At 36.0% G+C, this 72,089-nt stretch overlaps 2 protein-coding genes and 3 pseudogenes across 2 annotated transcripts; 2 read left to right on the top strand and 3 right to left on the bottom strand.

Annotated features, from left to right (window-relative positions):
• Positions 1-627: 627 nt before the first annotated feature.
• On the bottom strand, positions 628-1,524 carry LOC100603707 (annotated as a pseudogene).
• A 10,149-nt stretch (positions 1,525-11,673) lies between these two features.
• LOC100600879 (olfactory receptor 8K1) lies at positions 11,674-12,615 on the bottom strand. Its single transcript, XM_012512411.2, has one exon. It carries the CDS (start codon positions 12,613-12,615, stop codon positions 11,674-11,676), a length of 942 nt encoding a protein of 313 aa, XP_012367865.2.
• Positions 12,616-23,993: 11,378 nt separating this feature from the next.
• Positions 23,994-27,860, top strand: LOC100603018 (annotated as a pseudogene).
• A 17,884-nt stretch (positions 27,861-45,744) lies between these two features.
• On the bottom strand, positions 45,745-46,683 carry LOC100600529 (olfactory receptor 8K3). The gene has a single exon (XM_003275282.2). It carries the CDS (start codon positions 46,681-46,683, stop codon positions 45,745-45,747), a length of 939 nt encoding a protein of 312 aa, XP_003275330.2.
• A 22,336-nt stretch (positions 46,684-69,019) lies between these two features.
• LOC100602677 lies at positions 69,020-69,914 on the top strand (annotated as a pseudogene).
• Positions 69,915-72,089: the final 2,175 nt, after the last annotated feature.

Here is a 72,089-nt window from a genome sequence, read left to right as displayed (position 1 = left end):
TTATTTACCACCTGTTTTTTGAATTCCTTACTCTGGTAACGTGCAAACTTCAGATAAACTAGTTATCCCTTGTTTTATGGACCTACTATTCCAATGAAAGGAAACATACCAACATCTGGTAAAGAAACGTAGATACAAGATTATTGCACATTTCAATAATAAATAAAGAAATTAAACAAGATACATTATGACAACTTGGGAAAATATTTTCACACGGTATGTTATGGGAAGGTCTTTTTTAATTTTAGCAGTTTCTTTTTATTTTTAACTTCTTTTTCTTCAGCTTTTATTTTAAGATGGGAAGGCCTTCTTGAGAAGGTGACATCTGTATTGAGACCTTAAGGATCTGAAACAACCAGATGTTTAATGAATCATAGGAAGAACATTCAAGGATTCTAGTGGAGAATGTATATGCTGAAAACACTGGTATGAGGTAGAAAATAACTTAAAGCATTTAGTTTTTGAGGGGGAAGGTGGTCTTAATGGAGGACAGTGTGAATAGATTATAATAAGGAAGAATTATGTCACAATGATTGTTTGAATTTTATTTATTTATTAATTTTTTTTAGTTGCTGTCCATAAGTTTATTGTCTTTATCTGAAAAATCCTCATAGAAAATTGTTTGGTTTAGCTTTCAGCATCCCACTCCTGAGGTGTGAGGACGCTTGCCTTCTTTTGAACTACCCAATCTTTCTTCTGATCAAGGGACATTCTGGGATGGTTCTGCCTCTTCTTCATAACTTCTTTCTTGGGCTTCTTTTCATAGACTGGATTTTCTTGTATAGCAGCATGAGCTTTCTTATACATCTCCATCATGTCTGGAGTTACGCTGTTCTTTATATATTGAGAGAACTGTTTCTTGTAAGCATCTTCTTCCATTAAGTAGCGCAACTGAGCTGCAACATTCTGGCCCATGATGTCCTTCCGGTGTACTTCTGCATTAAATCCCTTGCTTTCAGAATCGTAATCAGGGAATTGTTTGGTACTGTGAGGAATAGACAAGCCTCCATCCGCAGCTTCCTTCAGGGTGCCAAAAACTTTATTGCCAGTGGTAGTTCTGGCAAGGCCTGCACCCAAATAGCAGGTAAAGGCACCTGGCTGACCATCAATGCTTTCCACATTGTATTCATCACCAGTCGCCTCCACTTGGCCTTCATAGATCTTGTCCATGCCAAACTGGAAGCCTGCAGGCCAGCAGCAGGCAAGTACAATAGGCTGCAGCATAATTTGTCAGGCCAACCTTCACACCATATTTTGGCAGTTCGTGTGCATGTGCCGCGTGGACTATCACATTCCCCTCTATACAGGCATAAGCGATCTGACAAATAATATATCTGTTTGTTACATGAACTATCATCCTGTATTTGGATGTGTTGTATTTATTTTTATGCTTTATCACCAAGCGTTTCCGAGCATGGTAATCAGTTTTACCCTCTCATCGTCTTCTAAATTTCACTTGGTATATCTCTTAAAGTAGGCCTTATTCTTAACAACTTTAACAAACTCCATCCTGCCGAAGAGAGGCCCGCGTCCACAGCTTGACAGAGACCTGCAGGCCTTGAATTGCAAGCCATGACAAAATTTTAAGATAGGTGAATAACATTATTAGCTTTAAGTTTTAAAAAGGTTACTCTTGTTGTTATAAAGATAATGAATTACAGGATTGGAAAGCTCGAGGCAGGGCAGAAATGGAAATTTTAAAATAACCACAAAAAATGAGTTTAGAGGTTGATATGGGATTTCAGCTAAAATGGAGAAACTCAATATCAAAACATGGTAACATTGACAGGAGCAGAAACCAGATGACCTCCTCAATGTAATTTATATAATAAGTTATATAACATATATGAGAGAATGACAGATGGGGGTTTATTTTGACTGGGGTAACAGCTGTGCCATTTTTGAATATGAGACAGTATGTTTTAAGATGGAGTAAACAAAGTGATATTTTGAACATATTAAGCTTTATGTGCTTATTAAACATTTAAATAAAATTTAAGCAAGCTAATATTTAAGTCTGGAGGATATTGATGTGGTTAGGCTTGAGAAACATCAATATAGATAATGATAAAGTATTTTTTCATATGTCAAGATTTTATAAAAATTTATAATCAAAATTCCTAACTTGTTCCTCATTCAGTTTGCATCATTTCCCACTGAAGATCAATCCTATTTTTGAGACTCTAGTTTTCCTTTTATTTCCAAACACTACATAACAGGTAGTTGTGCTTCTGTGTCCCCTCCCATGCCCTTTTCTTACCTTGCCTTCCCTGGGTTTCTAATTTTAATATTCTGTCTGCAGCTTTCAGTCTATTTGCTATCCCCATTAGCAAACATGCCAACTATCAGCCAATATAAATGCTTACAGGTTGTATCAGATACTCTGTTTCTGCTGAAACCTAGTGCTTTATGATTTATTTGAAAATTCAATAATTAGTTATTAAAAAATGATTTTTAATCACAAAAGTCATATTCATCCTATAATTTTCTTTTGAATCTCAAGATTGCACTATTTGCTAATTTCTATGAATACTTTCCCATCCTATGCACCTCCCTCTTCTACTTCCTTAGAGCAAGCCTTCTATAACACTTTCATTAATTATTGTATCCTTCCTGGTTCACCATGTTATGATTCTTTGTGGTTGTACTGGCAGGAATGCCAGTCATTAAGGATTTTTGTGCAATTAGGTTATGTTATCCAAGGTATTCATTAGAATAATTGAAATATGCTTTTACCTCATTTATCATCAGATTCACATGACTTTTCTGGTCATTTACCCTACAAAACATGCATTAAAGGCATATTTTATTTCTGACCTTCCATGTCTTCACTGGTATGGATTCTTCTGAGATTGCTTTGTTTTTAGTGAGAGGTAGAATCTTCTCTGCAAAGTTTGTCCACCATTTGTAGCAGTGGCTCCATACATTTAAAAACCAGAAATGAAGGTAGCATCAAATGAGGCTAATAAACTTTAATTTTGTAGTATTTAAAAATGTCATTTCTGATTACTCTCTAGGCATGTTCAATCTTTTCAAAAATACGAATGAATTGAGAGACTAGAAAGATAGATGAGGTTTTGTTTGTTTGTTTGTTTGTTTTTGAGATGGAGTCTCGCTCTGTTGCCCAGGCAGGCTGGAGTTTTTTTTTGTTTTTTTTTTTTTTTTTGAGACTGAGTCTCCCTCTTTCACCCAGGCTGGAGTGCAATGGCACGGTCTCGGCTCACTGCAACCTCCACCTCCTGGGTTCAACTGATTCTCCTGCCTCAGCCTCCTTAGTAGCTGGGATTACAGGTGCACGCCACCATACCCACCTAGTAGAGACGGGGTGTTGACCAGGTTGGTCTCAAATTCCTGACCTCTGGTAATGCACCCACCTTGGCCTCCCAAAGTGCTGGGATTACAGGAGTAAGCCAGTGTGCCTGGTCCTCAATGAGTTGTCTTTAAATTAGCACAGTGTTTTACGGCTAATGGGTAACAATAATAGCCTTTAATTTAAATATATATATATTTATTCCCTATTACTAGTTTTAGTCAAAAATAATAGCCTTTTAAAAAGTGTGTTTTTGAAATACTTTCATTGTACTTAGGGTTTTCTTTTGTTATACGATCTGAGGGAGAATGAAAAGAACGTAAACTTACTTTTGAACATGCTATTTTAGGTTAGTCGAACTAAGAGCAACCCAGGCAATGAGTTTTTTTTCTATATTCCTCTTGATAATGTTATAGAGATTTTGTCCCATTACACCAGGAATCTAGGGTTGGGTAGTTTATCTTAAAGTCTTGCTCCTGCTTTTGGAAATGTCTTCCTGCAAATTGAAGTCCTTTGTTTTGATGTCTAATGGAAGTTCTTCTTTGCTATTTCTTCTGAGGTAAAATGCTAACAGATTTATTTTATGATAGGATAGATGATTTAACTAACACTTTCCATTATTGCAGTGGATTGCATATTATGCTTCTATATATATTTGCTTGTACATTATCACATCGAATGGATAATTTTTCTGAGAATGCTTGCATTCTACACTTGTATTCTCAAAAAAGGGCATCGTTTAGACTTTGGGTAGTTGTATATCCAGTTTTCGCTCATAGGCTATCCTGTACAATGTACAATTTTTATTGTAAATAATATTGCAATAATACAGCCATGATATAAACAGTCTCTGTGAGCAAAAATTCCTAGTTTCAGTAGTGACATAATTTTTTTAAGTACATGAGACATAATCATGCCGTTTCTATTTTGGGGACATAAATAGCTTGATCATATTTGATGCCCTGTATTCCTAAAAACAGTTATAAATCTGAAAAACAAACTTATTTGTTTTATCTTATCATATTTCTGTATAATGAGCTTTAAAAGATCCAAAACCATACCTTGGCTCATTTTAAGATATGGTTTTGATCTTTAAAAGGTCATTATACAAAAATAAGGTAAGTCTTTTCCACCCACCTCTAAAGGAGAATCTGCTTCATGTTCTCAGAGTCTATACATGACTGTGGCAATGAGAGTTGATGCGGCTTTAAAAGCCTTTGAGACCTTAACTCTGAAGCACAGGCAACTCTAGTATCTACACATTGCCTTTTATGTCTTTGGGGAAGGTGCCATCTGGGAATGGTTTCTTAACAAGGTCTCCCTCTAGAAAGTCAATCAGACACCCCAGGAGTCCTTCTGGTAGTCTGTGTTTATTTTGTATTATTGAAGTGAGTTCAAGTTCATTACAGCTAAGGGACATGGGGATTAAACTGCGTCTTTTAAAGTAATTCATTTCCATTCAGAGATTCATTATTGCAAGATGAGATATGTAAGAGCTAGAAGCTGATGGTATCACAGATTTAAAAAACCTGTATCTATAAATAATATATTTATTATGTCACTATCTCTGTTGTCTCCCTTTACCTCTTATTTCAAAATATAAAACATAAACTCCCTGATGAACAAAGGCATTTTTTAAAACACTAAACATTTAGCATGTATGCATTTTTATCCATGTAATGACTAATTGAATTGTTTAGAGAGGAATATGCCTTGGGGAAATTATCATATTTAGGAATTAAGTCCCCTTTGTAGATCCAAAGATCTGCTTCTACAGGCCTTAAATTAAAGCGGAAAATGGAGATATATAGCATGATGACATTTATGTACAGTATAAATCCATGACATAGAAAACTATTGTATGCTTTGCAAGAGCACAAGAAAACAAACAGATTCACACTGAGTTATTTTGTGGTGGTTTCCCGATGATGGTGGTTGGGACTGGGTAAAGAAATTAAGATGAAAGGTGTATTGAAGGCTATCATAACAAAATGCCACAGACTGAGTGGCTTAAACAGTGGAAATTTGTTTTCTCACAGTACTGAAGGATAGAAGTTCAAGCTCAAGGTCTCAGCAGGTTTGCTTTCCTCTGGGGCGCTCACCTGGGATTGCAGAGGGCCACCTTTTCACTGTGTCCTCACATAGTTGTCCCTCAGTCTGTTTATGTGCCTGGTATATCTCCTTCTCTCTGTCCTAATCTCTCTTCCTATCAGGATGCCAGTTTTATTGAATTAGGACCCAGCTAAACGACTCCAATTAAATTAATTGCCTTTGTAAGGCTCTGTGTCCAAATACCGTCACATTCTGAGGTACTAGAGATTAAGGCTTTAACGTATGAATTTTGAGATAGACCATCCAGTCCATAACAAGAAAGACTAAAACATGAATAAGAAAGAGGATTTGCTGGCTGAATAATGAAAATTTGTCATGAACAGAGGAACATAATTATTCTAAACCTCTTATGTTAGGCCCCAAACAGCTGAAAAGATGGAATCTTCATTGGGAGGAAAATCTGCTTCTGGAAATCTGTTCTACAGAAGTAATATGAGTTACTTAAATATATAAATAAAATCTTCATAAGATTATTTTTTCAGTAAGGTACACAGTTTAGGAATTTGTTAAGTAAATTATGGGATATGTTTAGTACATAATCATATATTCTTTAAAAATTTTATTTATGTAAATTATATAGAAATTTGAGGAAAGCTTCTGAGAGGCTTAGTACTAGACATAGTATTAAAAGGGTAATGTTTTACTTCATGGTCACACTTTTATGTGGAATCTAAAACAACCAAACTCATAGAAGCAGAGAGTAGAAGTGGTTGCTGGGGCTGAGGAGTGGGAGCCTATTGGAGATGTTGATCAAAGAGTATAAAGTGTCAGTTATGTAATGTATTATGTTAAATGTAAGTGTGTAATGTAATGTAAATTATGTAAGTTAAGTGTAAAATGTAAATTATGGAGGATAAATAAGTTCTGGAGATCTAATGTCCAGCATGGTGATTATAGTTAATAAGACTGTATTGTGTACTTGAAAATTGCTGACACAGTAGGTCTTAAATGTTCTTACCACACACACAAAACTTAACTACATGAGATAATGGATATGTAAATTAGCTTCATCTTGGTAATGATTTCATAATACATATGTTTATGAAAACATCATGATGCCGAGTGCAGTGGCTCACGCCTGTAATCTCAGCACTTTGGGAGCCTGAGGCAGGAGGATGGCTTGAGCCCAGGAGTTCAAGACCAGCCCGGTCAACATAGCAAGACCCCCATGTCTACAACAAATAAATAAATAAATAAATAAAACAAAAAATTGTCATGTTGTACACCTTACATATATACAATTTTTTTTGCCCATTATAACTCAATAAACCTAGAAAAATAAAATGGCCATATTATATTGGTTTCTGTTAAAAGATCAATAATTTACATACAATAAAATGCCAACTATATATAGTTGACGTTTAAATAATGTATTTTAATCATCCCAAAATGTTCCCCAATGTCTCTTTGCAGTAAATTCCTCCATAATATATCTCAGGATACAATTGTTATTTTTTTAATATATGTACACAGTTTTATATATAACGCAGCATCAAATATGGGGCATTTTCTCCTATTTTACACACTCAGATATGTTTAAAACACTTCTTAAGGCTACAAAACAGAACATAGAAAAACAAATGAGAATATATTCAACACTTACAAAAAGTGATATGATAAAGAATATAAAGTACTAATTTTCTTTCAACACTTCAAACATATGTATATATACATTTTTTTAAAAAAATAACATCACAAATGATCACATATTCACATGCTTTTAAATATTATTTGTACTCAATTTGAGGTTATTATCATTTTTGATACATAAAATTTTTGTAGCTCTGAAACAATGCAAAATTTTTAATCCATTTCAGTAAGTTCAACCCCAAAGTTGCTGCTTCCCAGCATTAAGACATGCAATCACCCCTCTTCTAAGATTTTCTAAAGCTTGTATGTCAGGGCAAAAGACCTCTTTTAAAAAGTAATCCCAATTAGTGGGAGAGTAAATGGCTGACATTGGTAGCAAAGCCTTAGTTCACTGGAATTCACATGCTCAAAATTGCTATGGTTTTTATCACCATATATAAGTTTACCTGTTCTAGAACTTCATGTTAAAGGAATAACATAGTAGGTTGTGTCTGGTTAATGCTATTGAAATTCATCTGTGCTCCTGCATATAGCAATAGCTCATTCCCTTTTATTGCTGAGTAGTATTCTATTTTAGGAATGTAGCACAATTTACATTTTTGTTTACAAACAGTTGAATTATTTCCATTTTATATTGTTTTGAATAGAGCTATCAATAACATGAATATACACATTTTTTAGACATGTTTTCATTCCCCTTTGATTAACATCCAGAAGGTGAACTCTGGAAACATGTGGTAGTAATGCATTTCACCTTATTTACAACCACCACACTGTTCTCCAAAGCGAAGTACCATTGTACATGGTAATCAGCAAGTAAGATAATTTCAGGAGCTAATACTCTTGATCAAGTTGTCACTCACCCCTTGGTAATGAAATATTTTAAATTTTACTCAAACTAGTTGATGGAAAATAGTATCCCACTGTTACTGTAATTCCATTTCCTTGATAGCTGAGGGTGTTGGGCTTCTTTATCATGTGCATATTGACCATTAATACTTACTATGTGGAATATATTTTATCCTATTTTTGTTTGATTGCCTTTTAGTTACAGCCTTGTAGGTGATATTTATATGTGTCTAAGGTCCCATATAAATTAAGTGGGCTCTTTAGTAGATAATCAATCAAACATCCATATGTACATGTGTTTTGGACTCTATTCTGTACCACGAATCTATTTATCTATGTTTATAAAGTGCTGCATTATCTCCAGTACTGGAGGTTTATAGGAGGTCACGGAGTAGCTATTGTGAGTGCTCTAACTTCGTTGTTTTTCAAGTTTATTTTGGCTATTCTGAATTTTTTCTGTGTCATATAGAAGCAGATCTAAAGCCGGATATGGGGAACCTTACTTTTATGCCATGAGGGTAGGTCTTCACCTGTCCATTCTTAAAACAGTCACCTTTGGTGGTAGTTATTAAAATTAATACTACAACTTGGTGCCTTAAAATTGAGCCTCGCTAAGAGTTGTACCTTGGTCTCAACCCTATGATGTTAGATGAAGGACGAACCACTTGGATGCTTAGGATAAGACAGTAAAGGAGATAATTCTCAACTGAGCTAGCTTTTTCAACATTTTTAAGCCAGAACGGCTTCATCTTCGTTGCAGAAAATTTGAAGTCTTTGAGAAAATTCCTTTAAGAGGAGTGTGTCTTGCTGTCTGAATAAAGAAGCCATGGAGAGAGAACTGAAATTCATTACAGAGCCTATGTAGGAAATCAGCCTCAAGGGCTTTTAGAAATAATTGGAAGTTGAGGTTTGCAATCCAGTCATTAGGACCTTTCAACTCTGGTCGTGTAAACATTAGTAAGTACAGATATATTAAAATATCCTTGGTAAAAGCTTTTGGTGTACCAAGTCATTAATTAGACATGGAATGATAATAAATCAAGTAAAGCTCAAGGTTTTAACTCTGGGAAGAAGTTTGAGAATGTGTAAATACTAAAGGAATTTTATATAGGTTGGCAGCATTATTTTTCCACTACTCATGATTATAATTGTAATCAGAATGTGTGTTTTGTGGTTATTAGGGAAAATAGCAGGGTCCAACTAAGTCTGGAATGTTATAAACTTTTTGTAGAAAAGAATGTAATGTTTGAAAACCATCTATATTTTATCTATGACATCAAATAGCTGATTTTAGACACCTATTATTGTCATTCTGCATTTTTATCACACAATTAATATTAGTAAATGTTAGTATTCATAAAAATGTTAGTACTTCATTCTTAAAATGTTAGTATTTCATTTTAAAAAATGGGCAAAAGAGGAAACACCGCTTAGAAAAAATAATATTGCATGGCATTTATTCTCATTAAAATATTTTAAAATTATAATTTATGTATGCAAAATATTTACCCAACAACACATTTTAAAATGTGGAATAACCATATACATTTATTTTAGAAATAAAAATTACCAGTATATTATTTTATAATCATAAGATATTTATTACAGCATATGTTTTAGGTGGCAATTTAAATAACTTAAACTGTCAACAACCAAAGTTCAACAATCAAGGAATGACTAAGTACAAAGTGATTTGTCTATTTTCCAGAGTTGTATGCTGATATTAAAAATTTTTTAAAAAGAATTTTTATTGGTCAAGAGAAATTCTGCTGATGAGTTCAAAAGTAAAAAAAAAAAAATTGCAGGGAACATAATATAGCATGATTTTTTTAAAAGCCCTTCTTGTATGGATGGTATTACAGAATGCTATTAATATTATTTAATTTTAGTTGTGTGTTATAGAAAGGGATAGAAATTGTAGAATTTGGGAAGAGAAAATATACAAAACCAAAGAGTTATATTTGTGCATTATAATATAAAATTCTACTATGATGCCGGGCACGGTGGTTCACGCCTGTAATCTCAGCACTTTGGGAGGCCGAGGTGGGTGGATTGCCTGAGCTAAGGAGTTCACAACCAGCCTGTGCAACACGGTGAAACCTGGTCTCTACTAAAATACAAAAAATTAGCTGGGCATGGCAGTGTGTACCTGTAGTCCCAGCTACTCGGGAGGCTGATGCAGGAGAATTGCTTGAAGCCGGGAGGCGGAGGTTGCAGTGAGCCGAGATCACACCACTGCACTCCAGCCTGGGCTACAGAGCGAGACTTAGTCTCAAAAAAAAAAAAAAAAAGTTACTCTGGAAATGTAAAATTGATCCTAAAAATCAACATGCTAATGAGCAGGATCAGATGTTATCAAAATCAGAAGTAAACAAATTTGATATGATTGGATAATGCAATTTTGTATTACTGTTATGTTCAGTTTATGTTTAGATGAAGTAAAATACAATAAGTTAAAGAAGAGGAAAAAATGAAAGAAATGGATCTGGATAAAGACACTTTGGTTCATTTTCTGATTCAATTCCTCACAATTTTTAGTTTGAACACTAGATTAAATTGAAATAGACACAATTAGAAAAGTGTATATATTTTTAAAATCGAAAAAAATAGAGGCCCATTGAAACAATGGAAGAATACCAAGATGTAAGGAATTTAATTGCTGAGTGAGAGTACACAGTGTAGATGCAGAACTATGGTAGAATACATTCCATGCCACTGTGTAGACAGGCTCATGAAGGAGACAAAGAAGACAGGAATGAAGATGCAACTAACCCTCATAAGTTTTTTTAATCTGTGTTATTGTATCCATATATTTTTCAAAATTCTGTATTGCTACCATTACAGTAGATGACGAAATAACTTATTTATCTTCAGGTTGCCAATTCTAAATCAGCTTATCAGGAAGTTCTCATAAACCAGTGTTTGCAATAGTGCTAGAATCTGTCAAGGAGGATCTAGAATAATCCAATATTTTTCTCATCATTCCTAATCAAAAACCTACTTTATCCCTAAGATATACAATACTAACTTCAGCTGATTGAAAAACCTCATTCTGAGGTAGCATACTTTATTGTGTTCTTAGCTTTAATGTTTACACAGCCTTTTCTTTTCTTTTCTTTTCTTTTCTTTTTGAGATGGAGTCTCGCTCTGTCGCCCAGGCTGGAGTGCAGTGGCGTGATGTCGGCTCACTGCAACCTCTGCCTCCCGGGTTCAAGCAATTCTCCTCTCTCAGTCTCCCGAGTAGCTGGGACTATAGGTGAATGCTACTGTGCCCAGCTAATTTTTGTATTTTCAGTAGAGACGGGGTTTCACCATGTTGGTCGGGCTAAACAGCCTTTTCATGTTGTGTTATAATCACATATTTACTTACTTTCTTGCTTCCCATCTAGCCTACATGTTCTTTATGGTTCAATCTTATTTACATTTAATACCTAGTGCCTGCTGTGAAATATCTATTACTAATTTTATGGTTACTTTTACTCTGTTTGAACTATATAAGCTTTTCGTTTTAACTCTGCAACTCTAAGTCTGACATAATTTGCCTTATTTATAAATAGTAGTGGTTCCAATATGATTTCAAAAGTTGCTTAGGACATATATTACCTGAATATAGTATTTATTTATTCCATTGAGGTGGCAAAGAGTACAGGTTGCTCTAAGAGGACATGTTTTGTCCAGAAAAAGAGGAAAACCTAAGCAGATAGAGTATTTCTACTTTTTTTATGTTATAATTGGTTTGACAGAGTACTAAACAAAGATTATTGTACCCAACTATGCAACTGAGTATTAAGATATTAAGTGGGAATTTTGAATCAATTGGTTAAAGTTCTCTTTAGAGCATCTTTTACTTCTTTGTTCCTTAGGCTGTAGATCAACGGATTCAGCATAGGAATCACCAGGGTGTAAAACACCGAGGCCATTTTATCAATAGCCAAAGTATGACTGGACTTGGGTTGCAAGTAAATAAATAACAATGTCCCATAGAACACGATCACCACTGTCAGATGAGAGCTACAGGTGGAGAATGCTTTGTACCTCCCTTCCCTTGACTTCATTCTGAGAATGGCCACTAGAATAAACATGTAGGATATGAGAACAATTGAGAGGGAGAAGAGCAAATTACAGCCTGAGAAGATCAAAATTATTAATTCTAATTCATTTGTGTCAGAACAGAGTATGGACATCAGAGGGATACAGTCACAGTAAAAATAGCTGATTATGTTTGAGCCACAGAAGGACAGTTTAAATAACTTAATTGTGAGAAATAGTGACACAAACGTGCTATAGAGATAGGGAACAATTACCAGCACCCAAAGTACTTTCTCTGCCATGATGATCATGTACAGAAGAGGTTTACAGATGGCTATGTAGCGATCATAGGCCATTGCTGATAGAATAAAGAGCTCAGAGATGATGAAAATCTCAAAGAATGCTAGCTGAGTGGCACACCAATTGTAGGAAATCGTATTTTTGTGCACTATGAAGTTTACTAACATCTTCGGGGCAATGACAGTGGAGTAACCAAGATCAGTAATTGACAAATGTCTAAGGAAAAAGTACATGGGGGTGTGTAGCTTGGAGTCCAAGTAGGTCAAGGTAACCATGCCCAGATTGCCTGTCACTGTGACCAGGTATATGATGAGGAAGAGTCCAAACAGTGGAGCCTGCAGCCCAGGGTTGTCTGTAATCCCCATGAGAATAAATTCAGTCACTTTGGTCACTGCCGTGTGATTGTGTTTCACTTTATGATTCATCTTGGTAATCTGTGCAAACTAGAAAATCAATATTTATTATATTCGAAACATTATCTTCTAAGAAAATTAACAATATGATGTATGAGCAATAGAGGTATTTCCTTTATTTCAAATTCTAAATAGAGTCTCCTCTTCCCATCAGGTCAAAACCACACAAAGCTACAGTCACATTCATTAAAACTTCGGTAAAGTGTGAATTAAAAGGGGCAAGATATTTTGAAGTTGTTGTTTTGATGTAGCTACTATGACCTGCTTTTTGGACCCAGAGTCATTTTAATTATGTAAAAATAGCTACCATTTTTGTTTCTGCTTACCACAATTTTCAGGTAATTTGTAAAACAAACATCTATACGTTAAACTTTACATTTTTGCTGATCATTGAAAGAAGCAAGACAAGATTTTCAAAACTATTGATGGAGTAATGAATAGGGCAGTAGGAAATCTCTGACCATTATATACATGTCAATACTTCTGTCTATAAATTTAACGTGTTTAACAAAAATAAAATTTTATGCCATAATTTGAAAATTTTGTTAGTAATATCTTAATCTGCATTTGAACTTTTTGCCTATTGAATTGCTGCTTCTAGTGAGCAATTAGGGGATGTATAATCCCCCAATTATACATCCTTCTGCAGGAAAAAAAAAAACAAAAACTGGCTGTTCTTACAATTCATGAACATTTAAGAGATAATCATAAAAAAGAGCTCAGTGGATAGAGAAATACAAATGAATATCAAGAACCTAAGGAAATCCATTGCGTGCTAGGCAGTTTTGCAAGTGCGTTACACATATTAACTCATATGATCTACACAATAACTTTAGGAAGTAGGCAGTAATATCATCCCCATTTAAAAGAAAAAGAAACTGAGGCACAAAGAGTTGGATAATTTAACAAAATCTTTCACATTATAAATTGTAGTGTAAGGATTCAAGGAAAGCCATTCTGCCTTCAGAATATGTTCTCATAAACACTCTAACACACCACTTCTCCATTAGGGATACCCTTCATTGTTAGGAAGTGAGAATGAGACAGGAAAGACACAAGGTAAATAATGATAAAGATCTTTGTTAAAATAGATGACTGAAGCATGAAGTAATTTGAAAGCTAAGGGTGGCATAAATAATGACCAGCCCCGAGTATTGGAGACTGTATAACAGGTCTGTCTGCACATCTGTCCTATTGATGACAGAACAGTATATTGTAAGAGAGGCAACAGTTTTGCAGAGAATGGGATCCTTCAAGATTTTTGGTGACAACCTACTTTAAGGATGTACCCTTAGACATTTTCTAAGACCAGTGTTTCCGCTTACCTCAGTGGAGAATCTGCTTTGCTTTCTACTGCTTTAGGCCTCATAGGAGGCTACAGAATGGATTTAAATTTTTTCTACTCCCTTGAGATTCATTGTGTTGAAATGTTAATCTGACTCAAGGTTAAACAAATTCTGCGTAATTACCTGAGGGAAAGTGCCTTGAATATCTGTTGATTATTCTCCGAATGTTCCATTAAGAAAAAGTCGTAAGTACTTATGCCTTTGTCTAACTGAAAAAATAAATTATGCAATATCACTAAAGACTGGAAATCACAAATACCATTTTCAGCATTGCATGCAAATATTACATATATAATCCCCAACAAGTCACAAGTAAGTGAAATAATGACTTTCTTGAAAAAAGTTATATAATATTTGATAATACATCCATTGACCACATATATTTTGTTGAATATATGATTATAAACAGACATAAAACAATTTCTTATAAACTATATTAGGCTGAGATAAGATATTTCATTAATTGTATTGTTTATGTCAAGAAATCAGTGGCAAATAATTTCTTCATTTGTTTGTAATGTATCATTTATCTCTGGCTGTTTTTAAGAATTTTTCTTTGTTATTGGTTTTCAGAAATTTGACTATAACGCATTTTAGCATAATTTCCTTTCAATTTACCCTACTTGGAATTATTTTAGCTTTTTGTGTGTCTAGGATTTGGGGTTTTTTAAAATACATTTACAAAAAAATTCTGGCCAATATTTTTTACTGTGTATTTTCTGCACTATATAATCTCTTCTTTACACTTAGACTTAAAATTAAACATGACTTAAATAACTTGTTACTGTTCTACAAATCACTAAGACTATTTTCATGGTTTTCGTTCAGTATATTTTTACTTTGGCTTTATTTTCAGTAGTCTTCATTGTTGACTGTTTAAGTCATCTTTTCTTCAGTTCATAATCTGCCATTTTTCTCATTCAATATATATTTTTCATATCCAATACTGTATATTTATGTCTAGAAGCCCCATATCTGTCGTTTCTTAAATCTTCATTTTTTTCCTCACAATGTTAATGTTTTTGTCAAATCATTTAGTTTACTGAACATATTTATAACAGTTATCTTAAAGCCCTTGCTTGCTAATTCTATCATTATACCATTTCAATATCTACTTGAATTATCTCCAAGATAGGGCCACATATTCCTGCTTTCTCAAATGCCTAGTATTTGTGATTGGATGCTGAATATTGTGAATTTTGTGTTAATCAGTGCTGTATATTTTTGTATTGTTTTTTGAAAGAATATTAAGTGTTTTAAACAAAGATTAGTCAGCAGTATTTGACATTTGTTTTCAAGCCCTCAGAAGCATTTGGAATAACATTTGCCTCTGAAATCTCTAGTGGGTGCCCAGTTGTTGATCAAGGATGATACATTCCAGCTTTTTTGGAACTAGAATGTCTTCCTTCTCAGTATGATACCTATGAATTGTTCAGCTTAAAATTCTTAGGTCATTCTTTGAAAAGCCTTGTGGACATTTGATATAGCCATGCATAATTTAGAGTTCAAACACAAACTCAAAGAGAACTTGAAATGGAGGAAAGGATGAAAAATAATAACAAAAATATTACATCTAAGAAACAAATAGCAATAAGTAGAAAGTATGTCTTCCAAAATCTGTAATTACTTTTTTTTTTAACTGTCAACTTTTATTTGAGATACAGAGATACACGTGCAGGATTGATACATGGGTATATTGCATGATGCTGGGGTTTGGGGTATGGATCCCTTCACTCACATAAGCAAGCATAGTACTCAATAAGTAGTTTTTCAACAGACACCCTTGTCCCCTTTCTCGTAGTCCACAGTGCTTATCGTTCCTATGTTTATGTTTAAGCTCCCACTTAAAAGTGAGAACATGCAGTATTTTGTTTTCTGATTCTGCTTTAATTATGGCCTCTAGCTGCATCATGTTGTGGCAAAGAACATGATTTTTTTCTTTTTTTATGGCTGCATAGTACTCCAGGGTGTATATGTACCTTATTTTCTTTATCCAATCTACCATTGACGGGAAAGTATGTTGATTTCATGCCTTTGCTATTGTGAATAGTGTGATGATGAACATACTTGTGCATGTGTCTTTTTGGTGGAATGATTCGCTTTCCTTTTGAATATATAGCTGGTAATGGAATTGCTGGGTCAAATGGTAGCTCTGTTTTAAGTTTTTAGGAAATCTCCAAACTGCTTTCCACAGTGGCTGAAATAATTTACATTCCCATCAGCAGTGTATAAGCATTTTCTTTTCTTGGCAGACTTGCCAGCATCTATTTTTTTTTTTTTTTAACAATGGCCATTCTTACTGGTGTCAGATGGTATCTTATTGTGATTTTGACTGGCATTTCTGATGATTAGTAATGATTAGCATTTTTTATCTGTTTGTTGGCCACTTGTATGTCTTCTTTTGAAAAGTGCCTGTTCATGTCCTTGGCCCATTTTTTAATGGGGTTGTTTTTTGATTGATGGTTGGTTTAAGTTCTTTATAGAGTCTGTATATTAAACCTTTGTCAGATGCAGTTTATGAATATTTTCTCCAATTCTGAAGATTGTTTATACTGTTGATAGTTTATTTTGCTGTGCACAAGGAATTTAGTTTAATTAGGTCTCGCTTGTCAAATTTTTGTTTTTGTTGCAATTGCTTTTGCAGACTTATCCAAAAATTAATTTCCAAGGCTGAGGTCAAAAGGCGATTTCCTAGGTTATCTTCAGGATTTTTATAGTATGAAATTGTACACTTGAATCTTTCATCCCTCTTGAGTTAATTTTTGTGCATGGTGAAAAGTAGTGAGCACAGTTTCAGTATTCTGCATATGGTTAGCCAGTTATCCCAGAACTATTTATTGAATAGTGAGTCTTTCCTCATCTTTTTTTTTTTTTTTTGTCAGCCTTGTCAAAGATCACATGGTTGTAGTTGTATGGCCTTATTTCCGAGTTTTCTCTTTTGTTCCAGTGATCTGTGTGTGTGACAGTATCATGCTTTTTTAGATTACTGTAGCCTTACATTATAGTTTGAAGTTCGGTTGAGTGATGCCTCTGGCTTTGTTCTTTTTGCTTAGGATTACTTTGTGCATTTTCGCTCTTTTTTGACTCCATATGAATTTTAGATTTTTTAAAAATATTTTGTTCTAATTCTATGAAGAATGATGTTACTATTTTGATATGAATAGCATTGAATCCATAAATTACTTTGACAGTATTGTCACTTTAACAATATTGATTCTTCCAGTCTATGAGCTTGCAGTGTATTTCCATTTGTTTATGTCGTCTCTGATTCATGAGTGTTTTGTAGTTCTCTTTGCAGAGCTCTTTTGCCTCCTTCACTAGCTGATTCCTTGGTATTTCATTTTCTTTGTGGCTACTGTAAATGGGATTGTGCTCTTGATTTGACTCTTAGCTTGAACATTTAGGAGCCTTTTGGTGGAAGCTTTAGGGTTTTCTATATACAGAATCATATAATCAGTGAAAAGAGATAGTTTGACTTTTTCTATTTCTACTTTTATGCCTTTTTTTGTTGGTGTTCTTGCCTGATTACTCTGGCTTGAACCTCTAGTGCTATGTTAAATTGGTGTGGTTAGAGTGGGCATCCCTGTTTTATTCCAGTTCTCAAGGGAAATGGTTCCAGCTTTTGCCTTTTCAGTATGATGTTGGCCGTGGGTTTATCATAGATGGCTTTTATTATTTTCGGGTACGTTCCTTCAATGCCTAGTCTGTTGAGGGTTTTTATCCTGAAGGGATGTTGGATTTTATAAAAGGCATTTTCTACATATATTGAGATGATTGTATGTTTTTGTTTTTAATTCTGGTTGTGTGTTGAATCATATATATTGATTTGCATTGTTGAAATAGCCTTGCATCCCAGGAGTAATGCCTACTTGATTATGAGGTTTTAACTTTTTGATATGCTGCTAGATTCAATTTGCTAATATTTTTTGAGGATTTTTGCATCTATACTAATCAAGGATATTGGACTGAAGTTTTCTTTTTTTGCTGTGTCTCTGCCAGATTTTGGCATCAGGAAGATGCTGCATTCATAGAATGAGTTAAGGAGGAGTCTCTCCTCCTCAATTTTTTGGATTATTTTCAGTTGAATTGGTACTAGATCTTTGTACACCTGGTAGGATTAGGCTGTGAATTCATCTAATCCGGGGCTTTTTTTTTTTTTTTTTCGGTTGGCAGCTTTTTTTTTTATTACTGACTCAGTTTTAGAACTAAAAATGTGTCTAGTCAGGGTTTTAATATGATCCTAATTCAACCTTGGGATATAGTATGTTTCCAAGAATTTATTCATTTCATCTAGATTTTCTCATTTGTGTGCATTGAGGAATTCATAGTTTTCTCTGAGGATGTTTTGTATTTTTATGGGAACAATGTAATATCAAATTTTTGTCTCTGATCTAGCTAATGGTCTATCAGTCTTGCTTAATTTTTCAAGGAATCAACACTTGGTTTAATTGTTTTTTTTGTGTAAATTTTTGTGTCTCAACTTTGTTCAGTTCTACTCTAGGTTTTCTCCTGCTAGCTTTGGAGTTGATTTGTTCTGTTTTTTGTTTGTTTGTTTGTTTTTCCTTAGTACTTGTAGGTGCAAAGTTAGACTTTTAGTTTGAGATCTTTTAACTTCTTATTGAAGGTATTCAGCACTATAAGCTTTCCTCTTAATACTGCTTTAGCTATATCCCAGAGATTCTGGTAAGTTGTCTCCCTATTTTCATTACTTTAAAAGTATTTTTAAAATTTATGCCTTAATTTTAGTTCTGATGTTAACCTAAGAGTTAATCAGAATAAAATTGTTTAATCGTCATTTTTTTTTATTTTGAGGGATCTTCTTGATATTAATCTCTATTTTTATTGCATTGTGGTGTGAAAGTGTGCTTGGTATGATTTTGATTTTTCGAATTTGTAGAGACTTGCTTTACTACTAAACATATGGTCAATGAGAAGAATGTCTATTCTGTGGTTGTTGGGCAGAATGTTCTGTAGATGTCTATTAGGTTTAGTTGGTCAAGTGTCAAGTTTAAGCCCAGAGTTTCTTTGTTAGGTTTCTGCCTCAAAGATCTGTCTAATGCCATCAGTGGGGAGTTGAAGTCTCCCACTATTATCCTGTGGCTAAATATTTTCATAGGTCAAGTACAACTTGTTCTATGAATCTCAGTTCTCCAAAGTTGACTGCATATTTGTTTAGGATAGTTAAGTCTTCTTATTGGATTGTATACTTAATCATTATGTAATATCCATCTCTGTCCTTGTTATTGTTTTAAAGTCTATTTTGTCTGATACAAGAATAGTGACTCCTCTCTTTTATTTTTTTTTCATTTGCATGGTAGATCTTTCTTCATCCCTTTACTTTGAGACTGTGGGTGTTAATACATGTGAGATAGGTCTCTTAAAACTAGGAGACGGTTGAGTCTGTCTTTTTATTCAGCTTTCTCATTTACATTTAGTATTAGCATTAAAATGTGAGATTTTAATCTGTCATTGTGCTCTTAGCTGGGAATTATGTAGACTTGATTGTGTAGTTGTTTTATAGTGTCTGTGGTCTGTATGCTTAAATGCATTTTTGCTTAAGTGCAATAAGTGTCCTTATTTTGATTCCATGTTTAGGACCTCCTTGAAGACTTTTTGTAAGCCTGGTCTAGTTGAAACACATTCCCTTGTCTGAGAAGGATTTTATCACTCAATGACTTCTGAAGTTAGTTTGGTGAAATATGAAATTCTTGGTTGGAATTTCTTTTTTTTTGAGACTGCTGAAAATAGGCCCCAATTTCTTCTGGCCTTTAAGATTTCTGCTGAGAGGTCCATTGGTAGGTGGATAAGGTTCTCTTTGTATGTGATCTGACCCTTTTCTCTGGCTGCCTTTAAGATTTATTTCCTTTTGCATTGACCTTGGTGAATCTTATGACTATGAGACTTTGGGATGGTTTTCTTGTACAGTATCCATCTGGTGCTGCCTATATTTCTTGAATTTCCATATCAATCTCTCTACTGAGTTTAGGGTAATTTTTGTGGACTATGTCCTCTTACGTATTTTCCAAGTTGCTTATTCCTTCTCCTTCTTTCTCAGGAAAGCAAATAAGTTGTAGATTTGGTTTCTTTATGTAATCCTATATTTCTTAGAGGTTTTGTTTATTTTTAAAATTATTTTTCTTAGTCATGCTGCTATAAAGACACAGGCACACGTATGTTTATTGCAGCACTATTCACAATAGCAAAGACTTGGAACCAACCCAAATGTCCAACAATGATAGACTGGATTAAGAAAATGTGGCACATATACACCATGGAATACTATGCAGCCATAAAAAAGGATGAGTTCATGTCCTTTGTAGGGACATGGATGAAGCTGGAAACCATAATTCTCAGCAAACTATTGCAAGGACAAAAAACCAAACACCACATGGTCTCACTTATAGGTGGGAGTTGAACAATGAGAATACATGGACACAGGAAGGGGAACATCACACACCGTGGCCTGTTGTGGGGTAGGGGAAGTGGGGAGGGATAGCATTAGGAGATATACCTAATGTTAAATGACAAGTTAATGGGTGCAGCACACCAACATGGCACATGTATACATATGTAACTAACCTGCACGTTGTGCACATGCACCCTAAAACTTAAAGTAAAATTTAAAAAATGAATAAATAAAATTAAAAAATAATAAAATAAAATAATTTTTCTTCTCTGGGCCGGGCATGGTGGCTCACACCTGTAATCTCAGCACTTTGGGAGGTCAAGGCGGGCGGATTACGAGGTCAGGAGATCAAGACCATCCTGACTAATACGTTGAAACCCTGTCTCTACTAAAAATATAAAAAATTAGCCTGGTGTGGTGGCGAGCGCCTGTAGTCCCAGCTACTCAGGAGGCTGAGGCAGGAGAATGGCGTGAACCCGGGGGGTGGAGCTTGCAGTGAGATGAGATCATGCCACTGCACTCCAGCCTGGGCAACAGAGGAAGACTCTGTCTCAAAAAAAAAAAAAAAAAAAAAAAAAATTATTTTTCTTTTCTTTTCAGACTGAGTTGATTCGAAGAACTGGTTTTTGAGCTCTAAGATTCTTTCCTCAGCAACATCTGTTCTGCTGTTAATACTTCAAATTGGTTCTTTCTTAAAATGTCTGTATCATCTCTTGAACCATTTACCTGAATTTCTTGGATTCCTTAGATTGCGTTTTAAATTTCTTCTGAATCCTGATCATTTTTATTGCTACCCAGATTCTGAATTCTATGCATGTCATTTCAGTCATTTCTGACTGGTTAAGAACCATTCCTGGAAATCTAGTGGGCTCACTTTAAGGTAAGGGGACACTCTGGCTTTTTGAATTCCTAGAGTTCTTGTGCTAATTCTTTCTCATCTGGGAGGACACTTGTTCCTTTAACTGTGATGTAAATTGAGTATAGTCAGTTGGCTTTGTTTCTAGATGTTTTCAGAGGGCCAAGGCTCTGTAAAGTCTTTATTTGTGGCTGTATGCTGGCCCTTTGTTTCACAGGAGGGTATAATAGCAAAATATTTTTGGTATTGTCGTTTGGGCTGCTATCCAGGAGATGATGCTTAGGAGTAATGGCCAGTAGATAAGCTCTGACTCAGCTGCATGGCTTCTTTTGTAGTTTCTTTTGTGTGCCTGCTGTGTGGAGGGGAGAGAAGTGACCCCTCTCACCAGCTTCACTCCTGGATCAGAGGAGCCCCTTCTGATCATTGGAACCACACCTGCATTTCTTTTGTTAGGCGTTCCAGGCCTCAGGACTCCCTTGAGCAGAAGCTTCATTAGGGAGGTAGCCCACCTCCTTTCAAGACCAGCTCTGCAGAAGACACCCACGCCAGATTATGAACTTGTGCATCTCACCCCTCTCAGTCCTCTGAGAATGTAGGGTCCTCTCTCACACAAGTACAAGCCATAGATCTTGGATTGGTGCTCCCAACCTGCATGCCATAGCCCTGGGGCACCAGAACTAGCTCACAGCTTAATTCTCGGTACCCTAGGGGTTATGTACTGAGTGTGCTAGAGAATCCAAAATGCTCCCACTCCACCAGTTACATATTGAAGTGGAGCAAAACATCCAGGCTGGGCAACAGAGTTTGCACTGTGCATACACTTCTGTGGGGTAGCCAGGCAGGGGCCATGGTGGGGGCTAGAAGGCAGGAAATTCTGCAGAACAGATATGCCCCAGTTCCAAGGGGAAACTGGCTCTGCTTTCTCCAAGCCTAGCTGTCAGCTGGGGATAGAGCTTCCCAAAGGGAGATTTAAAGCCCTAGGGGATGGGCACCTATGGCCATGTTCCACTGGAGCTCTTCTATGCACAAAGGCCCCCAGCTCCACTCCAATGAAGCCTTGTCTCTGTCTACTCTCTGGATAGATTCTCCTGCCAGCTCAAATGTTCATCATGACATGGGGTTGCCTCTAGCTAGGATCTCAGAAGTTCACAGTGAGAGTGAGCCATTCCACAGTCCTTTCTCTCATCCATTCCCCAGGAGCTATTTGGGGACTTGGAGCTAGCTCTAGCATTCAAGTATTCCACTCAGGGTTTCCAGCTTCTTTTATCTTCAACCTGAGAGTCTGCATTACTTCTCCATTCACTCTCAGTGTTTTCTCTCTGAAGATCTGTTCATATTATGTTGGTTTACTCATAATTTGGTTTCTCCCAATGGGAGCAGAACTTCTTGGCTGTGTCTGCTCAGTCATTTTGCCCTCTCCTGAATAATCAGTTTCTGTAGTTACTTTAAGTATAAATGAATTACATTACCCATTCAAGAGGCAGAAATTGTCAGAATTAATTTAATAAACATCACCTGAATATATGCTTCCTGCAGATTATTCTCATAATTTAAATTGTTGTTTTAGTTTTAGAAAATACAATGAAAATAATATTGAGAAGATACCTTTTCCAAAAAAATTAAAGAAATGAACACATATTTTGTTGATGTGGAGTTTAATAAGTGTTTATATGGCAAGGAATACGAGCTTCTGTGCAATAGCTAAAAAAACATTGAATCAGAAGCAAGGGATGTTGATAAGAACTTGACATTTAATTGAGATATAAAACTTGAAGATTAGTTTGCCTAAAGAAAAGGAAAAACTTATTTGTGTGTGTTATACTCAGTTTTTGCTGTGGAGCCCAAAATAATGTATTTATACATACTAGAAATATTCATTAGTGACATTTGCCTCTATCATAGCTTCCTAGAGCAATATTCCATATTGACCATTAAATTACAAAGTTTTCACTGCTTCATAAAAAAGCTATAGAAGGCATTTTTTTTTTACCCCCTTTGTTCTTTACACTACAGATCAAGCGGTAAAGCACGGTAATCACTAAAGAGGAAAACATGGAGGTCATTTTATTATTATGAAAAAAAAAGGAACTGAATTTCAGCTGCAAGTACATAAAGTGTAGAAACCCACAGAACACAACCACCACTATCAGACAAGAAACATATGTGAAGAAAGTTTTTTACTGCTCTCTGCAGAATGCATTCAACAAATAGTTAATAGAATCAGCATGGAGGACATTAGGATTACCAGAAGAAAGAATATCAAATTAAGTACCGAAAATAGTGTGATCAACATTTCTATTCCTCATGCATTTGAGTCCACCATGGCTAAGAAAGAAACATTTTAACAGTAGAAATAACTTACGACATTGGAGCCATAGAAGGTCAATGTAAAAATCTTTATAGTGACCATCAGAGCTTAAAGGGTACTATAAAGCTATGGAATACCCACCAGCACATGACAAAGTTCCTGAGACATAACATTTTATAGCAGAAGGCTGTGGATGTCCACATAGTGGTCACAGGCCATGACTGATGAGATGAAAATTTCACTAATAATGAATATAATGAAGAAAGCCATCTGCATGGTACATGCATAACAGGGAATGGCATTTCGAGCCACAACAAACTTTACCAGTATCTTGGGATAAATGACCTTAGAATTACCAAGATCAATAAAATTCAGGCACCCGATTAAAAAAATACACAAGTGTTGTGTAGACCCAAGTCCACATTGTTCAAAATGATTATGCATTCTTTGCTCACCGCTGTGAATGTGTAGATGATGAGGAAGACCCAAAAAAAGGTGGAGCTGCAGCTCAAGCCGCCTTGTGATTTCCATCGGAATGAACTCAGTGAGCACTGTTAGATTCTTTTGGCCCATTTAGTCCAGTTATCTCTTCCAGGAAGAAAAGAGCAGTTATTATAAGCTATTATGTAATGTCATCCAAACAAATTATAACATTTGTAGACAAAAGGTGTTATTCATGATAGGAAATAAACATTATTTCCACATCTGATCCTAAAACTAAAAAAAAAAAGCAAGGAAACTTCTATCAAAAGAAGGGACGCATATTAAATACACACATAATTATGATGTAAGTTAAACTGTAAATATCAATAATGTTTGGAACACTTTAATTAATAACAAAATTATATAGTTATTAATATAGGAATGTTAGACTTTATTTCATCTACACAGTGGCATCACAGTTTTGTTTTTCTAGTATACTTCCATATTTTCCAAAGAATTCTTGTGGAATTGTGATATTATTAAAGAGTGAGATAGAGATAGCATGAAGCTACTGTAGTTTAAATTTTAGTTTCCCTCACTTGCACTTTCTGGACAGGGATTTAACAATAAACTCACACGTAATATGTCTTTCTAAAAATTCCCAAAGCAAAGATATTTTAACCATGACCAATTAAGGCCACTTTCCCTTAATATTCTGACTTCCACTTCATCACACTTTATCTGACAAAACAGTGCATTAGCATATCTGCAGGCATTTTTAGGACCCAGCTAACAAAGGATTGAGTTAATGATACTTTGATGTTTAATGGCTATATTTACATGGTTCAAAATCAATGACATTATTAAATAATGCTATCTCTTTTGGTGTAGGAATGATCACTAAGAACACCCTTACCACCAAATGTGCAGAGATTTGTCTGGAATTTCATTAATAAAATAATATTTATAGATTTTATGATTTTTTGATCATTGGTTTATGACAAAATTTGTATTTTCTTTTAAATATTTACAAATATTTCAACTTAAATGTGTAATTTTACTTTTTAAGAAAAAAGACAAACTCCCTAATGATTACCAACATGTGCATCTTTCCTACTAAAATATTTGTTTTATGTCAATACAGAGGGATTATGAATATTTAATTTTATGTTTTATTTCTTTTAAGATATCAATGTGAAAATAACAGAGTTTAGATGGCATTTAAAAGCACTGAGCATTTATTACATCACATATAAATTACTGTTTATTTCTAATATTGCCCAATAGAATACAGATCATTACACTGTGATTTTCAAACATTTCAGTGATAAGTACTGGTCCCCTATTTAATCTAATTAATGTGGAACATAAGCAAAAAAAAGTGGAACAGGTCTGATTAAAGTTAGTAAAATCTGCTTTAGCCTAATCTCTTTGTCTCTCCTCTTCTACCATTCAGTTTCTCTTCAATGAAAACATGGAACTCTGCAAGCATGAATTTCAATTCGAGCAGTAGTTGCATTTTAAAATATTATTCAGTCAAATAAAATACAGAATTTAGTTATAACTTCATGGAATGCAAGCTTTAACCCACACAACTATCAAGTAGAACCTTCTGGGAGCCCACCCCAAGGTCCAAACCTATATAGCGTAGAGGAGTTAGAGCACTCTCACCTTGTGGAAGTCAACAGCAACTGATTAGTTTTATGTGTAGATCTTGCTGTTCTGACTCAGAAAGTAAGGACAGGGGAGGAGAGCAAGACTGGAGATTGGTAAGCTGTCTGCAGCCATTCTTCCCAGATGAAACTGTTCTTTCTTCATTGAATTCCATTCTGTCTTTCTGACTCTCTCCTCCCTTACAAGTAAGAACCGTAAGTCCAGCATTTTTGAAAACATTCTTTTGAACTTACAAGATTTCAGGGTATGCCTTCAAAGGATTTTATTGTAGAATAGGAGATGCAGTGGACTGAACAAAGGAATTCAGTATTGCAGCCACAGTGTCACTGCTTTGAAGTGTTTAAATTTTGCCAATAATTCTTTGTTGGGAGAAAAGCTGAGTGTTGAGAGAGAAGCTGAGGCAGGGCTTGCATGTCTGCTAGACTTGCTGGCTCCTTGCTTCTAGCACTCCTATTATCTCAAGCAGTCATATGTTTCTCATTCACTTGATACACTGTTTCCTTTCAACCCCCCACATCCTCATCAACTGTTTGAGCACCAATAAATAGCGTGGTCTCCCAGAGCTTGGGGACTTCGTAGCTTCCACACTCGCGATGGCCCCGGTCCCAATTTCTCTCTCAAACTTTTTCTCACGCCTTTGACTCCGCCGGACTTCATTGCCCCCAAGACCTGGTGTTGGGTCTGAGCACCCCAACATTCATGGTACCCAATGTGGGGTGACCCTGGCGAAGGAACGCTAGAGCGTGTGAAAGCAGAGGACGCATCGTCAAAGGACACCCGAGGTCGTCTAAAAGAAGTTCTGTGGGAAAGCTGAACACTCGGAAGAACCAGGGTAACAATGGGACGAAGTGAATGCAGACATTCTGCTTATTTAATTTTTTTAAAGCATTTGTTATGAAGTGGGGGAGTAAAAGTTAGTAGTCAGAGTTTGTTACCACTTTTTAGTACAGTAAAGCAGTTTTGCCCATGGTTCCCGGAACAGGGGACTATGGAGTTGGATGAATGGGAGAGAATTGGAGAGATTTTTTTAAAAAGGTGTATAAAGACAGAGCAGTGACAGGTACAGCGGAGGGTGCTGCTGAGGCGACGATGGGCAGAGGGTCCCGAGGAAGCCCAAGGCTGCCCTTCTGGGCACGACGAAGGTGGAGGGGGCCACGAGTCCGTCCCTTCCGTGAGAGGCCCACCTGCCGCCACTGTCCCATGCCCCCATGACGACCCTCAGGCCAAACCCCAGGCCCCTGGCCAGCCCACAGCCCGGGCCTCACGGCTGTGCCTGACAAATTGGAGCCGCTCCCGCGAGCTCAGGAAGCGCTGGGAGGGTGCTGGGCTGCCGAAGTGCCCAAGGCCACAGCCCCGCGGGAGAGACCGAGTGCTCCCGGAAAGTGCACGAGTGGCTGTAGCAGTCCTGCTGCAGCTACCTCACCTGGTACAGCCGGCCTGGGCCTGGCCGCCTTCGCTGCTTGCTGTAGTCCCCAACAGTCCCCACAGAGCTTCCCTTCGGACAGCACTGCCATCCCCGTGGCTGGGCTATTGTACCCCTTCTACTTCCTGAGTCCTGGGCCCCAGGCCCTGACCCCAGGACAGCTGCTGGCATCAGCACCCGGGCTCCAGTCGCTGGCCTGGGACCCCGGGCTTCTCATGTGCAGGCATCAGTCTGGGCCACTCCAGTGAGGAAGGTAGGATCAGCAGCCCCTTCGTGAAGCCTGAGTGAGACCGGGCAACAGGCAGGCAGAGAATATGTTATTCCATCCTTGTCCCAGGATGGTGAGTTTCTTTATTCTCTTCTTTGTAAAAGCAACCATTGTCTTAAGCATTATGCACCTCAGTGGGATAAAGGATATCTCTAAGTTTGCTATGAATTATATAATGGAAAAAATAGATAAAGACGTATCAGTGGAAGACTTGCAGAAAATGGTGGTTGTGGCTCTTATATACAGATTATTAGTTTGTTTCTATGAGATAATTTGCATCTGGGGAGCAGGTGGAGCTACCCCAGGGAAGTTCTTGGTGGGGCTTCGAGTTGTGACATGTGATACATTAGTGCTTATTGCACTAAGTCGGGTTTTAGTGATTCTTTCCTCGAATGTTAGCATTACAGTGTCCACTACATGAGCTTTGATTAAGAATATTTCAATTGCTTCTTTTTTCCCTGCTTGCATCTCACTGCTGTTTTTTCAGCATAATCGAACAGCCTATGATATTGTGGCAGGAACCACTGTGGTAAAAATAAATGGGGTCAGATGATGCCCCCAAAGCCCTGATTTCCACATGCTATACTGACAAGACTAAAATTATGTATCAGGGCCATCAGTATCCCTGGGTTACACTAATCGATGATTTAGAAATTAAAGCAATCACTCCATTGTGATGCAGGTGACTACTCTGAAAGTATTGATTTTACTTAAATGCCAAAGAACTTGTCTAGAAGAAAAACCTGTTAAATTCACGTATTAAAATTTTTAGATAAAAAAGGCAAAGATTTTATAAACAATGGACAATATATACTTAAGACCTAAGGCATTTTCTTAAGATCTAAGAATTTGCTGAAAGCATTTTCAGCTTTGAAATCTCCAAATGAAACTTTAAAATTTATTTTGGTTTATCTCAAAATAATGGAAAATGTCCAGTTGTGTATTGTAAATATCTATATAACTCATTTGTTAGTTCACACTTCCTGGGGAGCCACCAAAGAAGGTACCACAGGAGTTAGGGGACCCTTACCCTGAGGAACAGTTGGCCTATTACTTGGAAGGTCTAGTCTAAATTTAAAAGGTGCTACTGTACATATGCGAATAATTGACTCTGATTGTACTGGAGAGATTCAATTAGTTATTAGTTCCTCTCCGTGTTCTGCCTCCCCAAGAGAAAGAATTGCTCAGTTGTTGCTGTTACCTTATATAAAACTAGGAAGCAGCACAGTGAAAAGAACAGGAGGCTTTGGTAATAACAATCCAGCAGGAAAGGCTGTGTATTGGGTTAATCAAGTGTCTGATAAAATACCTATTTGCACTGTAACTGTTCAGGGAAAATATTTTGAAGGACTGGTAGATACTGGAGCTGTTTTCTCTATTATTGCTATAAATCAATGGCCCCAGCACTGGCCTAAGCAAAAGGCATCCATTGGTATTGTTGGAGTAGGAGCTGCCTCAGAAGTTTTTCAAAATTCCTTGATTTTACCATGTCAAAGACCGAATAGTCAGGAAGGGACAATCCAACCTATCATTACACCTATTCCTGTCAATTTATGGGGTAGAGATTTATTGCAACAATGGGAAGCTGAAATACCTATTCCTATGGATCAATATAGCAATCATAGTAGACAAATGATGAAAAATATGGGATATCACCTGGGAAAAGGACTAGGAAAATATAAAAATGGCAAATCAGAACCTTTAGAATTAAAAGGGCAAACAGATCAGACTGAATTGGGGTGTTATTTTTAGGAGCAACCATTGGTGAGCTTCCAGCTCCCAATCCTCTTGTTTGGCTGTCAAACCGGTTTGGGTGGAGCAATGGCCACTGAAACAGGAAAAACTGGAGGCTTTAAAAGAACTGGTGCAGGAACAATTGCAAAAGGGACATATAAAGCCTACTTTCTCCCCTTGGAACTCTCCTGTATTTTTCATTAAGAAGAAATCAGGGAAATGGAGAATGTTAACAGATTTAAGGGCTGCTAATGCTGTGATTCAACCCATGGGTGTGCTACAACCAGGGCTGCCCTCTCCAGCAATGATACCAAAATAGTGACCTCTCATAGTGATCTAAAGGATTGCTTTTTTATCATTCCTTTAGCTGCCCAAGATTATGAAAAATTTGCTTTTATTGTTCCCGCCATAAATAATGAAGAACCAGTGGACAGATACCATTGGAAAGTATTACCACAAGGCATGCTAAGTAGCCAGACTATTTGTCAAACTTATGTGGGAAAGCTATTAAGCCAGTTAGAAGATAGTTTAAAAAATGTTATATCATCCATTACATGGATGATATTCTGTGTACAGCTGAGACTAGGGAAGAATTGATGTTGTGCTACAAACGGTTATAAAAGACCATAAATGTGGCAGGGTTAATTATAGCCCCCAATAAAATCGAAACTTCTAATCCCTTTCAATATCTAGGAATGAAGGTAAAGCAAAGTGCTATTAAGCTTCAAAAGGTTCAAATTCAAAAAGATAATGTAGAAACCTTAAATTATTTCCAAAAGTTATTAGGAGACATTAATTGGATTTGTCCAACTTTAGGCATTCCTACCTATGCTATGTCTCACCTCTTTTTTACTTTACGAGGTGATTCTAACCTTAACAGTAAATGCTTCATGTCCAAAAAAGCATGGGAGGAACATCAATTAATTGAGGAAAAAATTCAGCAAGATCAACCCATGACTGCAGCTAAACAACACTTGACAGAACAAAGGAAAATAAAAAGGCTGGATGAGATATATGGTAGAGGGATGCACATACAAAGAGCTGAGAAAAAGGAAAGATAATTTTATGGGAAGAAGATTTGCTTCTGTCTCTCCATGTGACAATCAGGTGCCTGTGTGGGTGCCCACCAAACATCTGAAGATCTATCATGAACCACAGCATCTAGTGGACCCACCTGTACAGTGCAAATTGAAGGCTTAAGGATTGTTTTTTTGCTATACTGTTGCACAAGAAGGATAAGCCTTGATTTGCTTTTTCTATGCTTTCTGTTAATCAGAAAAAGCCTGCTTCTCATTATCAATGGTAAGTTTTACCCCCATGATAATTAACCAAAGGGCAGAAGCTGAGTTACAAATGCTTCAGCAATGGCATGCCTCCCAGCTACAGCCACAAATGTTTTTGCTTGTGTTTCTGTACATTTACTAACGTGGGGGTGAGGGTATGCTGTGTTTTTGCAGGAGATGAACAAAGCATGTAGATGCCCTCAAAATGTGTATGACCATGGAACAGGAGACTGGAAGGACCCATGGATCCCAACCATGGACTGGGTTCCCCCAGTATGAGCCATGCTGAGAAACTGCTGGAGCACCAGTGTTTTACCTACAGATGCTTAATGGACCAATGCTTTCTGACTGAACTCCTCTCTACCCTGAATACAAGAGACCCTAATAGGTAGGCAGGAGTATGATCACCCCTATTCAGCATGAAGAAGTTACAGAAGACAGACCTTCATCCTTCTGCAACCCCTAGGATTAAGGGTCCTCTTGTAAAAGGGAAAGGGGAGCTATGTAGTAGGAAGCATTCAAACCAGATCAACTCCATTTTGAATAAGGGCTAAGAAAAATGAAGCTGGATCACCAAGTGGCAGTTAAGGGCTGCACAGCCTGCAATTGCCTTGCTCAATTTAAAGAGGCCATGTTATGCTAATAATGATAGCTGTGGCGGTTTCTACAAAACAGAAGGGGGCATGTTGGGAGAAAAGCTGAGTATTAGGAGAGAAGTTGAGGCAGGGCTCGCACATCTGCTAGACTTGCTGGCTCTTTGCTTCTAGCACTCCCATTATCTCAAGCAGCCATGTTTTTCTCATTAACCTGATACACTGTTTCCTTTCAACCCCCACATCTTCACTAAGTGTTTGTTTAAGCACCAATAAATAGCATGGGCTCCCAGAGCTTGGGGCCTTGGCAGCCTCCACACTCACGATGGCCCCCTGGTCCCACTTTCTCTCTCAAACTGTCTTTTTCTCATTCCTTTGACTCCGCTGGACTTTGTCGCCCCCACCACCTGGGGTTGAGTCTGCTCACCCCAACAATCCTTCCTGTGTTTAAGTCTGTCTTCATATCCAGTGTCAGTTATCTCCTTTTGAAGAAGTGTGAACTCTTTCACTTTGTACATGATTCTTGTGTGGAAAAGGATATCTCTGGTCTCCTTTTAATATTTTAATGTTTATATTTTAAATGTAACAATGTAGGGCTAAAAATTGGGGCAGAAATAATACAGAAAGTATGCAAATGACTGATTTTTCTATCTTCAGGCACAGTAATATCAGTTAGAAAGTTTTTGAGGTTCAGGGTTTTCTCAGTAACTTCATAAGTCTTAAAAGCCATTCTATTTATTTCAGTCTACTAAATGATTCTAATGCCCATTGTTAAAAAAACAAAACAAAACCCCTCAAAGACAGAAGCAGCCCAGGAGGAAAAAGAAAGGACTAAAAATATTTTAAGTTTTTGCATTTGGTGTCCTTAAATTAAAATTATTTTTAGTTTGTAAACTATTGCCATAAAAATACTTATAAAATATTCTCTTTAAAATATCAAATTATATATTAATATAATATTTGTTATTTTTCAAACCTGGATATCATTACCTGTATTTTCTCTAAAAATTATAACCTTAATGCATTCTAACAGATAAGCTTACTTATAAATTTTTTAGGTGATTTTAACTTCCTCTTTACTTGAAATATCTAAACATCACATTCAACTCTCACAAAACAAATAGGTATAGGTCATCTGTTCAATTCATAGGATTTAGTGCTCTCTAACACCATATTAGTCCAGAGAACTCCAATTAGCAGAGATGATACTGAAGTTTTGTAGTGTATTTGGAGGAATCGGCTCTCGTTGACCATTTATGTGTCTATATCAGAAGTTAGTAGTCGTAAGAAATGACCAACCCTGGGTGATAATGAAAATATATGCCAATTCTTATCGTCTCACCTTTAATGAGTTGAATTTTCTTCTCTCAGTTTACTTGTGCTTTGGGTAGGAAGAAATAATGGTTTGACATTATGTTTTCTTCTAAAAGTACTTTTTATTGTTGTGAATTTATGTGTATGATATGAGTTCAATTTTATTCCTCTCTTTGTTACTCTCTGAAGAAATGTGTAATTCCTTCAAATGATTTTGCCCAAATTATCTGAGATACTTAAAAATGTTGTCTTTTTATGCCTACTAATTACCTAGGACACCCTACACATTCACCAGAGAGGATACATAAGGGATATCTCAAAGAAAAGAAACAACAACAATAAATGGTCTCTACAGTTCTGTGGAGAACCACATGACATAAAGGTATTCACTCACTCACACAGAGCCAACTATAAGTAACAGCTGAAAATATTTTGACATAACTTTTAACTAAATCTGAAAGAGTTATAAAAGTAATGGTGAACTCATAAATGATACTATCATCATCAAATGGAATTTTTTCTTTGAATTTATTAAAATATATGGTAGGCAGTAGGTTGGAATGTATTATTTAACCCACACATGTAAGATATTACTGTTCTCATATTGAATGTAACAATGTAGGGCTGAACATTAGGGCAGAAATAATACAAAAAATATGCAAATGACTGATTTTTCTATCTTCAGGCGCAGTAATATCAGTTAGAAATTTTTTGAGGTTCAGGGTTTTCTCAGTAACTTCATAAGTCTTAAAAGCCATTCTATTTATTTCAGTCTACTAAATACATATTGAGAGAGCTTCAAGCTCAGATAAACTGTAATTTTCCTGGAATCTCATTGATATTGAAAGATTTGAAATTAAAGCCTCATATCTAAAGGAGTGATATATATATACACACACGTGTATCATATGACATATATATCATACATGTATGTGTGTGTGTCTTTTTTTTCTAAAGAAAACCTGTAACAATTGTTGTAATGCATTGTGTAGTGTTTTCTTTAATGGTAGTGTTTCCTGAGCTGATCCCACAACTGTTGGATAATGTTCAGTATAACCTTATTGGGAGTAAATTCTAGTAAAATATTGTATGCCTCCTTTCCCGTAACATTTCATCTGTGTACTCTTCCTCCATGGCTTCAATATGTGAAAGAATTGAGGAAAATGTACACAGTGAAATTTGAAACTCAACAAAATGGTTGTTGAAAAAAATTATTTGTACTTAGTTACTAAATCATTATGTAGAATATTTTCAAAACCAGGCATTTCCCTTGTACTCTATAATCCCCAGATCCTAGGACGCTTCTATCATAGAATAATTTTCCTATTACCTCAACTCACAACACTATCCTCCCATCACTGGGCAACTGCTGCTTTGATTGCTATCCCTAGACATATTTTCTTGGTTTTTGAATTTCATGTTTGTTGAAATGTTCAATTCATGCTCTCAACCTTGCTTCTTTTAGTCAGTATTTTGCTTTTGAACTTCATCCATGTTTGTATTGGTACATGGTATTTCATTGTGTGACTATATCATAGTTTTCTATCCATTGCCCAATTGATGTATATTCCAGTTTGGGGATGTAAGAAAACTACAATTGTATTCCCCAAATCTATAAAAATTTTTAAAAAATTACTATAAATACTCCTATACAAAAATATTTGTGGACACATGCATTTTTCTTTGTTATAGATCTGAGTAAAATTACTAGATCATAGTGTAAATATATATTTAAATTTAGAAGAAACTGACAGTTTTCCAAAATTATTGAATTTTACATTACCAATAGTAATTTTTGGAGTCCCATTTTCTCCACATTGCTGCTAAATTTGATATAGAAATATTTTTTACTATTTAAGTTAGAAATGGAAAATGGAATAAACTGGTATCTTATTGTGATCGTAATTTTCATTTACCTGATGACTAATGATAACATGTTTCCATGTACTTTTTGGCCATTTGTATATATTATTTTTAAAATGTCTCAATGTATGCCTATTTTTATTTTTTCTTGTTTGTTGATTTTCTTTTGATTATTTTATGTGTTCTAAACAAAATTTTTTCCGATTTTCATCAAAACTTTTATTGTTAAAAACAATGTCTTTGTCTCAGAATCCTGCAATGATAAAACCCAGAGCTGTTTTACCACTAGAAGACAGAACGTTCTCTCTCCCTTGAGACCCTCACATATACGACGTAGCTTTGGATGCCTGGAATAAGGTGGGTAGAAGATACCAGAGAGTTAATAATGCCATAATCCAAACTTGAGGTTCTGAAAAAAGAGCAGAACTAAGAACTAGCTTCTATTTCTACTTGAAGCCTTGCTCTAATTTTCATATACATTTGTGTATCAAGAAATTTTGGATTCTGAGACATTGTGGTTATGCTGGGGAGATGTCTGACTTTTTAAGAAATATACCTCTTAAAAGTGTTGATTTTATTCTTTCTTGAAATTTATTTTAGGAGGAAAATAACATGGCTTGACTCAAACAGCAAACTCTGTCTTAAACGTAGGCTATCTTTTCATTTTGCTGACTGTTTACTTGCTGTGAAAATTATTGTTCGTTTGATAAAGTACCATGTATTTATTTTTGCTTTTTTAACCTGAAGTTTTGGTGTGGTACTCAAAAAGTCATTGCCAAGGCCAGCATAAACAAAATTTTCTGTTATCTTTCCTCAAAATTGTGCTAGGTTTTCAGGTCCATGGTTCAGGTCTTTTAGTTGTTTTGAATTTATTTGTGTGTATGGTCTAAAATAAAAGTTCAATTATATTTCTTTCCATATAGAAATCTACGTATTCCAGCACCACTTATTGAAGACTGTTATTTATCCATTGTGAACTCTTAGTGTCCTTGTCAAAAATTTGCTGACTGTATATGTTTGGGTTTATTTATGTGCTGTCTATTCTGTTCCATTTGTTTAAGTCTGTTTTTATGCCAGTGCTTTACTATTTTGATTATTGTAGCTTTGCAATATTTGAAATCAGAAAGCATGATGCCTTTGTCTTTGTTTTCCTTTCTGAGAATAGTTTTGCCTTTTGGGGGTCTTTGGTGGTTTCATATGAATTTTAGGATAGTTTTTTAAATGTCTGTGAAAAATGCCTTTGGGATTTGAATGTGCATTGTGTTGAATCTGTATATTGCTTTGAGTAGCATGGACAACATTTAACAATACTAATTCTTCCAATCTAGAAAATACTTATTTGTGTCTTAATTTTTTCATTAGCGTTTTATAGTTATAAGAGTACAGATCTCTTACTATTTGGCTAAATTTATTTCTAAGTATTTTTTGTGCTATTGTTAGTGGATTTATTTTCTTGATTTCTTCTTTTGGTTAGGTTTCCCTTTATGTAAAAAAAATGTTATTTCTTATCCTGTTAATATACTGAATACAGGTATTTACTTTAACAGTGTTTTCTTGTGAAGTCTTTGGAAGTATTTCCATAAAGGATCATGCTATCTGAAAATAGAGATAATTTTACTTCTCCTCTCTGATTTATATGAATTTTATTTATTTTTCTTGTCTGATTGCTTTTTCTAGTACTTCCATTTCTATGATGAATAGAAGTGACCAGAGTGAGCATCCCTGACTTATACTAGATCATAGAGACAAGGGTTTTAGTTTTTCCACATTGATTATGTTAGATGTGGGGTTTTCATACATTACCTTCGTGACATTGAGATAATTTTCTTCTATACCTAAATTATTGGAAGTTTTTGTTGAAACAGAATGTTGAATTTTGTCAAATGCTTTTTTCACATCATGTGGTTTTATCTTTCATTTTGTTAATGTGATATATAACATTGATTGATTTGTGTATGTTAAACCATTCTTGCATGCTAGGGATAAATTTCCTTGGTCAGGATTTATAATATTTTAGTATGTTGTTGAATTTGCTTTGCCAGTATTTATCCTTTGGAAATTTTTACATATATGTTATCCGGAGATACTGGCCTGTCATTTCCTTTTTTTGCAGTATCTTTGACTTTGGCACCAGGGTGATACTGGTCATGTAAAATGTGTTTGAAAGTATTTCCTGTACAGTAGTCGCTCCTTATCTGAGACTTTGTTTTCTGATATTTCAGTTGTGGTTTTAAAATATCAAATGGAAAATTCCAGAAATAAGCTTCATACATTGTAAATTGAGAGCCACTGTAAGTAGCAAGAGGAAATATTGTGGGGTCCCAAGCCATCCTTCCCTGGATAGAATCATTCTTTTGTTAAACATATGTAAACTGTATACACTTCCTGCCCATTTAGACACTTAGTAGCCTTTTCAGTCATCAGGTAAACTGTTACAGTGTTCAAGTAACCGTTATTTATTTAACAATGGCCCAAAGTGCCAGAGTAGTTATGCTGTCAGTTCAGATATGCCAAAGAGAAGCCATGGAGTATTTCCTTTAAGTGAAACATGAAAGTTCTTCATTTGAGGAGAGAAAACAACATGTATGCTAAGGTTGCTAACATTGATGGTAAGAACAAATCTTCTATCTATGAAATCGTGAAGAAGGAAAAGAAATTCATGCTAGTTTTGCTGTCATATGTCAAAACGCAATATTTGATAAGTCTATTAGTCCGTTTTAACGCTACTGATACAAACATACCTGAGACTAGGTAATTTATAAAGAAAAAGAGGCTTAATGGACTCACAGTTCCACGTGGCTGGGGAGGCCTCATAATCATGGCAGAAGGCAAAAGTCATGTCTTACATGGCAGCAGACAAGAGAGGAAGTGAGAACCAAATGAAAGGGGTTTCCCCTTATAAAACCATCAGGTCATGTGAGACTTATTCTCTACCACAAGAACAGAATGAGAAAAACTGCCCCCATGATTCAATTATCTCTCACTGGGTCCCTCCCACAACACATGGGGATTATGGGGTCTATGATTCAATGTGAGATTTGAGTGAGGACAGAGAGCCAAACCATATCATTCCACCCTGGTCCCTCTCAAATCTCATGTCCTCATATTTCAAAACCAATCATGCCTTCCCAATAGTCCCTCAAAGTCTTAACTCATTTCAGTATTAACTCAAAAGTCCACAGTCCAAAGTCTCATCTGAGACAAGGCAAGTCCCTTCCACCTATGAGCCTGTAAAATCAAAAACATGTTACTGACTTCCTTGATACAATGGGGGCACAGGCATTGGATAAATACACCCATTCCTAATGGGACAAATTGGCCAAAATGAAGGTGCTAAAGGCCCCATGCAAGTCCAAAATCCAGGGGGGCAGTAAAATTTTAAAGCCCCAAAATGATCTCATTTGACCCCATGTCTCACATCCAGGTCACTCTGATGCAAGAGATGGGGTCCCATTGTCTTGGGCGGCTCCACCCCTGTGGCTTTGCAAGGTACAGCCTCCCTCTTGGCTGCTTTCACAGGCTTGCATTGAGTGTCTGCAGTGCAAGCTGTCAGTGGATCTACCATTCTGGGGTCTAGTGGAGGATGGTGGCTCTCTTCTCACAGCTCCACTATGTAGTGCCTCAGTGGGGACTCTGTGAGGGAGCTTCAACCCCACATATCCATTCCACACTGTCCAATGAGATGTTCTCCCTGAGGGCCCCACTGCTGCAGCAAACACTTCCCTGGGCATCCAGACATTTCCATACATCCTTTGAAATCTAGGCAGAGGTTCCCAAACCTCACCTCTTGACTTCTGTGCACCCACATACTCAACGCCCATATGGAAGTTGCCAAGGCTTGGAGTTTGCACCCTTTGAAGCCATGGTCTGAGCTGTACCTTCACCCCTTTTAGCTATTACTAGAATGGCTGGGACATAAGGCACCAAGTCTCTAGGCTTCACACAGCAAGGAGGTCCTGGGCCTGACCCAGGAAACCACATTTTTCTCCTAAGCCTCTGGGCCTGTGATGAGAGGGTCTCCCACGAAGGTCTCTGATACTCTGGAAATATTTTCCCCATTGTCTTTGTGATTAACATTTGGCTCCTCATTACTTATGCAAATTTCTGCAGCCTTCTTGAATTTCTCCTCAGAAAGTGGGTTTTTCTTTTCTATCCCACTGTCCGGGTGAAAATTTTCTGAGCTTTTATGGTGTCTCCGTTTCAAAACTGAATGCTTTTAACAGCACCCAAGTCTCCTCTTGAATGCTTTACTGCTCAGAAATTTCTTCTGCGAGATACCCTAATGTATCTTGCATTTCCCTCAAGTTCAAAGTTCCACAAATCTCTATAGCAGGGGCAAAATTCTGCCAGTCTCTTTGCTAAAACATAGCAAGAGTCACCTTTACTCCAGTTCCCAACAAAGTACCTCATCTCCATCTGAGACCACCTCAGCCTGCATTTCATTGTCTATATCATTGTCAGCATCTTGATCAAAGCCATTCAACAAATCTCTAGGAAGTTCCAAACCTTCCCACATTTTCCTGTCTTCTTCTAAGCCATCCAAACTGTCCCAGCCTCTGCCTGTTACCCAGTTCCAAAGTTGCTCCCACATTTTTGGGTGTCTTTATAGCAGTGACCCACTCTACTGGTACCAATTTACTGTATTAGTTCCTTTTCACACTGCTGATAAAAACACACCCAAGACTGGGTAATGTATAAAGAAAAAGAGGTTTCACGGACTTACAATCCCATGTGGCTGGGAAGGCCTCACAATTATGGTGGAAGACAAAAGTCACATTTTACATGGCAGAAGACAAGAGAAAGAATAACCAAGCAAAAGTGGTTTCGCTTATAAAACCATCAGATCTCAAGAGACTTACTCATTACCATGAGAACAGTGTGGGAAGCCACCCCCATATTCAATTATCTCCCACCAGGTCCCTTCAACAAAACATGGGGATTTTGAGGGCTACAATTCAAGATGATATTTGAGTGGGAACACAGCCAAACATATCAAGAAATGCTTAGTTAAGATGAAAGAGCCACTAAATTTATGGGAGGCAGACAGAAACGTGTTCTGATTTATGGCAATCAGGTTCAGTACTATCCATGGTTTCAGGCATTTCCTGGGAGTCTAGGAAGGTATCTTCTATGGATTAAGTGGACTACTGTACTTTTATTTTTTGAAAGAGTTTTAGAATGATGTGTAATGATTCTTTAAATGTTTGGTAGAATTCAACCATGAAGACATCTGACCCACAGCTTTCCTTGTTGGGAGGTTTTTAATTACTATTTGTATTAGTTTGTTTTCATACTGCTCTAAAGAACCTTACCTGAGATTGGATAATTTGTAAAAGAAAGAGGTTAATTGACTCACAGTTCTGCCTGACTGAGGAGGCCTCAGGAAACTTACAATTGCAGTAGAAGGCAAAGGAGAAGAAAGGACCTTCTTTACAAGGCAGCAGTGGGTGGGGAGAACTCATTCACTATGAAGAGAACAGCATGGGGGAAACCTTGCCCATGATCCAATTACCTCCCACCAGGTTCCTCCCATGACACATAAAGATTGCAATTCAAGATGAGATTACTGTAGGTACACAGAGCCAAAAGATATCATTCTGCCCTGATCCCTCCCAAAGCTCATGTCCTTTTTAGATTTTAAAACCAATCATGCTTTCTCAACAGTCCCCCAAAGTCTTAACTCATTTCAGCATTAATTGAAAAGTCAACAGTCCAGGGTCTCATCTGAGGCAAAAATCCCTTCTCTCTATGAGCCTGGAAATTCAAAAACAAATTAGTTACTTCCAAGATACAATGAGAGTACAGGAATTGGGTAAATGTCCTCATTCCAACTGGGAAAAATTGGCCAACAAAAAGGGGCTACAGGCTCCGTAAAAGCATGAAATACAGTGGGGAAGTCATCAAATCTTAAAGCTCCAAAATAATATACTTTGACTCAATATCTCATATCCTGGGAATGCTGATGCAAGGGGTGGGCTCCCAAGGCCTGGGGCAGCTCCAGCCCTGTGGCTCTGCAGGGTAGGGCCCCTGCAGCTGCTTTCATGGACTGGCATTGAGTGCCTGCAGCTTTTCCAGGTTCATAGGCCCAACACCAGGTGGAAGCCATCAAGGCCTGGGATTTGCCCCCTCAGAAGCAATGGCTTGAGCTGCACCTTGGCACCTTTTAGCCATGGCTGAAGCTGTAGCAACTGGGATGCAGGGTGCCAAGTCCCAAGGATGCACAGAGCAGTGACGGGGCCCTGGGCCTGGCCCAGTATATGATTTTACCCTCCTAGGCCTCTGGGCCTGTAATGGGAGGGACTGCCATGAAGATCTGTAAAATACCCTGGAGACACTTTCCCCATTGTCTGTGCTATTAACATTTGGCTCCTAGTCACTTACGCAAATTTCTGCAGCAGGCTTAACTTTCTCCTCAGAAAATGGGTTTTTCTTTTCTACAGCATGGTCAGGCTGCAAGTTTTCCAAACTCTTATGCTCTGCTACCCTTTTAAACATAATTTTAAAATTTAGATCATTTCTATCTTCATACACATAAACATACACTTTTAGAAAATGTCTGGTCACATCTTGAACACACTGGTGCTTAGAAATGTCTTCCATCAGATAGACTAAATTATCTCTCTCAAGTTCAAAGTTCTACAGATCTCCAGAGCAGGGGTAAAATGCCACTTGTCTCTTTGCTAAAGCATAGCAAGAGTGACCTTTGCTCCATTTTCCAATAAGTTTCTCATCTCCATCTGAGACCATCTCAACCTGGACCTCATTGTCCGTATCTCCATCAGCATTTTGGTCAAAATCATTCAACAAGTCTCTAGGAAGTTCCAGATTTTCCCACATCATCTTGTCTTCTTCTGAGCCCTCCAATCCGTTCCAACCTCTGCCCATTACTTAGTTCCAAAATTGCTTCCACACTTTCAGGTATCCTTATAGCAATGCTCCACTTCTCTCACTACCAATCTTCTGTATTAATCTGTTTTCAAACTACTTTAAAGAATTACCTGAGACTGAGTAATTAATAAGTAAAGAAGTTAATTGACTCACAGTTTTATATGGCTGGGGAAGCCTCAGAAAACTTATAATCGTGGTGTTATGTGCATCCATATGAAGAGACCACCAAACAGGCTTTGTGTGAGCAATAAAGCTTTTTAATCACTTGGGTGCAGGCAGACTGAGTCTGAAAAAGGAGTCAGCAAAGGGTGATAGGTGGGGGGAAGTTTTATAGGATTTGGGTAGGTAGTGGAAAATTACAGTTAAAGGTGGCTGTTCTCTTGTGGGCAGGGGCGGGAGTCACAAGGTGCTCTGTGGAGAGTTCCAGAGACTTGCTGTCCAGGAGAAGGAATGTCACAAGGTTAATTGATTAGTCAGGGTGGGGCAGAAACAAATCACAATGGTGGAATATCATCAGTTAAGGCAGTAACTGGCTATTTTTACTTGTTTTGTGTTTTTTCAGTTGCTTTAGGCCATCTGGATTTATACCTGCAGGTGACAGGGGATATGATGGCTTAGCTGGGGCTCAGAGGCCTGACACATGGTAGAAAGTAAAGGAGAAGCAAGCACCTTTTTTTTTTACAAGGCAGCAGAAGACAGACATTGGGGGCAGGGAGAAGTGCCCCACTTTTATTTAAACCTTTATACCTCCTGAGAACTCACTCACTATCATAAAAACAGGATGAAAAAACCACCCCCATGACCCAATCGCCTCCCCCCAGGTTCCTCCCTTGACATGTAGGGATCACAATTCAAGATGAGATTTGGGTGGGGACACAGAGCCTAACCATATCACTACTTCAATCTCTATGTTTTTTTTTTTTTTTCAGGCTTTTTATTTATGTCTGATTTAATATTGGTAGATTGTATTTTGCTAGGAATTTATTCATTTCCTCAATTATTCAATTTATTGACATATAATTGTTCGTAATAGTCCCTCATCCATTTTATTTCTGAGATATCAGTTGTAATGGCTCCACTTTCACTTATAATTTTATTTTACTCTTCCCTCTTAGTTAGCCAAGCTGAAAGTTTGCCAATTTTATTTTTTCGGAATGCCAACTCTTATTTTTGTTATTTTTTTCTATGTTTTTTCTATTCTTTACTGTATTTATTTCTGTTCTGATCTTTTTTTGTTTCCTTCTGATAATTTTAGGATTGATTTTTTTTTTATTTTAAATGTTGTTTTCTGGGGTATAATGTTAGGCAATTTGTTTGAGATCTAAATCTGACCCCCACAGGCCACAGGTACCTGTTATTATTATTTCACATATTATATCATGTGTCCTAGTGTTTTAGCTGGGACTTAAAGAATATACAAATAGTTTCATCCTCATCAGGGAACTTATAAAGGTAAGATTAACTACACATGATATCAACCTATGCTCAAATATAACACACTGGAAAATGGGGAAAACACCACATGCCATTGTGAATGATGTGGTCCTCATTGTTCCAAGATGCGTCAATCACATATACTGGAAATTAGAATATAGTTCCTCCTGTTTCATGACTTCCTAAACTTCTCTACCTTGTGACATGCCTGTTCAGCTCAATAGTGATTTACTCTGTGTCCAGGGAGTCCAAGGATTTGCCAAATTGTCATCGTCCTTCCTCATCTTTTCCTAGGAGGGTCCTTTCCCCTATTAAGAAAACAACCTCAATCTTTCTTTCTCAAAGATGGTTGAACTTATTAGGATAGAAATAAAGAAAATCTGCCTGATTATTTCTTTGTCTTCAGCATACTACTGACTACTTAATGCTAATTTCTGCTATCCTCATCCTCGGCAATTTATTACAACTCTACTCAAACTCTCCTTTTTGATGGCTTTCTACTTGAGCATAGACACTCTTACAAAATGTCAAAATGGACTGATAAGGTTACATTTCTGAGTCAATTTTCTTTTTGATTATGTATTTTGTAAATTAATTTTATGTGTCACATAGTTCACTGCTTTCATTTATTTCCTTATTTGAAAATATTTCATTGACAAAAATATATTTTTAAGGTGCACAGTGTGATAATTTTATATATGAATACATTGTTTAATGATTACTAAAATAACATTAATTAGCACATCTGTTACCACCTATAGTTCACCCTGCATATGTGTGTGCGTGTGTTTATGTGTATATGTGTGTGTATGTGTGGTGAAGACACTTGGAATTGGTTCTTCCATCAAATTTCAAGTAAAAAGTTCAATATTATAAACTACAAACACCATGTGGTACAATGGATCCCCAGCACGTATTCTTCCTATAATTGACCCCTCTGCTCTTTTTCTCTTCTAATACCAAATCTGCCAAAGTGAGGTTTTGCTCTGTCACATCTCAGGGTAACATCAGTGAAGCATACAAATGACATTAAGAGACAAAACAGGGCTGGGTGCAGTGGCTCATGTCCTTAATCCCAGCACTTTGGGAGGCTGAGGCAGGCCGATCACTTGAGGCTAGGGAGTTCAAGCCCAGGCTGGCTAATGTGGCAAAACCCCACCTCTTTTAAAAATACAAAATTATCTGGGCATGGTGGCACATGCCTGTAGTCCCAGATACTTGGGAGGCTGAGGCATAAGAATTGCTTGAACTCAGGAGGCGGAGGTTTCAGTGAGCCGAAATCATGCCACTGCACTCCAGCCTGGGCAACAGAGCCAGACCCTGTCTTAAAAAAATGAGAGAGAGACAGACAGACAGAGACAGAGACAGAGAAAGAAAGAGAAAGAGAATATATATAGAGTCAGGCATTGTGGCTCATGCCTGTAAGTCCCAGCACTTTGGGAGGCTGCGGTTGGTGGATCACTTGGAGCTCAGGAGTTTGATACCAGCCTGGGCAACATGGCAAAACCCTGTCTCCATGAAAAATACAAAAATAGGCCAGGCATTGGTGGCTTATGGCTGTAGTCCCAGCTATTTAGGAGGCTGAGGTGAGAGGATTCCTTGAGCTCAGGAATTTGAGGCTGCAGTGAGCTATGGTTATGCCACTACACTCCAACCTTGCCAACAAAGGGAGATTCTGTCTCTTAAAACAAACAAAAAAATACAACAAAGCCTGATTCTATTACTCATTACCTTGGTGATCTCTGACAACTTACTGTATCTAGGCTTTACTTTATCACCTTAAAAATGGAATTTTTAGTAGAACCTACCTCACAGAGCTGCTGTGATGGCTAAATTGATTGAGACATGTAGAATCTCTATAATACAATAGTAAGTGTGAGATATTATTATTACCTGGTAATTTCTATGACCATCTTAAAGATTCATTTTCAGTACAGCAACAATATGATAATATTTATCCTCACATGACAGTGTGCTCTGCAATGTTTAATTTATTCCAATGAGATATATTCATTAGTGTTTCTTTGGCTGCACATGGGATTTTATTTTATGATTGTGAACCAAGAAAATATTGTAGACTCTGATACTTCCAATAAATTCTTAGGATTATTAAAAAGAATAAAGGAAATCAAAATACATAAGAAAATGTATGGAGTTAAGGAAAGCAACCATGTTCAAAAGGCAAGATAACGATATCATTGCATACAGATCAGACCTCACTTGCATGGTGAAAGTCTGTAACTGTCAAAAGACATCTGTAATAGCCAGCAGATAGATAGAGTATGGTGTAGTGCATTTTATTACTTTTATTTGCTTTGTACAAGTAGAAAAATCAACTGATGCAATCAAACAGTGAAGTACATGAAAATATAGTGCATTCGATATAGTGCATATTGATAGAAATTATGAATTGTCAACTGAGTGAGAGACTACAAAGTTAATTCATCATAGAATGGTCCTCCTACTCAAAGATGTAAAAACAACTGGAACACAAATTTTAACCACAGTTTATTACTTTTTTTTTAGATAAATAACAGGAAAATCTGTGAAAAAGGCAATTATTAAGCAAGAACAACTAGAGAAAAAGAATAAACCTGAGAATTTCTATGGATGTCTTCTAAACTTAAGCATAATTGATATATCTACTTATGTAAACAGAATGGGCTAACTGAAACAAAATCAGGTGCTAATCAGAATTTACCGATTATTGAGCTACAAAGTATGTTCAGTTAACAGACTTACATGTAGAAATAAAAGCATTGATAAGGAAAGAGTAGGATCCTAATATTCGGAATAGTAATTATTCAAGCACATTTATAAGACTTAAAATCATCACGTCATCTAAACAACCAGTATTAAATGCAATGTCAGGCAAAAAGTGTGAAGGCTAAAACAGAAGGAAAATGCTTATATACACAAAAACACACAAACAGAAACATACAGAAACATACACACTGTAAATTTTATTCCAATAGCAGATAAAAACACGAGAATCCTCGTAACTCCCTTCTGTAATGACCGTTTCCTACTGCCACCCAGCATACTAGCTTTCCTTGTCTCCCTTTTTTCTTTGTCTATATCTATCGTGCACATTCTACTGTTATATAAAATGGACTTATTGTGAATACAATTCATCTATCCATCAAGGAAGGCAAAGATTTCTACTGTTTTGTTTATTAATCTATGTATAGCAATTAGAAGAGCCTATTATGTATGAGACATATGTAAATATATGTTGAATCGATTATGCTTGTTATGTCTTCTGGAAGTATGCACAGCAAAAATTCATGCCCATAACCTAATTTATAGGAATCATATTGTACAAAATTTAAATAAAAATATTACATAAGTTATTCCATGTCCTTCGTAGGGCATATTTTACATCTTTGTTTTGTAAACTATAGATCAAGGGATTCAACATGGGGATAACCAGGGTGTAAAATATAGAAGCCACTTTATCAGTGTCAAAGGAATGACTGGACTTGGGCTGCACGTACATGAAAAGCAAAGTCCCATAGAACACTATGACCACTGTCAGGTGGGCTCCACAGGTAGAAAAAGCCTTTTGTCTGCCAGCAGAATTCATCCTGAGAATGGCTACAAGGATGAGCAGGTAAGATAAAAGAACTATCAGAAGAGATGAAATCAAATCAATAGCTGCGAAGATCAGAATTATCAATTCAATTTCATGCGTATTTGAGCAGAGCAAAGGTAACAAAGGGAGACTGTCACAGTAGAAGTGACTAATGACATTGTAGCCACAGAAAGATAGAGTAAAAATCTTTATGGTGACTAGAAGAGAAATGAATGTGCAGTAGAGGTAAGGGATTGCAACCAGGACCTGACATACCCTTCGTGACATGATTACTGTGTATAGCAGAGGGTTACAGATGGCCACATAGCGGTCGTAGGACATGGCTGAGAGAATAAAAAGTTCGCTACCAATGAACACAAGAAAGAAAGCTAGCTGTGTTGCACAAAAATAATAAGAAATTATATTCTTATCCACAACAAAATTTACTAACATTTTGGGTCCCACAGTTGTTGAATAACCAAGATCCACGAGAGCCAGATGTCTGAGAAAAAAGTACATAGGGGTTTGCAACCTGGAGTCCAACTTGGTGAGGACGATCATGCCCAAATTGCCCATCACTGAGATCACATAGATCATGAGGAACAACGCAAATAATGGTGCCTGCAGCTCAGCGATATTTGTGATTCCCGTAAGAATGAATTCATTCACTGTTGTCAGATTGTGTTGTTCCATCCAGGTTCATCAGAAAACCTATTGTGATAGAGACGTCAGCATAGTCAATAGCTTTCCTCTATCATCACCTGAGAAATTTTTTAGTATGTAAAGCTAACATAAGATATACCTAAATTTCACAATTTGCGACATTTGAAAACATACCTCTCACAAATAAAAACAAGTTTAAATAATTCAAGAAAGAGATAAGACAGATCAGCAGTTTTCAGTTGCTTTTGATTTTACTCACCCAAAAACATTTTCTAACGTCTAGAGACATTTTATTTATCACAATTTGGGGGTGGGCCACTGTTGCATCTAAAGGTTAGAAGCCAGTAAGCTGCTAAACATTCTACTATAATCAATAATCAGTCCATTGCAATACCCAACCCCAAATATCAATAGTGCTAAGGTTGAGAAACTCTGATGAGATACATGAATAGATAGATGATAGATAGATAATGGATAGACAGATAGATTATGGATGAACAGATAGAATCATATGAGAGAGAGAGAAAGAGATATAGACAGATATTCATGTCTGTATAGATATATAAAGAAAAATTTTAAAGTTAAAAACATTGTTAATATTGTGGATATCTGATATGTGAACAATTATTGTACTATGTTTTTAGAGTTTGGTCATATTTATAGATTACAATTACTATTATGACATAATACAATTTTAGTTATATAAAAAATTTCTGTCACAGATTCCAAAAATGCATAAAACCATCTGCTTCAAAACATCATCCTGTGAATACCCGTATCTCTTCGGGTGGTACAGCTGAGACTTTAATAGAGTTGACAGACATTAGACATATGAGTCAGAGCAGCATAACAGATGACAGTGGCAATTATTTGTATAGACAAAGCAAAAAATACCAGGAAATATATGGATATAGATATATTCTACACTTTATCTTAATTTATGTCATATTTGAAAGGCTATTTTAGGCAAATAGTGTAAGTTATCTAAAACTGTTTGTTCTTATGTCCAGAACCAACATGTCATTGCAGAATTGTTGGGAAGGATGACTGAAGATTAAGTGATTCAATGTGTCTTTGCTGCCTAGAAGTAGTTCTAAAATATCAAGTATATTGTGAGTTTTCTTCTTGTTATTTGTTTTAATTGTGACAGTGCCTTACTAGAAAGAGGTGTTTTTTTTGTTTGTTTGTTTGTTTGTTTTTACATATGTATGCATACATTATTCTGAGTGTGAATTAACTTCTTTGTCAGGACCATAATGATGCCTAGGTGAGTCACAGGTCAAGTAGGATGTAATACTTGCAACTTAGGGCGGTTCTTCTCCCCTCCCCCAATTCATGACTATACTTGGGTAATCGGTATGCTATTGTTTTGGATTACTTACCTATTTTTCACAACGAATTTAATAATATTTTAAATAAATTATATAAACTTTATTAAAACATTAATCTTCCCATAGTTTTATTCTCAATATAATTGAGAAATGCTAATTTGAATGTGAACGTTAAGTTTGTTTTATCATACAAAATCTTAGGGGAGTTTGAGGAAATCTGAACAAATTGGGAGAAAATGCGGTCCTTCATATTGGTTTTGTATAACGAAAACTAGTAAAAGCTCCTTTTTGGATAAAAAGATATTATAGACTAAAGAAATGATTAAAAGTCACTTTGTTACACAATAACAGAGACAAAATAAACACACTAAACATGAGATATACGTGGATTTCTGGCTGTGATTTAAAAATTTTCTGGACATGCATGCCACAGAAACTAGGAAATATGGTATAGCACATAATACAAATAAACATATGTATAATCGAATAAATATATATCTAAATATCCCCCAGTAACCCATAGATTTAGAATATACTAGAGCAGGAGATGGAGGGCATGATAACCTAAGATTATTATTATTGGTTAAAAAAATTGCAAGCCCCAATGTTTTTTGGAAAAAGAAAAGAAAGAAAATGGTGTTTACAATGAAAATTATAGTGACAGCAATCTCAGAGTGAGCTATGAAAAAATAAAGACACGCCATTGTGTTACATTAAATATAAAGATGATTACATGTTACTTGAACTTATTTTTTTAAATAAAATTATGACCTCCTCCTATCCTACCCTGACTCAATGAACACATCTTTCTCATATTAGATATATGGTAATGTGTGGCAGTAGATAGAAAAGTTAGATAAATATCTTTAGCAAATACAGTGATGAGCAACATAAATCCTGTATTTTGTTTGCTTGTTTTGTACAGTTTGGCAATTTAGAAAGGCAAATAATATCGTTGATAAGTACCTGTTTTCTTGTTAGGTAAGGAAATATAAATGAGCTTCCTTTCACCATCTTTGGAATTCTGTGGAAAGAACCAGATTTCTTTTTTCATATTTTGCTGCCTTTGTTGAACATCAATTGCATTTTTTAAAGCTACAGTCTTTGAGGAAATAATATCTGCTTTTGTCAACTCTTAGTGGAAATTGAATTACTTTCTGAAAATTGTATTGTTCCCTAAAACTGGGTACTTAGCAGTCTCCTAATTTTATTTTCTTATATTTTTAAATGTTTTTTTCTGTGCCTATGATTACCCAAAAAGCCTCATAATTTTTAATAATGCTTTTCACATTCGAATGTAAGGTAGAAACCCCCTTTTTGTCTCATCAAGAAGTGATAAAACAATCATATCTACACATTTATTTAAACAATCGTTGAGTGTTAAATTATTGTTAAGGGGTCTAAGAGCCTAGAGCATCTAAATAACAAGCATTTGGAAGGACATGAACATGACTGACCAAATAGTTGCAGTTTCTCCATTCTTTCATTAAAAATATATTTATCTACTTGTAGTTGGGCTTTATTTTCTCCAAGTTTTGGCCTTAATTAGAGAAGAATATTTTATGTAAAATGAATACTTTAGAAACAATATCATGATAATGTTTCAAAGATGCTTATAGCATTCAGCCTGTGAAACCATGTAAAATACTTAAAAGTTATATAAAAAATGGAGCACTGTTATTTCTGCTTAGGCATTATTGAGTAACAGAAATCCTGGAGAAATGAATCAGAAATTGTCACACTTTACTATGGTTATGTCATCAAATTAAAGTGGCAGTTTTCCAATGTCATTGAAGCATTGTAGATATCTGTAACATATGGCACCACAAGAAACATTCTTACCTATTCTTATCTTTTTTTTTTTTTTTTTTTTACCTGTAATGAAGCCTCTGTCTTGACTCCTTCATGTGTTTCTCACATGGCACAGTGAGAACAATTTATGCATTTTTTAATCTTTTGAGACTCTCCCTGAGGAGATGACAGGCAATTTGTTGATAATTCCTAAAGCATTTGAGAGCATAACAAAATGTTTCGAGGCTGTCCATTAGTTGTAGAAGACAATTTGTATTAGTTGTAGAAGACAAGCTGTATTCTGATACAACTCTAGTGTATCAGAGTTCTCCAGAAAAACAGAACCAAGAGGAGATAGATGAGAGATGATAGATAGATAGATAGATGATAGATAGATAGATAGATAGATAGATAGATAGATAGATAGATAGATAGATAGACAATAGAGATTTATTATGGATTGTTTTATGCAATTATGTAGGCTGAGGATTCCTGTGATTTGCTGTCTGCAAGCTCCAAGAAAGCTGGTGGTATAGATTCAGTTCAAACTTGAAATATTGGGAGCCAGGGGAGCCAAGGGTGTAGGTCATAGTCTGAATTCGAAGGCTCTAGAATCTGGGATGTCAATGTCTGATGGCAGGCAGCGAAGGATGTCCTAGCTTAAGCAGGGAGTGAACTCACCCTTCCTCTGTCTTTTTGTTCTATTCAAGGCCTCAATTGATTGCACTGATACCCACCTATATTGGTGAGGATCATCATTACTCTGTCTAACAATTGTAGTCTCTTCCAGGAGCATCCTCACAGGCATACCCAGAAATAATGTTTGCCAGCTATCTGGGCATCATATAGTCTAGTTAAGTCAACACCTTAATCATCATTACTCCACCACTTGTCAACTTGGCAAACATAAGCAGGTACTTAAACCATACTTAGTCTCTCTAAACATAGACAATAACAAGGTCATAGTTTTGCTTTACATGACACAACTATCCTGTATATAAATAAAAACTCACTAATCCCTTATTCCAAACAGGACATATATTCTTTGAGTGATATTGACTCTTCTCCTGATTTTCTCAGAGTAAAATTTTACAGTGTAAAACTAACAATATTTAAATATTGATGTAAAGTCCATATATCTTATTATATAATAAGGTAATAAAAATGGAATAAAGCATCTTAATAAATATACAGACATATTTATAATAAAATTAGGATGGAATTCTCATTACAATTACAGTCCTCATTTCTGAACTGGCCGCATGATTATAGCTGGTATTTATAACTGTCTTCTTCTTTCCATACTGTATTCCCTTTGTCTTTAGCAAGCACCTTAGTTGGCCATGGTTCTTTTTTCCTTGTGAAGTGGCCCAAACCTTTATTCCTGAAGAATTTGGGCCATTAGTAGTTCTGGCTAGTTTGGGCTATTACAGTTTTCCACATATTATTATTACAGTTTTTCTTATTAATAAGAGATATCCTAAGGAATGTCCCATATCCCAGGCTTATTCTTCCTTGTATTGTGAAGTAATAGCCCAATTTCCCCTGGAAAGTCAGGATCAAGTATGATAACTTCCTGTTTTGTCTATTGATTCAGTTGCATGAGGAGCTCAAAATGGCTAGGTAAGAGTCTTCTGATTCAATAGAATTATTGCTATTTCTTAGGTGGAAGCATTCATTCCTCTGTGACTAAGACCTGTATGTCAGTAAAGCTTAAAGTCAATGGAGCAGGAAGCAGAAATTTTGAAAGTGAGTCACTAGGGTTAATAGTGAGTGGTGTCAGTCACATTTCCATCTCTTCATTCCTAGGCTCCTGGATCCAGTCTGTGGCAAAAAACAGCGCAATATACTGGAGACTAATTCAAACTATATATAACTTTCTTGCGAACTTTTCCCCAGCTATTCGAGTTATTGCCATCTAGTTGAATTGTAATTAAAAATTCAAAGCCAGTTTCCTTGGGATGTTGGGCAGCATGGTAAGTTAAGACTAGCGAATTCCATGATCATGGACACATTGCTGCACTTCTTTATCTGTGAAGTGAGTTTCTTGATTATATGTAATGCCATGTGGAATATTATGATGGTACATAAGGCATTCTATAACTTGGAAGGTAATTTTGGAAGAATTGCTTACAGAGAAAGATAATCTGTATCCAGAGTAAGTATATAGTGCAGTAAGAACAAAATGCTGTTCTTAAATGTTGGAAACATTCCAATGTAACCAAACTCCTGCCAGGCAGCTGGCTACTCCCATTGGGTCATGGTGCCGTATTAGTGGCTCTGTGTTGTTTTCTGCTGCTGGAAGACTGGACACTCAGCAATGACTATGGCCAGGTTGGTCCTTATGAGTGGAAGTCCATGTTGCTGTGAGACCACACATAACCTATGTCCCTGCCACCATGTCCACTTTCTTTGTGAGCCCATTGGGTGATGACAGGGTGCCTGAAGAAAGAGGCTGACTAGTATCCACAGAATGTGTCATACTATTGACTTGAATATTATAATCTTCCTCTGCTGAGGTCACCTTTTTGTGAGCATTCACATGGGACACACAAATATCTTCACATTTTTTGCCCAGAGAGTTCTAGTCATACTTCTTCCCTAAATTTCTTTGTCATTAATTTTTCAATCATGTCCTCTCTACAGTTTTTTTTACTATCTAGCCACACCACTTGCCACAGCCCCTGAATCCATATATAATCATAATCATTGCATGTCTGGTCTCTCATTATCACCTTCTAAGCAAAGTGCATGACCAGGTGCACCACTTAAAGTTGTGCCCAGTGAGAGTATTTCCCTTTACTTCTGTCCATCAGGAATGTCCCAGAAAAGGCTTATAGTGATACATTTACCCACTTTCAGGGTGGTGCCGGCATATGATGCAGAACTATCTTTAAATGGGCCTGGTGTCTTCTCTTCCTCTGTCAACTGACCATAAGGCACTCTCCATGAGGCCATGGGTGGAGACTGCGAGACAGAAGATAGTGTAGGAGGAGTGGGGACCATGTGCGTCAGGCTATTTCTTCATGTAACTTACTTGTGCCTCAGGGCCTGTTCAGTCTTGAATATCATATACAGCAGTCCCTTTGATACTTATTTTTTTCTTTTTGTGGTTTCAGTTACCTGCATTCAACTGTGTTCCAAAAATGTTAAAGAGAATTTCCAGAAACAAACAACTCATAAGTTGTAAATTACGTATCATTCAAAATAGCATAATAAATTCTCACACTTTTTCACTCTATCTTACCTAGGGCGTGAATCCTTTTTTGTCCAGTTATCCACAGTGTATACTTTCCTTGTCTGTTCCAATTAGTAGCCATCTTGGTTATCAGATGACTGTCACAGTATTGCAGTAACTGTGTTACATAACCGTTATTTTACTTAATGATGTCCCGTACTGCAAGAGTCATGATGCTGGCAATTCAGATATGTGAAAGAGAAGGCATAAAGTGCTTCCTTTCTTTCAGTGTAAAAATGAAAGAAAAAAAATCCTATGCTGAGGTTGCTAAGAGCTGCAGTGAGAACAAATCTATTTGTAAAATTATGAAGATGGGAAAATGGGACTGTGTATGTCCAACTTTATGGCTGAGTGAGTCAGAAATCATGCAGTTTGTGATGTGTCACTAATCAAGACTTCAGTTTCTAAGGCCTAATAGCAGGCCAAGAGGTGTTTTTTTAAATTTACGTATTTGTTTGCTACCTATTTTTTACACTTGCTTAAATTTGCATAAGTACCATAGAGAACTCTTGATTAAAATATTGTATCTATAGTGCAGGCTCACAGAAAAAAATATTGTATATACAGGGCAGGCTCATCCACAGTGGTTTCCTCAAAAAGATGGCAGAGTGGAGATGGTTTTCAACACTGTCTTATTAATTTATTTAAAAATTTTACATGGAATAAAATAATGCATAAAGGAGAGGTGTTGCTTTTTTAATCATTTATGTTTTTCCTTTTTATTTCATCAGGGATAAAATCATTTAATTTTAATTTTATTTTTTGTTTTTTTATTCTTCAAAAATAAAATGGATATAATTACCCCTACTATGTACCTATAAAAATAAAAAATAGTATTTAGAACACAGTAAATGTATTAGCATTAATAAATTATCTTTATTTTTATTTTATTGTGACTTACCTTCATGTCTGTTTACAAATTATTTAGATTTTGTTTTTTTCTTAATTACATATTACAGCATTTCATTTTTTTATTCTGTTTAACCCTCAACCAAATTTTTCTTTTCTGTCTTGACAAAAACTCTGTTTTATTAATATATATGTCCTATATTATTAATGTGTTCCTGTGAACACATACAATTTGTGTGTATGTGTGTGTGTGTATTTAACATGCATATATGTTATTGTGTTATAATTTCATTGCTGTATTTAAGTCATTTTTTATTTGTGATGTATCAATATTGTAACATTTGTGTTTCTTTCTGCATTTTATACCTGCATTATATCATATATAATTATATAACTACGATACATGTCTGATAATTTTACCTTGTTTATTTTTTGTTCAGGGCAAGCCTATCCATAAAAACCAGCAACTTCCATGTTAAAGGCAGGGGTAGGGGGTAATTAGATTTGGAGTAAATGGTAGAAAATCCATGCACAGTAGTGAACACAACTCTTTTTACCTCAGGTTATGGTCATAGTTGGGGTAAGTAGCAGAAGGGAGGACCAGCCAGAAATTTAAAGTTCCTGGAAAGGAGATGCCAATTGAGGGATTTGATAAAAACTCCAATATCCTACACATCACCAGCTGTCTGACAAACTATATACCCACATAATGGAGACTTGAGAGTACTCAGAGGAAAGTAAATGCTGGGGTATACTTGAACACTAATACAGTTTAATGTGCTCCCCAAACCAGGCACAGGTCAGCAGCAGAGGGTGCAAGCCTTATGAAATCAAAATTTTTAGAACAACTTTGACCACTAACCTAGAAGACAAAGAACTCTTAGAAAGTCAAGCTAAAAGTTAATAATGCAAAGGAAATACTGAGTAGATAAATTAGTGGCCAAATTCTGCATATTAATTCTAAACAAGGTATTTTATAACAAAGAAACAGAAACACACACAGCAACAGAGAATCATAGAGGGAAAAAATAAATAAAATCAAATTTTAGAGGTGCTAAAATATATTACAAAATTTCCAGTTCTCAGTACAAATCTGAGTCATGAAAAACAGAAAGAGGAAATAATGACCTATACTTGGATATGATTGATAGGTAGTCTATAAGCACTGCCTGTGACTGGACATAGATGTTGGATTTAACTGACTCATATTTCAAAGAAACCATAACTAGTATTTCAAAGAATTGGAAAAATGTTTATAGTACTTGAGAAAATAAATCCACAAAAAATGAGTACCAATAAGGAAATTGAATCCATTAAAAATAGATTTTAGAGTTGAGTATGGAAGTAATATACTAAGAAAATTTATCCTCATGGTTCAGTGTATAATATGCAATTGGTAGAGGTTCTTAAAATACAGATATTCAAGTGGCAAACCTAGAGGCTGAAACCATGCTGACTTGAGGCTCTGCAAAAGGAGAAAGCGAGGGCTTCGGCAGAACTATAAGCTGCCTGTGCATTTGTTTTAGTCCATTTGTCCTTCTATAACAGAATACCTAAGAGTGGATAATTTATAAAGAACAAAAGTTTGTTTTCTGACAGTTCTACAAGTTAGAATTTTCAGAAAAAAAGTACTGTAGAAAATGATTGACTTACCAAAGGAGAAAATCAAAAAGGCATTTTTTTTTTTCCTGAAAGAATCAAATAGAAAATCTGGAGTTAAAAAACAGAATAACTGAAATGAAAAATTTACTTGTTAGATGCAACAGAAGATTGAGAGGCAGAATGAAGAATCAACCAACTTAATAAGAGGTAAATAGATATTATCCATTCTAAATAAAATAGAAGAAAGGTCACCAAAAAATCAAGAAATCCTTGGACACTTGCAGTACTACTATTATGTTTATCAATAGAGTCAGAGTAGCAGCAAAAGTTAAGGAGAAAAGAATAAAAATACTTCAAAAACTTCTGCAATTAGAGAAATATCAGTGATATGCAGATATAGGAGACTAAACCAAACAAATTTGATAAACACAGAAAGATTCTCACAGAGACACATAATAGTCAACTTTTTGGTAGCAAAAGAGGTAAACAATGTCTTTAAAATATCAATATAGAGGGGGAGCCTAGATGGTCGAGTGGACACAGTCGGAAAGAACATTTCCCAGTTCCTAAGACACTGGGAAGACTGGCACACTCTGAGCAGATCTTCAGAGAGAAGGCATTGAAAGTAGACAAAGAGAAGGTGCATACACTGGGCTAAAGGAGTAGAAAGCCGAGAACCCTACACAGGCCTGCCGAGCACTGGGACCCACGCCTGGACCCCACTCACTCCTGGCAAATGGGTGAGTTGAACAGACAAAGAATAACCTGCTTTATCCATGGGCCTCCAGAATCCTAGTTGCGGGAGAACCAATGATCTCCCATGGATACTTGAGCTGGCAGGAATTACTGCTTAGAAAAGTAATGGGCGCAGGACTCCAGATTTTACAGAGCACAAAGGGTTTGGTGCAGGAACAGCTTCAGTGGAGCATGGCCAGGGATACCCATTCTCCAAGGATCACCAAGCTCCTCTAGGAGGCTTTAGGAGACTTATGGACCTGAACAGAACAGTGAGATCTTATCTGTGTGATGGGGACAGTCTCATTGGAGTGCCCCACTGTCTCCTAGCCTTTCCTGGGGCTCCAGCCTGGCTGTCCCTACTTGCAGCACAGCCTCCAATATCTAATCAGAGTGCTTTCTGGGGGCCCTCATCATAGCTGCTCTGCTGGTAGGCCACACATATAACTAATGAAGAGGTCTAGCAGACGGGACCCAGCCAACATGAGCAGCCCATACACAACCATCCTCTGCTGCTTTGCTAACACCCACCCCCCCATGGAAGTCCCACCACAACTTGACTAGCATGTGCATATGGACAGATCTGTCTCCCCTCCTCTGATAGTGCATATGTGCACACATACCTACAGTAGCCAGTGCAAGTGTGTGTACAGACACTGGAACCATCTCCCGAACCTACACTAAACCACTGCCACCACCAATGCCACCAACACAAATGTGTGCGTAGATGCCAGTGAATCCATCACTACCCTTCCAATGCATGGGCACGACACCATTACACTGCAGCTGCTGGTACACACATGTGAGCATGGATCTCAAGCCACCACCTCTACAAAGTGCTTTGGCTGGCATCCCTCATCACAGTATTGGGGCCAGTGGACTGGGAATACCTTGACCCCTTCAGCACAGCAGGTTTCTAACCTAAAGGCGTCAGAGAACAAAGTCAGTGGCACAATACAAACCCTCACAGTTAGAGTACACAGCCTAGGAGTGATGAGCTCAGCTCATCTTCCAGAGTCAGAGCCAGTTGACTGAACTCATAAGAAAATCAAACATCCCAGGGTATCAAAGATGATTAAAAAGAAAACAAAAGTCCAAAGGACAATAACTTCAAAATTAAAGGAACAGCAGGCCACATAGGTGAAAAAGAAACAGAAAAGAACTCTGGCAACTCAAAAAGCCAGAATGGGCTGGGCACAGTGGCTTACATCTGTAATTCTAGCACTTTGGGAGGCTGAGGCAGGTGGATCACCTGAGGCCAGGAGTTTGAGACCAGCATGGCAAACATGGCAAAACCTCATCTCTCCTAAAACTACAAAAATTAGCTAGGCATGGTGGCAGGTGCCTGTAATCCCAGCTACTCGGAAGGTTGAGGAAGGAGAATCACTTGGACCTGGGAGGCAAGGTTGCAGTGAGCTGAAATTGTGCCATTGCACTTCAGCCTGGGTAACAGAGGGAGATTCTGTCTTAAAAAGAAAAAAAAAAAAGTGTCTTCTTACCTCCAAATGACCATGCTAGCTTCCCAGCAATGATTCTTAATCAGTAAGAAATGACTGAAATATCACTCATAGAATTCAGAATATGGATAGGAATGAAGATCATTGAGATTCTGGAGAAAGCCCAAACTCAATCCAAGGCATCTAGGGAATATAATAAAACAATACAGGAGATTAAAGAGGAAATAGCCATTTCAAGAAAGAAGCAAATGTATCTGATAGAGCTGAAAAACTCACTTCAAGAATTTTATAATACAAGTATTAACATGGAATCAACCAAGCTGAGGAAAGAATCTCAGAGCTCAAAAAATGGATCTCCAAAACAACTCCATCAGACAAAATAAATAATAAAGAAGAATGAGCAAAGCCTTTGAGAAATAAGGGATTACGTAAAGTGAGCAAATGTATGGCTCACTGGTGTCCCTGAAAGAGAGGGAGAGAAAGCAAGCAACTTGGAATACATATTCGAGGATATTACCCAAGAAAATATCACCGATGTCACTAAAGAGGTCAACATTTAAATTCAGGAAATGCAGAGAACTCATGCTAGATATTATGCAAAACAACCAGCCTTGAGACACATAGTCAATTCTCCAAAGTTGACATGGAAGAAAATAATATTAAAGGAAGCTAGACAGAAGGGGCAGGCCACCTACAGTGGGAACCCCATAAGGCTAAAGGCAGACCTGTCAGCAGAAACTATACAAGCCGGAAGAGATTGGGGGCCTCTTTTTAGTGTTCTTAAAAGAAACTCCATCCAAGAATTTCATATTCAGCCAAACTGGGCTTCATAAGCAAAAGACAAGTAAGATGTTTTCAGATGGGCAAATGTTAAGAGAATTTATTACCACCATGCCATCCTTACAAGAAGTCCTCGAGGGAGTGTTAAACACAGAAATGAAAGACTGTTACTGGCCACACAAAAGCACACTTAAGTACACAGACCATTGATCGACATTGTAAAGCAACTACACAATCAAACCAGCGTAATAACCAGATAACAGCATGATAATGGGACATATCAAATTTTCACATATCAATATTAACCTCCAATGTAAATGAACTAAATGACCCAATTAGAAGGCATAGAGTGGCAAGTTGGATAAAGAAGCAAGACCCAACTGTATGCTGTGCTCAGGAGACCTATCTCTTGTGCAATGACACCCATAGGTTCAAAGTAAAGGGATGGAGAAAAATCTACCAAGCAAATGGAAAACAAGACAAAACAAAATTGCTATTCTAATTTCAGACCAAAGACTGTAAACCAACAACCATTAAAAAAAGACAAAGAAAGGCACTATGTGGTCCTTAAGGGAGTGCTAAATATGGGTTCAATTCAACAAGAAGACTTAACTATTCTAAATATGTATGTACTAAATGCAGGAGCATCCGGATCTATAAAACATATTCTTAGAGACCTACAAAGAGAATTAGATAACCCTACAATAATAGTGGGAGAGTCCAACACTCCACTAACAATATTACACACATCACTGAGGCATAAAACTAATAAAGACATTTGGGACCTGAACTAGATACTTGGCTAAATGGGCCTAACAGGCATCTACAGAATGCTCCACCCCACCAAAATAGAATATATCTTATCATCTGCACATGGCACATAATCCTAAATTGACAACATAATTTGCCATAAAAACAACTCTAAGCAAATTAAAAAAAAAAAAAAAACTCAAATTATACCAGGCATACTGTTGGACCACAGCACAATACAAATTGAAATCAATACTAAGAAGATCACTTAAAACCATATGGTTATGTGGAAATTAAATAATCTGCTCTTGTTTGAATTCTGGGTAAACAATGAAATTAAGGGAGAAATCAAGGAATTCATTGAAACTAATGAGAACAAACATACAACATATCAGAATATCTGGGAAACAGCTAAAATACTGTTAAGAGGAAAGTTTCTTGTTCTAAACACCCAAAGCAAAAAGTTAGAAATATCTCAAATTAACAATCTAACGTCACACTTTGAGGAACTAGAAAAACAAAAGCAAACCAACCTCAAAACTAACAGAAGACAAGTAATAACCAAAATCAGAATTTTGAATTCTGATTTAAATTGAGAATTAAGTGGTCTGAATTAAACTGAGATGTGAAAAGCGATACAAAGGATCAACAAATCCAGAAGTTAGTTATTTACAAGAATAGATAAGATAGTTCACCAGATAGACTGATACAGAAAAAAAAGAGAAGATTTAAATAAACACAATCAGAAACGACAAAGTGGACATCGGCAATGACCCCACGGAATTAAAAAAAAACTTTCAGAGACTATTAAAGTCATCTAATATGCATGCAAACTAGAAAACCTAGAAAAAAATTGATAAATTCCTGGAAACATACAACCTGTCAAGATTGACACAGAAGAAATTGAAATCCAGAACAGACCAGTCGTGAGTTCAGGAATTGAATCAGTGATAAAAAATCTGGAAAAGCCCAGGAACAGACAAACTCACAGCTAAATTCTACTAGACATATAAAGAAGAAGTGGTACCATTTCTACTGAAATCATTCCATAAATAAATAAATAAATAAATAGGAGAAACTTCTTTCTAGCTCATTTTATGAGGCCAGCATTATTCTGATCTCAAAACATGGCAGAGATACACACACACACACACACACAGACACACACACACATACACACACACACACACAAAAGAAAATTTAGGCCAATAGCTTTGATGAACATAGATGCAAAAATTCTCAATACTGGCAAACTGGATCCAGCGGCACATCAAAATGCTAATTTATCATGACTGAGTAGGTTTTATCTCTAAAAAGCAATGTGGTTCAACATATGCAAGTAAGTAAATGTGATTCATCACATAAACAGACAGAAAATTTTTAAAAAACATAATCATCTCAATAGTTCCAGAAAAGACTTTTGATAAATTCAGCATCACTTCATGTTAAAAAAAATCCTCAGCAAACTAAGCATTGAAGGAACATATCTCAAAATAATAAGAGCCATCAATGAAAATCTCACACCAACATCATACTGAATGGATAAAAACTGGAAGCATTCACCCTGAGAACTGGAAGTGGACAAGGATGCCCACTCTCATTACTCCTATTCAACTAGTACTGGAAGTCCTAGCCAGAGCAATCAGGGCAGAGAAAGAAATGGCAGAGATCCAAATGGGAAGAGAGGAAGTCAAAATATCTATGTTTGCAGATGATATAATTTTATACCTAGAATATCACGTAGCCTCTGCCCCAAAACTCCTAGATTTGATAAACAACTTCAGCAAAGTTTCAGGGTACAAAATAAATGTAAAATAATCGTGGTATTTCTATACATCAGCAATGTCCAAACTGAGATTTTATGATGAAGACTCCAAAAGCAATCACAACAAAAACAAAAATTGACAAATGGGTCCTAATTAAACTGAAGAGCTCTGCACAGCAAAGGAAACTTTCAGCAGAGTAACCAGACAACCTGTAACAGAATGGGAGAAAATATTTACAAACTATGCAACCAACAAAGGTCAATATCCAGAGTTTATAAGGAACTTAAATAAATTTTCAAGCAAAAAACAACCCCATTATAAAGCGGTCAAAGGACATGAACAGGCATTTTTTAAAGAAGACATACACTTGGCTAACATAAAAAATGCTCAACATCACTCATCATTAGAGAAATACAAATCAAAACTACAAGAAGATACCATCTCACACCAGTTAGCATGACTATTATTTAAAAGTCAAAAATTAACAAATCTTAGTGAGATTGTGGAGGAAAAGGAATGTTTATACACTGCTTGTAGCAAAGTGAATTAGTTCAGCCATTGTTGAAAGCAGTTTGGCGATTTCTGAGAAAAACTTTAAATACTCACCATTCAACTCAGCAATCCCATTATTGAGTATATGCCTGGAGGAGATACAAATCTTTCTACCGTAAAGGCATATGTGTGCATAAAGAAAATGTGGTATATATACACCATGAAATACTACACAGCCATAAAAAAGAATGACATTGTGTCCTTTGCAGCAATATGGATGGATGGAGCTGGAGGGCATTATCCTAAGTGAATTATCACAGGATTAGAAAACCGAATACCGCATGGTCTCACTTGTTAATGGAAGCTAAACACTGAGTACATGTGGACACAAAGAAGGGAAAAACAGACACAGGCATACTTGAGAGTGGAGGGTGGAGGAAGGGTGAGGAGTGAAAATGTAGCAATCAGGTGCTATACTTATTACCTGGGTAACAAAATAATCTGTACACAACCCCAGTGGCATGCAATTTATCTATATAGCAAACCTGCACATACACCTCTGAACCTAAAATAAAAGTCAAAAACTATAAAAATAGGCCAGGCGTGGTGGCTCATGCTTGTAATCCCAGCACTTTGGGAGGCCAAGGTGGGCAGATCATGAGGTCAAGAGATTGAGACCATCCTGGCCAACCTGGTGAAACCCCATCTCTAGTAAAAATACAAAAGTCAGCTGGGCGTGGTGGCGCACACCTGTAATCCCAGCTACTTGGGAGGCTGAGGCAGGAGAATCACTTGAAACCAAGAGGCGGAGGTTGCAGTGAGCCAAGATCACGCCATTGCTTTCCAGTCTGGGCAACAAGAGAAAAACTCCATCTCAAAAAAAAAAAAATGTAAAAATAAAAAGCAAATTCATGTACTAATGACAAATGCTCTAGAATATCTGATATCAAAACTGACAGATAAGAAAGGTAAAAACATAATTTAATTTGGAATTTTAATGTCAGTCTTAATAATTGACAGAGCAAATAAAGAAGAAAAGAGCAATATTTTAGAAGACTAGAACAGCACTCTTCTCCAGCTTGAGCTGATTAAAATCAATAAAACAGTTATTAATCACACAATATTAAATAACAGTTGTTCACATAGGCTTTCTCAAAATTGGCACTATTAACATTCTGGACTGGATAAGTTTTTTTGTGAGAGGCTATCTTGTGAAGATTAGATTATTTTGCAGCTTAAGTAACATCTACCTTCTAGATAGCAAAAATGTTTGTTCACACCACCTCATTTTCATAAAATCAACAATATATGCAGACATTGCCAAAGGTCTTCTAGTGGGGAATCTCACTCCTAGTCAAAACCACTAGTTTAAAGTTTATTGTAATTTAATTGGAAAATATTTAACTTAATTGGAATATATTATTTAAATTTAAATTTAAATAGTTTGTTAAACTACTTTTATCAATATGTCCGTCATTTTGTTTAGAATATCTTCCCTACAATATAGTAATTATTCTCAGAGTTCAAAAGAAAGAATTTTACCTCTCAAAAGATTTTCATGATGATGTCTTTGAGAAAATTGAGCTCCTTCCTCCATTCTTCTATCCTTACACATTGCATTGTAAAAATGAATTGCAATTTTTTGTTTTCACTTTCAACCCCTCTTTTGATCTGTTTGTTTCTGTAAGGAAATGACTGTATATTATTTAACCATGCTCCCAAGGTTACTAGGACAGTGACTGTCACATAATAAGTGCTCAATTTTTATTAGTTTAACGAATTGGGAAGTTAATTATTTCATAGAGTTTTTTTTACCTATCACACATTTGCATATTTGATATTGAAAAGTAAATAGATAAAAAAATAATAAATTAGATATTTTTCAAACTATATTACAGTTATAAAAAAGCTACACTTTTTAAATAAGGCTTTCAATAACAAAGAGATTATGATATAAATAGTAAATAAAAATATCTAATTAAATAATCTTTGATTTATCAATTTCCATTAAATGTGGAGCTTGATAATGATATAAATAGTAACTGTAGACAAAGCTATGAAACTGATGGTCGGGGACTATGTTCACAGAAATAAACATTTGTCCAACCACTCTAAAATGCCTCACAGTAGTGTGTCATGAAAAGTCATAGTTTTAGTGCCACAATAGTACTTCTAGTTCTTTAGTTGAAGAAAGTAAATCCACGCATATTTTGCATTAAAAAACATGTTAAAGACCAGATGCGGTGGCTCATGCCTATAATCCCAGCACTTTGGGAGGCCGAGGCAGGCGGACCACCTGAGGTCAGGAGTGCGAGAGCAGCCTGGCCAACATGGTGAAACCCCGTCTTTACTAAGAATACAAAAATTAGCCGGTCATGGTGGCTGATGCTGTAATCCCAGCTACCCAGGAGGCTGAGGCAGGAGAATCGCTGGAACCTGGGAGGCAGAGGCTGCAGTGAGCCGAGACTGCGCCACTGTACTCCAGTCTGGGCGACAGAGCAAGACTCCATCTCAAAAAACAAAAAACATGTTAAAACTATGATTAATGGAGATACCCAACAGTAGAGAAAATAGTTTAATAAATGGGGATGTATAAACATGATAGATTATTATAAAATCACTTGTATTACCAATGTAGGATAGATATGTATGATACATATCATATCCTCAATATCAGTCTAAATGTTTCATATATAATATTTAATTGAATATTCACAGACACATGAGGCAGGTATAGTATTGTCACTTTGCAAACATGGACACTAACGATATGAGAGCTTAAGAAACTTTCACATGTTCACAAAGTAAGTATATGATGTTTCTAGACACAAATTCAGAATTATGGCTTACAAATATAAACATTTTTTACTATAGCATAAAGTCTTTATTTGAAAAGTTATAATTGCAAAATGTTGAGAATGTGAAAATATTCAAAATGTGTGAATCCTTATTAAAGGGAAAATATAAGTACACATATAATAATAATATTATATTGTTCAGATCCTGTTTTCTAAATGCCGTAATCTCAGAAAAGCAAGAATCCTTGGAGAATGGTTAATTTTAGAGCTGAATCCAGGAAAATACAAGGTGACTTGGAACACTTTGTGCTGCTAGAGTGTAAGGAGTGAAAAGAAAACAATGACAAAAAGAATTTTAAAAGACAGGGAAATGTCCAAAGAGCAAAGGGCCCAGGAGCCAATTTGATGGTGATTCTATTAGCAAAGCTAGAACGATTTGAGCAACAGAATAAATGATGTCAGTATGAGATAATAACACAAAGAGTAAAATAATTATGAGTGTATATTGATTTAAATAGAAGACTGAATAAATAAACATATAGGGAAGAAATAACAACTCTTCCTTACAGAATAATTCCAGTATATAGAAAGAGTAAGAGAAATAGTAAATTTCTACCAAAATTACGCAGTAATAATTGCTACAAGCAACACACATTGATGAATGGTAAAAAGTAGTCATGGAATATTTACATAGTCTAAATTAGCTTTCCCCCGATAAATATTTAGTAAATACAAAGAAAGAATTATACTTCTACAGTAAAAAAGTCCAGCACACACTACTTTAAGTGATCAAGTTTAATATCACTAATAATATCACCTATCAACACATATACCCTGTGATAAAATGGAAAATGGTATACAGATTGCCTCTCTGGAACTATTCCCAATCATGAAAAACCTCAATTTAATCAGTAGAAAACAGCAGGCAAAGTTTAATTGAAGGATAGCCTATAAAATGTATGACAGGTACTAAAAAAGTATCACAGTCATGAAAGAAAAGAAAAAATATAGAACAGGAACAGACTCCAATAGACTAAGGAGACATGACACTAACCACAGCATGGCATCCTGGATTGGATCCTGGAAGAGAAAATAGGACTTCAGTGGAAAACTTGGTGAAATTTAGTAAGTCTGTAGTTTAACTACTATTATTTTATCACTATACACTTCTTAAGTATTAATGTTCACCCTATGATTAAGTTAACATTAGTAAAGCTAGAATAGTTAATGAAAAGTTAAAAAGAGTTGATTGACAGAAATCAAAATAGATGTGTAGGAAGTTGCAAATTCAGTTAATCAAGTAGCTATTAAATGTCTATTTGTCCTGTAACATGGTCAACAATAGCCCCTATAGCAATTGTGCATTTGTGACCACTACACATATTAGTTCACCAAATATCAGAATATTAAATAGCTGAGACAAATTTGAATCTTGAGACAATTAACTCTAGGTAGTGTGAAAGGAGAAATAATATCATTTTCATAGTTGTAGTCCTACAAAAAGCATAGTGCCTGCCATCTAATAGCTGTTTAATCAATTTGTGTTGAACAAATAAGTAAAAGTAGATGAAAAGTTGAGATTGAAGGTGAACAGCCCAATTCTTTTAAAGTATTATTTTATCAAATTGCACACTTAGTGGGGGAAAAATTACTGTAGTCTCTCTTTATCCTCAAAGAATCTACAACCCCAATGGATACCTGAAATTTCAGATACTACCTAACTTGATATATACTTTTTTTCTATACATACATACTTGTGATAAAGACTAATTTGTAAATTAGACACAGTAAAAGATTAACAATAACCACTAATAAAATGGAACCATTTTAACAATACTCAGAAATGCACAATTTAAAAACCTCTAATTTGTCTATTTCTGGAATTTTCTATTGAATATTTTTAGACTCATTGACCAAGGGTAACTGAAACAACAGAAAGTAAAATCACAAAATTGGGGGACTTTTTGTGAGAAAGAATATACCATTTATTTTGTCCTAATATCTGATAATATTATCAGTGAGTGATATGGCACATCTATAATAGATTTTATTGCTTTTTTAAAACCTCTAATGTGACAGGTAACATTAGAGATGGTTTCTGTTGCTAGGAAAAATGTATTATTTTTCTTTTCCCCATGAAAATATCTGTCTTGTTTCATTATGTAACAGTAAGAAGAGATTTGTTAAAGGATGCAAAATTACAGCTTGAGAAGAGGAATGTGTTCTACTGTTCCGTACTACTGTACAATGACTACAGTTAACAATATCATATTATGTAGGTTCAAACAGCTAGATGGAGGATATTGAACATTCCCAACACAAAGAAATGATGAATGTTTGAGATGATAGATATGTATGACCTCATCACTACACATTATGTTTTGGAAAATTACTATGTACTCCATAAATATAAACAGTTATTACTTGTCAATTAAAAATAAGCCCCCCTTTAAAAACAAGAAATAAGAAGAATGTAATGATCACAGCGGAAAATAATCTAATTAGACAAGTCTGAGAGATCCTTCCAAGATAGTATTTGCCAAAGTATAAGCCATGTAATGTGGGGCATTTAAAAAAATTTAATTTTATGGGTCAATACCAAACCTAATAAACCAGAATCTGTATAGTAGCGTAGGCTAGGAAGCTACTCTGAAACAAACAAACAAAAATAAATGATAATAATGTGAATACAATTTTGAGAAATATTGTATTTACTCATAAATTGATCATTAAATGGAAAGCATGAGTTTGATTTGTACTGTAGGTTTCTTGTTCATTTTCTTAGATGGCATACTTATTATCAGCCAATGATATTATGTATATACCATTAAGCACAATTAAAAATAACTGCCTGAGTTAAAAGTAAACACATCTATGATTGTTGACATGGATGGTAATGTAATTTCAACACATATTAACAGTATTAAGTCAATGAGTAGGAAAGCTTACTTCTGTTTCATAAGAGGGTTATCTGGGAAATGGTGGTTATCTGAGAGACCCTAACATCATATGTCACCTTTATTTTCATAATGATTTAATGTTTCATAAATGTTTCATGTATACATCTACCAATAACATGTAAATAACATGATTTTTAAAGCTACATCAATTGAATTTTTAAATAATATCTGCTGTTATTTAACTGAATACAAAAAAATAAAGATTATACATTTCCAAACACTTCTATTGGAGATATACCCCAGACAAATTAAGAAGAGACCCTAGAGTACAATTAAGATAGGAATCTCAAGAGATTAAAGATGATAATTGTCTAACCTCTTTATTAGGTGAGTTTAAGTGTTTGAGGAAGAGTTGCAGGTATAAGAATACTGCTTAACGTACGAGATTTCAGAAGAAAATCTTTTGTCATGGGATTGCTTTAGAAATACGCTAAGATCAAAACTAATTCTAAATAAGAATCTAGACTTGAGCAAAAAATATAAATTTTCAATTCTCAAAAATGCACACAAAAACAAGTTAACAAGTTAATTTGGCTCTTATTTCTATCCTATCAATGGAAGATAATATATATAATACCCAGTATTATCATCAAAACCACCAGTATTTTTTCATCAACACCATAATATTTAGGGTCCATTATATAGGAAATAGAGCTCTATGCTAAATAACTACAATGACAACAACAACAGATCCAAGTCATTATGTTGACAATTCATGGGATTCAGAATTATAGATGAGGCAAATATGACAAACCTGAAAATAAATGGAAGATAGCTGAAAAAAAGATGTTTCATTTGGGTGATTGAATCCCAGGCATATCTAATTTTATTACCTTTTTTTCCCTAAAATTTGCATGTCTGCCTGCCTGTGAGTATTATTTGCATGTTTCTCACATCGAGAAACTTTTTATTTTTTAATGTCTGCGTCTTCTAACAGGCTTTAAGAAAAATGCCTTTCATGATGAGCAAGACATTTGGTCTCACCTCACCCAAAGAGAGAAAGAATATATGATAGGAGAAAAAAGTATAAGAAGTTTTAGCATTAATATGTCAAGTGAGCAGGATGCGTCTAGTTTTCTCTTTTCTATTTTTTTCTTAACAAAATCTAAAAAGCTTTATAGAGTCCAAGGAAATATTAGCTATGTCCATCTAAGATTTTATTAAGCTCCTAAAATAATCCTGTGAAGTAGTTGTTAGATGTTAAGAAAATAAGACTGCAACACCAAGGAATTATTAAGTTCACAAATTGTAGAACTTCCTTTTCTAAATGGGTTTTATATTTTTTCTAAGAGTATCATATAATTAATTTCATTAGCTAAATTGCTGAGTATCATACAATTAATTTCATTAGATAAATTGCCAATTAACTTCATTAGATAAATTGCTATATTTGTTAGACAAAATTAATTTCATTAGATAAATTACTGTATTCATTAGATAAAATTAATTTCATCAGATAAATTGGAATATTCATTAGATACAATTATTTTCATTAAATTGCAAGACCCAATGATAGACTGGAGGAGAGAATGGTACATCTCAGGAGGAATCTTTCCTCCTAGACATCCTTCCAGACACATGTTTTTTAGTCCAAAAAACTGTGAACTTTTTTTAATTAATGTCTGTCAGTTTGTAAAAAATAAAAATTATGCATAAATCCCTAACTAATTTGAAATCCTAAATTTTACTTTCCATTTGTAACTCTTTCACTGTTGGAGTCTGAGTCAAATTTGATTATAGGGCCTTTAGATTTGAATCCTTCTCTAACTTTCCTTGTTGTTATTCAGCAGGTAAGTCAAAGGCCTGAGTTGATATAAACGGCTGACAACAATTTCACTGAGGTGACTGTCTTCATCCTCTCTGGATTTGCAAATCACCCTGAATTACAAGTCAGTCTTTTCTTGATGTTTCTCTTCATTTATCTATTCACTGTTTTGGGAAACCTGGGACTGATCATGTTAATCAGAATGGATTCTCAGCTTCATACTCCTATGTGCCTTTTCCTGAGCAATTTAGCATTCATTGACATATTTTACTCCTCTACTGTAACACCTAAGGCATTGGTGAATTTCCAATCCAATCAGAGATCCATCTCCTTTGTTGGCTGCTTTGTTCAAATGTACTTTCTTATTGGAGTGGTGTGTAGTGAGTGTTTTCTTCTGGGATCAATGGCCTATGATCGCTATGTAGCAAACTGGAATCCCTTATTCAGTAGTCATGTCTTAGAAAGTGTGCAACTGGCTGGGCGTAATGCCATATGCGATAGGTTTCACAAATTCTCTGATATCTGTCTGTGTGATAAGTGGTTTGGCGTTCTGTGATTCCAGCATCAGTCATTTTTTTCTGTGACACCACAGCTCTTTTAGCACTGTCCTGTGTAGATGCATACAGCACAGACATGGTGAGCTTTGTCTTAGCTGGATTCACTCTTCTTAGCTCTCTCATTATCACAGTCACTTATATCGCCATCATCTCAGCCATCCTGAAGAACCAGTCGGCAGTAGGAAGGCAGAAGGCCTTCTCCACCTGCGCATCCCACTTCACAGTTTAACTATCTTCTATGGGTCCCTGATTTTCATCTATTTGCAACCGGATAAAGCATCATCCCTGATCCACGCACAGTTGGCATTTGTATTCTACATGACTGTCATTCCCATGCTGAATCCACTCATCTAGAGTCTGAGGAACAAAGATGTAAAAAATGCTCTTTGAGAGTCATACATAGAAAACATTTTCCATGACAAATTTATGTATGTTACAATTAAAACAAACGTGGATGGCTTCAGGAATTCAATTATGCCAACAACTAGGAAAATAGTAGTAACCTCAAAAAGCATAACACAAACTAAATGATAACTTAGAGTCTTGCAGTTTGTAAGTTGAATTATTACTTAATTACATGGACCACTAACTCACTGTATTTGGAGGTCAGTTCAGCATATAAATTATTCAGACATAGACATGTACAAGGAAATAAGAGGCATCCGAACATTCATATGTGAGTATGCTATCACACTGAAACAGGTTCAAAATTATTACATTGAGAATATGCAATTTTTGCCATTCTGTGCCCAGCTTATATCACATAACTGGATTTTTCGTATTAGCCTGGTACAAAAGTAATGGCAGTTTTCGTCATAACAAAACAAAACAAAACAAACAAAAAAGCAAACGGCAAAAACGCCATTACTTTTTTTTTTTTTTTTTTTTTTGAGATGGAGTCTTGCTCTGTCACCCAGTCTGGAGTGCAGTGATGCAATCTCGGCTCACTGCAAGCTCAGCCTCCCAGGTTCATGCCATTCTCCTGCCTCAGCCTTCGGAGTAGCTGGGACTACAGGCGCCCGCCACAACGCCCGGCTAATTTTTTTTTGTATTCTTAGTAGAGACGGGGTTTCACCATGTTAGCCAGGATGGTCTCGAGCTCCTAACCTCATGATCCACCCGCCTCGGCTTCCCAAAGTGCTGGGATCACAGGCGTGAGCCACCACGCCCGGCCACAAAAACCGCCATTACTTTTGCACCAACATGATAAGTCTATGGATAAGGGCTTAGAAGAAGGATAAAGCATTCTCCAAGATGTGCTTATTTCACATTGCATGCCTGTATCAGAACATCACATGTACCCCATAGATATACACATTTACTATGGAACCATAAAAAACTAAAAATTAAAATTTTTTTAAAAACTAAAAAAAAATCAAATTGACAATATAATTTGACATTCTGTTTTCTCAGCTATTGGCAACTTGAGAGTAGAAAAATGGAAGATGAAAGAATAAGAACAGTTATATTTTGCTAAAAATATTAAATGACAGCTGATCACCTGGAATCAAAGAGTACAGAACTAAACAAACAAACAAAAAATAAAAATAACAAAGCAAATATTAGCCACAATGAAAAATAAAACATTGAAATAATTTCAGTGCAATCACTAATGGAACAACAGATACCAGGCGGTATAGAGAAATCTCTTGATAATATGGAGTCATTTGCCCCTAACAGATGAGTTCTTGATCATATATGTATGAACACAATTTTAGATTACATAGAAAAGTGCTCTGTTTATGGCATATATATTCTATAAAAAAAGGAGAGTTTAATTTATCATTAACTATAGATGTCTCATTAGTGGTAGCATAATTCCTAGAATATTTTGGGTATATACAGAGATTCTTGCATCTCCAAATCAAATGGAAAAACTTTGCTAATTCTACAGCATTAAAGGAAGAAAATGTGTGTGGTTGTTCATGTGTGTGGTGTGGGAGAGGTGGTGCTTTCCTTGAAAAGAGACTGAAACCTGATTTAATGAACTCTCCCAGGTGTTGTTAGAAGATAACCATTGAAAATGTTTCATCAGTACCGGCCTGGCCAACATTGTGAAAACCAGTCTTTACCAAAAATATATAAAAATTAGCCAGATGTGGTGGCACACACCTATAGTCCTAACTATTAGGGAGGCTAAAGCAGAAGAATTGCTTGAACCCAGAGGCAGAGGCTGCAGTGAGCCAGGATCATACCACTGCACTTCAGCCTGGGCAATAGAGTGACACTCCATCTCTAAAAATAAATAAATAAAAATCAATCAATCAATATTTGTAAGATAAAAATAATTTTAAGTCAAAATTTTAAAAAATTAGAATTATAGTTTTATTAAGATTTTAATAATGATTAAGCATAACTGAGGTTAATCTTAGTCAAATAAGAAATAAAAATATTAACTTTACACTATTTTCATAATATGCCACCATAGGAATAATTCAGATCACTATATATAAGTGAAAAGTGATACCCAGATGAATAATGCAAATATTAAATTCTGGTATTATTAAACAGGTAACCATAAGAAAATACTTTTACTAGGTATTTTCAATACCTAGTAAAAGTATG

Source organism: Nomascus leucogenys, chromosome 4 (assembly GCF_006542625.1).
Source record: "Nomascus leucogenys isolate Asia chromosome 4, Asia_NLE_v1, whole genome shotgun sequence".
Taxonomy (NCBI): Eukaryota; Metazoa; Chordata; class Mammalia; order Primates; family Hylobatidae; genus Nomascus; species Nomascus leucogenys.
The sequence above is the reverse complement of the archived record's forward strand: the minus strand, read 5'-3'. Positions and strand labels throughout refer to the sequence as shown.

What these genes read in the sequence shown, in the direction of transcription:
- LOC100600879 (XM_012512411.2), bottom strand. Translation starts at nt 12,615, where the DNA reads ATGAATCATAAAGTGAAACACAATCACACGGCAGTGACCAAAGTGACT.
- LOC100600529 (XM_003275282.2), bottom strand. Translation starts at nt 46,683, where the DNA reads ATGGAACAACACAATCTGACAACAGTGAATGAATTCATTCTTACGGGA.